Raw genomic sequence first — 72,089 nt, 5'->3', positions numbered from 1 at the left:
CCTTCCTTCCAGGGGAAAATACTGTACCGGGGAGAAGTTGTGATATGGGCGTGGGGAGGAGGTATGGTTTCCCTGATTCATTTGAGAGGTAGAACCAATTTCCAAACCCTAACAATTCAAACACTCAGCAATTGAAATCAAAATATTTTCCCTTGTCAGTTTATGTTGAAGGTAATGATTACAAATGGAGAAAAAATGGTTGGAAATTATTGTAGTGAGGGATGTTAAAAAAACTTTTCAGTACTCCTTTCCAGATCAATACAAATTAATTCATTTTCCCCCATTTCTGCTAGTGGTTCATGCGGAAATTCGGTTGACTCAGTCTGGTGAAGGAACAGTGAAGCCTGGAGAATCCCTCCGTCTGATTTGTACCATCTCCGGTGACTCCGTTACTAGTAGTGCTGTTACCTGGAACTGGATCCGCCAGCCCCCCAACAAAGGACTGGAATGGATAGGGAGGAGATACTATAGAAGTCCAACCTGGTACACCGACTATGCCCCAGCCTTGCAGAGCAGGGTCTCCATCTCTGCCGATTCTTCCAAGAATGAATATGATCTCCGACTGAGCTCCCTGACAGCTGCAGACACAGCCACATATTATTGTGCCAGAGAACACAGTGACACAGAACAATCTGGCATCTGTACAAAAAGGGAAAGCATCAGTTTTGTCAACAGGCCATTAGGTGGTGCTGCAAGATCTCCCTCCAAGGCACAGCTCTGCTTTCCTTCTAGCAACCTTCCAAACTGGCATGTTCAAAACCACATGTATAACCCCAGAACAATGTGTGGCTGACACGCGACAAAGATCAGCTTATGGAAACTGGCAACAATTATCCCAAATCATTCCTCAGCCAACAGTATACTAAATGTTAAAGAGATTCGGAGGGGAGATTATTGCCCCACTCTCAACAGAAGATCACATGTAAGGAAATCAGCACTGCTAATTGATATTGCCTGGGAGTTATTCACATGTTTCAGCCCCATGACTTCGGGCCTCTTTTCTTTGTCCCTGACCACCACCATCCTGGCCCTCTAGAATCCCAGGCTCATGTCCCCCCACTCACACATACAGCTTCCTTCTAGAGTCATTACCTTTACCTGGGAGTTATTCACGCATGGCTTCATGCTTTGGGTTATCTGAAGAGCGAATCTGCCTCACAGCAGGTTCTCAAATTGTTTCATTCGGGGGATTAAATTGACAGTTTACAAGCAGTCCACCCTTTTCCCTGTGCAGTTCTCCAGGTTTCTTCTCCAACCAATCAAAAGCACACCACAGAGGAGGAGGAGGAGGAGGATAGGGCTGCGAAAGAGCTCCCCCCCCCTTAGTTTGACAGCTAAGAGGGAAAGAATGCACACCAAGAGGAGGTGGATCAAACAGCAGGGATGCTTAAACCTTTGTGAGTTACTGCCTGTGAGTTACTAGGGCTCAGATTACATCCAATCTGCATATCTAAAGCCTATGTAAAACATAGGAAGACACACATTTAGCATTGTGCTAGCATTTAGTTCAGGAATTGCTTCCTCCCACTTCTGGACATCCTCCACAGAGTCTCACCAATCTGCAACAATGCTCCCCCCGCCCACCCAGCACTTGCAATTGCAAATCATTTATACCAGACCATATCCAAAACAGCCGTCAAAATCCCTTTCATTGTTTTTTAAAAAAATGCTGCATAACTGTCAGTGGCCACCCCAAACATCAGAGAGAAACTGTGGGCATGACAGAAGCCCCAGGTTTTATTTCTAAAAGCTGCTGAAAGAAGAGGATTCTTTTGCATCGGACACAATTCGGGCCAAGCCATAATGCACAAGCATTATTCGGAGGGAAATAGAGTCGTGTTTGAACTGGTCCCTGATAGCCCACAGGGACTTCGAAGTTAATGCAGCTAAAATGTGGACTGCCAAATCCCAATCAGGAGTGGATCCAAAATGAAAGCCCTGTGTGCAAAGCCTCCTGGAGACAGGAGTCAAGGTTCCAAGTAAACAAAGTAAAGTTTATTTAGGAAATACATAAGAACGATAGGAAAGGCTGACATGCTGCCTAACTGCTTACTACATCTGGAAGGGAAGAAGGAAGAGCAACTCTGTCTCTCAGGTGAGAGAATGAAACCTGAGACTCTCAGTCTAACAAAGGGGAAATCATTTTCCCCTCCCAAGTGCGACTGACAGATTTGCCCAAACCAAAAGTGAAACAACTGAACTTTTGACCCTATACAAAGACCAGCTTTTTAAAAATTTATTTATTTATTTATTTATTTATTTATTTAACATATTCTTATGCCGCCCAAAACGTACGTCTCTGGGCGGTTTACAACAAAAGAAAAACAACATTAATACCTTAGTTAAAAACAAAAACAAGATATTTTAAATATCACCATTTAAACACTTTAAAACAATATTCTGAAACAACATTAAAAACAATCAAATAATACAAGATTTTTTTTTCCCATGGCAGAAGGGGATTGTACCTCGTTCCTTCACAGGACCAAATCTCAATGGTAGAGCAGCTGCTTGGCATGCAGAGGGACCGAGGTTCACTCCCCGGCAGCATCTCCAGGCAAGGTTGGGAAAGACTCCAGCCTGGAGCTTTGGAGAACAGCTGCCTCTCAGCTTAGACCAGAGCTGCACAACTTCTAGGATCAGTCCAGCATGCCAGCTCCTCTGGTCTGACAGGGGTGGAGTGGAGCATGAGGGAAAGGAAATAGCCACACATACTTCCAAAGATTCTCAGGCCTCAGAAGTGCAGACTCGTTCTCTCCCCCCCACACACACATTTATTTCTGCCTCCCTCCTTCATGCTTCCTCTCTTCCTCCTTCCACTAGTCTCTTTTCTTTTCCCCATCCTTATTCTCTCTCTTTCTCTTTATATGTATATTTTTTCCTCCTGCCTTTCTTTAACCTGTCCCTCACTCCCTTTCCTGGCAGGGAAAGTGCTCTACCAATCACATCATTGCTTCTATTTTTTTTAAAAAAACTGTATACCATAAGGCCAGGAGGTACAGAATCTGCAACAACCTAACTGCACCACTGATTGTGTAGGTCAGTGGGATTTGCTCGACACATGTAGCATTAAAGAATACACTTCCAGAAATCTTTCTGGAATATGAAGACGTATCACCTGCATTTTGTTGATTAAAAAAAACACAGAGGGCGCGGGAGAGAGAGAATCAACAAACATTGATTATGTCCAGCTTTCCAGAGCAGGGTCTCCATCTCACTTGATTCTTCCAAGAGTGAATAGGATCTCCGGTGGAGGTCCCTGACAGATGCCAACATGGCCACATATTACTGTGCCAGAGACCCAGAGCACTCTGGCATCTAGCTGTGGAATCTTCCAAGCTTCCCTAAACATTCTCCAGGCAACCAGCAATCAAGTGGTTGGTGGAGGCTGGTGGCCTGATCTGGTCTCAGCCTCTCCTTCTAGGGTACTTTGTTGAGGAGCAGGGGTGGGGAGGTGGAGTGGCTATGGTCCATAAGAACATTATCTCCCTTGCCAGGACCCCTGTCTAAGTGTCTGACCATATTGAATGTGTGTACCTAAGTTTGGGGACCAGGGATAGACTAGGACTTCTGTTGGTGTATATCGATTGCTCCGCTGCCCAGCAGAGTCCCTAACTGAGCTGACGGACTTGGTCTCTGGCTTGGCATTTGAGTATCCCAGGCTTGTGGTAGTGGGAGACTTCAGGGTTCACTTCTCCATAGCTTGCAACAATGGATCCAGTGGTCTCATCCCATGAAACTAATTGTCAGGAAATTTAGGACAGACAAAAGTATTTTTAGAAACAGCACATAATTTATCTATGGAATTCTCTGCCATGGGATGTGGTAATGGCTACTACCTTGGATGGCTTTAAGTGAGGCTTAGACACATTTGTGGAGAACAGGTCTCAGAAGGGCTACAAGTCTTGATGGGTATGGACTACCTCCAGTTCAAATTTAGAATGCCTTTGTGGACCAGCTGCAGAGGTGCAACAGCAGGAAAGGAGGCATTGTCTTCAGCTCCTGCTTGTGGGTTCCCTAGATGTATCCGGTGGGCCACTGAATACAGCAGGACGTTGGACTAGGTGGACCTTTGGCCTGATCTAGACAGGGCTCTCCTTGTGTTGTTATTGTCCATGATAGTAAGGGATGGAACTTCCTTGTTCAGCAGCAGTCTCAGAGTAACCATGTGCTGGAGACAGCAAACATCTTCTGGGCCTTTGTAGGATGCTGGACCAGATGAACCTTGTGTCTGATGCAGCAGAGCCCTTCTTCTGTTCTTATGTTTCTTAAAGGGCGTGAGACTCCATCTAGCAGTTCAGGCAGTTATTCAAAGTCCTTTTTGTACCCAAGAACCCAACATGCACTGAATATGCAAATCAACCCCTTTGCTACTTACCTGTTTAAGTAGAAGCCTGTAGCAGCCTAGAGACCACCCTAGAAAATAGCATGGAGCCCTGCATCTTATTTCTCATTGTCTTCTCGGTGCTTAAATGTGGTCAGTATTCATAGGGATTTCCTATGACAATTATTTACAATTATTACTTTCATTACAATTTAACACTATTTCCCCCCATTTAGGGGCTACCTCTGGAATTCAGCTGACTCAGTCTGGTGAAGCCAGGGTGAAGCCTGGAGAATCCTTTTGGCTGACTTGTAGCATATCTGGTGACTCCGTTACTTGTGGTGCTACCTGGGACTGGATCCGGCAGCCCCCAAACAAAGGGCTGGAATGGATAGGGAGGGGATTCTATAATGGTGCAACCTGGCACACCAACTATGCCTCAGCCTTCCAGAGCAGGATCTCAATCTCTCCTGATTCTTCCAAGAATGAATACAATCTCCAACTGAGCTCCCTGACTGCTGCCGACACAGCCACATATTACTGTGCCAGTAACACAGTGAGACAGAGCAATCTGACATCTGTACAAAAAGGGAAACATTAGTTCTGTCAACAGGCCATTTGGTGGTGCTGCAAGATCTCCTTCTAAGGCACAGCTCTGATTTCCTTTCAACAACCTTCCAAACTGGCATGTTCAAAACTACATACAAAACAATTTCCTCAAGTGCCCTGGTCCCCCAGAGCAATTTGTGGATGAATAATGACAAAAAGAGCAATTTGGAAGACACTAGCTGTGGAAACAGGGAATCATCCCAAACCATTCCTTGGCCAACCATGTTCTAAATGTTCATCATAAAAAGGGGGGGAAATGAATGAATGTATTTGTGTCCCATAAGCAAGGACCCACCAGCCAAATGGGGCCCACCAGCCACCTCTTCTAGCCTGCCAAGAGCTTAACAGAATAATGCAAAAAAAAAAAGAACCTCAAGTGAAAACTATCATTTCAACTATATAAATAGCTTAGATCAACAGATCACAATTTAATCAAATCTAAATGTTGGATACTATCACTTTATTAATATTTCATGCTGTACCAACATGCATCACCATACTAGCAATTCCATAGGGATCAGGTAATCAATACAATATATATATACATACATAGTAAAACCAGCAAACCAGTTGACCTCTTCATTCAACCCATAAGGGGCCCATGTTTTGAGTGTATGTATCCAAAAGAGCTCTCAGTATGCAAGGGAATTCTAGGGGTTATCACAGATATTTCTGATTTTTCTATACACCAAATCTTTCAATCGTCCACTTTATGGTTCAGTTCAACATATTGAGGCACTTCACACAATTGCTGTGTGAAGCACCTCAGTGTGTGCTCTCCCACTAAGTTATGGCTTGAGTCTCCAATAACCACTATTGGAGAGTCTTGGCACACATGGTGAAAGTTCTGTTATGTGTACAATTGGACCTCATCTTCCACGAGGTTCCGTTCCCACAGATTAAACCGCATATAATGAATCATGACAATCAATAGGATCAAGGGGAGTAGGTTCCCAACTCTGAAAATATCACCTTAGAACACAAAAAAACAGAACAAATAAAATGCTCTAGTGTGCTCCACAGGACTTGTGAATTGCAGTAATGCCCCACTCAAGTCCCAAAATTCTGCAAAAAAATCGCCATGGTTGTTTGTTTAACAAGGAGCCACAAAATGGCTCTTCTCCACAAAAATGGCATCCAAAAATGAGTTCCCAGGAAATTTCCAATCAGCCGCAACCTGTGGATATGTGGGTGTAAACACACACACACACCAGCATATGATGAGGTCAGGTGTCTATGTACTCCATACCACACATGGGAATAAATAGTATGTTTAAAAAATAGGAATGTTTAAAATAGGAATGTTTAAAAAGTTTATTACTCTCTTCATGTAAGACATCAAGAAACACAGAAGATACTGATAGGTAGATGCTCCCTCCCAACAACTGGGGGGACCAGTTGCCTGCAAACATTTCTTTCTGTCCTTCAATGAACCTTGACAACCTGCTGTTACATTTTCTTAGCATTTGTCCTGCTAAGAAGAAGGAAAAATGCTGTCATGTTAACATTAAAAATGTGCATTTGTAAGTACATTTTAATTCACCAAAATGCAGATAGTGGAGAAGCCTGTATCACTGCATATGAATGAGAAGTCAGTGTGGTTTATTTTCCCCTTATCCTGAGCAGACCACAATCAGAGTGGACAAATATCTACCCAGGCAGACTTTTCTCCAGACTGATACGATTAAATATGCATCCAAAATAAGGATGGTGATTATGAACTAAGTTGTAATTGTTCTAGATTGAATGAATTAAAAATAGCAATGGTGCAGCCTAATACAGGATGTTTCTCTCTGGTTGCAAAATAAACTTTGATAAATATTTATTTGTTTATGGCTATTAAATTAACTTTCTGTCAAGCTGCTGAAAGATCAAGGTAGCTTACAGTGAAGACGATGTACAATTTCAGCAGGAAAAACTGAAAAGGTTGAAGGACCATATGACGTCCTTGTGAAGACCTCAGAATTGTCCATCATATTTCATATGCCCACTTAATGTGATAAGAAGTGATATCTACACAATGTTCTTAGCCATCTCACCCTCAATTGCTCAGGCAAAAACATCATTTCATCAGAGTCTTGAGAAATGTGTTGTGTGATATTCTGTTTTATCTCCTCAAAACAACTGGTAGCAAATTCATAATTTAGCCATGCAGAAGAATGTTGGAGTGGGATTTGGTGGATGTTGGGATGGTTCAAATGAAAGGTGGCATATAAATTTAACAATAAAATAAATAAATGAATGAATAAATAAAATCTAAAATAAATAAAATCTAATTTGGGCTCATGGGAGTTGAACATGATAACTTCTGAAAGCGAGAGCCAGACAATGATTTTAAGGAGGTCTGCATTCATCTGGGTCAGTGGGATTTACTTCTGTTTAAACACCTGTAAAATCCTTTCCAAAATATAAAGAAGTACCATTTGTATTTTATTGTATTGCTTTATTAATAATTCAAGCAATGATTCACAAATGGCTGACATATCAATTAAAACATTAATGTATTATACAGCACGCATTATCATGAAAGCAGCATCAGAGATATCAGAGAACAGCTCCAGATATCTTCTGAGCACACGATCTGTAGAGACAGCTCACCCACAATCTTCAAACCTGCTCCTTTAGGGGGCCTGAAATCCCGTCTATCTATGAGTCACAATCCGTTTTATACCTGAACACCCAGCAATTACTGAATATGCAAACTAACTCCTCTGTTAGGGTCCTCCTTATAAAGAAGCCTGTGGCATCTCAGAGCCCACCTTGGAAGACATAATGGAGTCCTCAGGCCTATTTCTCACTCTCTTCTCTATGCTTCAGCATGGTCAGTGCTCATGGAGATCAATTTACTTACTTAGGGAAACGATACACCAGGGGAGAGGCTACAGTGTAGAGGCAAATACACCCTGATTAGTTTTTTCTTATATTCCTTTTTGCAATTCCAGACATTAAACAATTAAAAAAAAATTCCTCTAACGAATAACCCAAAGATATAGCAGGGAACGCTTGACAGGGTCAAATTTAACTCATTAGTGTATTGAGACATGAAACATGTTTCCAGAAGCCATGTGTATGTTTCTTATTTATGCCTACATAACACATCATTACAAATTTTCTCCCTCTTTTCTTGCAGTGGCTCTCTCTGAAATTCGTCTGACTCAGTCTGGTGGAGGAGTAATCAAGCCCGGAGAATCCCTGCGACTGACCTGTAGTATCTCTGGTCACACCATCACGTCGGATAATAGGGATTGGAGCTGGATCCGCCAGCCCCCCAACAAAAGAATGGAATGGATAGGGAGGGGATACTACAGTAGTTCAAGATGGAACACGAATTATGCTTCATCCTTCCAGAGCAGGGTCTCCATCTCTCTTGATTCTTCCAAGAATGAATACAATCTCCAACTGAGCTCCCTGACAGTTGCTGATACGGGCACATATTACTGTGCTGGAGAAAGACACAGTGAGAGAGAGCAATCAGGCATCTGTACAAAAAGGGGAAGGGGGAGTGAGGCCATTATGTGGTGCAGCAAGATCTCCCTCCAAGGCACAGTTTCAATTCGCTTCCAGCAGAATTCCAAAGTTGCATCTTGCTTAGAACAAAGCTCTTAAACAGAATCACTTCCTTATGTATCTTGATTCCCCAGTGCAACCTTTGCATGAATCATGCCATGCAGAGCACCTTGGAATAACCTAGCTGTGTAATCTGGAAAATGTTGCTAAGCATTCTTCAGGCAACAGGGCTTCACCTACATTAAAAAACAAAACAAAACTTTCATGTGTGGATTGAAGTCCAAGGTTTGTCTCTACTATGAGCATCTACTATAAGCTTACTATGACAAAAGGGCATCATCTGAATGGTAGTATCCTCAGGACAGAGACCTATGCTGTGCATATGTTGCATTTTGAAGGTCCATGGCTACTGACGATGTGAAAGTATTAATTAATTAATTAATTAATTAATTAATTATAGTACTCTACTGCCAACCACAATTATCTTATGGTGGTTTACAAAAATAAAGCAATAAAACTACATGGGTTAGTAACCCATAGGGGTGGTTGGCACCATATGTGCTCTACACCACCACTCGCTCTGGGCCACCCTGGTGCCCCCCAAGTGCAGTTATGGGGCAGGAATTATGGAGGTCCATCCTTCCCTATGGGGAAGAACTTTACAGATGTGCAAACTCCATTACATCTTTAAAAATCAGCCCTCTGCCCAATTCCTTTGAAATAATTCTGGCAGCTTCCTTGCTCCCACTGAGCAATACCACACCCACCCTACCTGCTCTGGGACACCCCTCCCCCCCACACACATTAAGCTATACTTTTGCTGAAACTTCCATTCTTCCCTATGGGGAAAATCCTATACCAAAAATCAGCCCTTTGCCCAGTTCCTCTGAAATTTGGGTGGTAGTTTTCACCCATTGGGAACTACCACCCCCACCCACTAGTTTTTCCCCAGGGCCATTTTTTAAAATCCAAAATGTTTCCAATGTGTGTGTGTGTGTGTGTGTGTGTGTGTGTGTGTGTGTGTTTCGGATTGGCTGATTTCGAACAAAGAACAAAATGGGGGTGTTTCGGATTAGGCCCAAAAACAAAACAGTGGGGGGGCGGGAACGCACAACCCTACTGCTCACCCACAAGCTCCACAATCTGGAAAGACTGTTCAACCTAAAGCTTCAAACTTTATGGGCAGTGAAACCTCTCTATCTGGGATCACAGTCCCTTTTACACCCGAACACCCAGCAAGTCCTGAATATGCAAAGTAACACTTTTCTTAGGGTCATCCTTAAATAGAAGACTGTGACATCTCACAGCCCATCTTGGAAGACACAATAGAGTCCTCAGTCCTATTTCTCACTCTCTTCTCTATGCTTCAGCAGGGTCAGTGCTCATGGGCATTTATTTACTTACTAAGGACAATGATTCACCAGGGGAGGCTACGGTGTGGAGGCAAATACTGTCACCCTGATTCATTATTTCCCAAACTCCTTTTTTGCAATTCCAGACATTAAACCATTAAAAACTGTGTTTTACTCCCCCCCCTTACTAATAACCCAAAGATATAGCAGGGGACATTTAACAATTAGGGTCAAATTAAATGCATGCAAGTACTTAGACATGAAACATGTTTCCAGAAGCCATGTGTGTGGTTCTTATTTGTAATTCCAAAAAAACATCATTGCAAACTAATACTTTCTCCCTCTTTCCTTCTAGTGGTGTATGATCCATTCTTGCTCTTAAAAATTAATAATACAAGCAATATTTCAGAAATGGCTGGTATGGAAATTAAAACATTAGCATATGATAGAGTGATGCTCGTCATGAAAGCAGTGTCCGAAGCAAAGAAGCAGCTCCAGATACCTCCTGATTGCAAGATCTGCAGAGCTCATCCCCAAGGTGCAAACCTCCTCTTCAGGGGAGTGAACGCAATTCTAGCATGAGTTTGAGTCTTATTCACAGTCCCTTTTATACCTGGACATCCAGCAGGCACTGAATATGCAAACCGACCCCTTTGTTAAGGTTCTCCTTAAATAGAAGCTTTGGGATCTTAGAGGTCACCTTGGAAGACAGAATGGAGTTCTTAGTCCTCTGTCTCATTGCCTTCTCTATGCTTAAACATGGTCAGTGTTCACAGGGATTTATGTATTTATCTAGGTATATAACATATGGGGGCAGGTGATGGCGTGGGGGCAATACTGTCATCCAGTGTTCCCTCTAATAGGGATTCCCAGATGTTGTTGACTACTACTCCCAGAATCCTCTGTTGTAATGGCCTTTGGTTGGGAATTATGGAAGTTGTAGTCAACAACATCTAGGGATTCCTGTTATAGGGACCACTGGGTTCATCCTTATTCATTTTTTCCATATTCCTTTCTGCAGTTCCAGACATTAAATCATCTAACAATTGCACTTTACATTTGTTTCCTTACTAATAGCTCATATATAGATATGAGGAAAAGATTAACACTTGTATTTAAATTAGTGTATTGACACAGGGAAAATATTATCAGAAGCCTTTTGTATGCTTCTTATTTATCTCTGTAAAAACAAAATCACAGATTAATGTTTCCCTTTCTACTAGTGGCTCTCTCTGAAATTCAGCTGACTCAGTCGGGTGGAGGAGTGATGAAGCCTGGAGTGTCCCTGCGGCTGACCTGTAGTGTCTCTGGTCAAACCATCACATCGGATGCTCGGGATTGGAACTGGATCCGCCAAGCCCCCAACAAGGGACTGGAATGGATAGGAAGGGGATACTATAGTAGTGGGACCTGGTACACCAACTATGCCTCAGCCTTCCAGAGCAGGGTCTCCATCTCGCTTGATTCTTCCAAGAACGAATTCGATCTCCAGTTGAGCTCCCTGACAGCTGCCGACACGGCCACATATTACTGTGCCATGAGACCCAGTGGCACACAGCAATTTGACATCTGTACAAAAAGGGGAAGAGGGAGTTTGATCAACAGGCCCTAACGTGGTGCTGCAAGGTCTCCGGCCAAGGCACAGTGACAATTGGCCTCCAGCAGGATTCCCAAATGGCATGTTGTTTAGAACAGGATTGCTTCCCGAAGTGTCTTCATTCCCCAGAGCAGCCTATGTCTGAATCATGTCAAAGCAGAGCACCTTGGAAGAGCCTAGCTATGTACCTGGGAAGCGTTTTTAATAGTTAAGCAGGGAACAGGCATCATACATTAGAAAACTACCCCGTCTGGATACTTCTCCAGGAATTGTCTCTACTATAAAACAAAAGGGCAGCATCCTCAGGGCAGAGACCTCTTCTCTGCTTATGCTACACGGTAAAGTGTGATGGACAAGGATGAAGCTACAGCACCAAGGAGGACTTGCTGCTCACAGCAACTTTTCACTAGCAAACACAATTGCACTTGTCACACTATTAGTTCTCATTCCCAGCAGCAGGGGGCAGTATTTACAGATTGCCATTTTTCTCTGTCCCTAAATCACTTATGATTCTGTGCTGCTATAATAGTCTTCCTCCCTAGGCATTTGTTTGTTCCTCAGATCATTGTGCTATTCTTGTTCTTCGATCTTGTATCCCTCTGCAATCTTTACATCGGACTGTAGTCAGCCCTTTGGGGCAGGACCACAGTTGAACCTGAGCCCACAACAGCACAGCTTTGAAAAGAACCAGGCAGATTGTCAAAGGTCATGCACATCCACACACCCCACCCCGAAAGGCAATTGATCTACACACAACAGTGTGAAACAACAACGATGAAGTGCACACTGCCCCATGCAGTGTGCACACTGCCCCACTGGCCAATGAGGGTAAATTTTACCCTTAAATTTCCTTAAATGGAATAAAGAGGCAATTGCCAGCAGATCAGCCCATCCTTTCGTTGGCCAATCTGCAAGCTGGAAGGGCCTGAAATTCAAACAGATGTCAAAACTCAAAATGGAGACTGAAGGAGAAAGACTTTTCGCGATTGCAAAATGGAGTTCCAAAACAGCCAAAACAACAAAAGGTTTTGTATCCAATACAGGATACAAAATTTTGGGTACAAAATGTTTCAGGAACAAAATTTTCTGTTTTGAGCATTGGGTATTTTGTTTTGGCTACAAAACAGCCTAAATGGCCTGTTTGGGGCACAAAATGTTTTGTAACCGAAACAAAACGCACACCCCTATTTTTAATTGGGTTACACTCTAATGCACAATAAAAAAATGTGCAATAAAAAAATCCGAATTGTGTGTGAAGTGCTCCCTGATAGCTTGCAGGGATCTTGCATGGTGGACATTTAGAAAACACACACCACCATTCTGGAGGAAATGCAAACTAAAAGCCAGGTGCGAAAAACTTCTTGGAGCAAAAGTGATCATGCCCCCCATGTCTTTGCTGCAGAAGTATAAGGACACGATTTTTAAAAAAATTCTCAATAGGCCCTTTTTCTCTTACTCCTATACAAATACTATCACATACACTTGCCATACAGAAAGATACTCGCTCCCAAATCCCAAAGACAGGACATATATAATGGAATAAACTCTGTGCAATGTCGTGTTGCAATGTGCATGTAATCGTGTGCAGTACATCGGTCATCCTCCCAAATTCTGCTTGTGTTACTTTGGCAAATGCCAAGGATGCCATATCGGTAATGACAACAACAGCTTTATGCACACAGCAACATTTCATTCAGGAAACTCCAGAACAGGCATTCTCAGTGTGCGATTTGTTACCACTTCCTCCCAGCTGAAGGTCATAGGGGTTTCAACACATGACAGGTGCGACACCCTCCCTTGGAAAAAGCATTCAAGGTGAGAAAAGGGATTATCTGTGGGGAGGTAAGTCCTAGCAGCCTTCCTCCCTGTTTGATTGTGAGAAAGGGCTCACTATTTCATTACATGCTTGAGATATATAAAGTGTATTTCATTGTGCTGCATAATAATTGGGTTATATCTCCTCAAAACCAACCCCAGTAGCACATCCATATTTTTGCCATGTGAATTAGTTGGGCTAAGGTGGGCAGCGTACTACACTTTTGAACTAGAGTAAAAGGTTTTATCTTACTTAATCTGATAGCTAGTGTTAGAGAATGATAATATAGAGGACTGCTATTCACTAGGATTTGATTGAGTAAAATCTGTAGCACTACAACAAATATTTATCTATCTACAGCTTTTCAACAAAGCGATTTACATAGAAAAATGAATAATACATCAATTATTTACAAAGCGATTTGCATAGAAAAATAAATAATACATCAATAAAATGGTCTCTTGTCCCCAAAGGGCTCACAATAGAGCCAGCATGATATAGTGATTAGAGTGTAGGACTAGGACTGGGGAGACCCGAGTTCAAATCCCCATTCAGCCATGATACTAGCTGGGTGACTCTGGGCCAGTCACTTCTCTCTCAGCCTACCTACTTCACAGGGTTGTTGTTGTGAGGAGAAAAGTATGTAGTACACTGCTCTGGGCTCCTTGGAGGAAGAGCGGGATATAAAATGTAAAATAAAATAAATAAAATAATAAATAAAATAAAATCTAAAAAAACCCAAAACCCCACACACATATACCAGCAACAGCCACTGGAGGGATGCTGTGCTGGGGCTGAATAGGGCCAATTGCTCTCCCCCTGCTAAATATAAGAGAATCACCACTTTAGAAAGGTACCTCTTTGCTCCATTAGCAGGGGTCAAAAATACCATCTGCATTTCATTGTTTTGTTTTATTAATAATTCAAGCATGATTCAGAAATGGGTGACGTATCAAATATATCACTGATGTATTACACAGCAATCCTGAAAGCAGCATCATAAGCAAAGAAGCAGCTCCAGATATCTCCTGAACACACGATCCGTAGAGACTGTTCACCCACAAGCTCCACAATCTGGAGAGACTGCTCAACCTCAAGCTTCAAACTGGCTCCTTTGGGGGAAGTGAAACCTCTCTATCTGGGATTCACAGCCCCTTTTATACCCGAACACCCAGCAAGCCCTGAATATGCAAACTGACTCCTTTCTTAGGGTCCTCCTTAAATAGAAGCCTGTGGCATCTCACAGCCCACCTTGGAAGACACAATGGAGTCCTCAGTCCTATTCCTCACTCTCTTCTCTATGCTTCAGCAGGGTCAGTGCTCATGGGCATTTATTTACTTACTAAGGACAATGATTCACCAGGGGAGGCTACGGTGTGGAGGCAAATACTGTCATCCTGATTCATGATTTCTCAAACTCCCTTTTTGCAATTCCAGGCATTAAACCATTAAAAACTGTGCCTTTCTTTCCCCCCTAACTAATAACCCAAAGATATAGCAGGGGAAATGTAACAATTAGGGTCAAATTTAATGCATGGGAGTTTGGAGAAATGAAACATGTTTCCAGAAACCATGTGTGATGTCCTTATTTGTAATTCCAAAAAAATATCATTACAAATTAATTTTTCTTCCTCTTTCCTTCTAGTGGCTTTTTCTGAAATTCGGCTGAGTGAGTCTGGTGGAGGAGTGCTGAAGCCTGGAGAATCCCTGCGACTGACCTGTAGGGTCTCTGGTCACACCATCACATCGGACACTAGGGATTGGAGCTGGATCCGACAGGCCCCCAACAAAGGCCTGGAAGGGATAGGGAAGGGATGGTACGACAGTGGTAGTTCTCAATGGAAGCCAAGTTATGCCCCAGCCTTCCAGAGCAGGGTCTCCATCTCGCTTGATTCTTCCAAAAATGAATATGATCTCCAGCTGAGCTCCCTGACAACTGCCAATACGGCCACATATTACTGTGCCAGAGAGAGACACAGTGACACAGAGCAATCTGGCATCTGTACAAAAAGGGGAAGCAGGAGTTTCCTAAACTGGCCATTATGTGGTGCTGCAAGATCTCCCTCCAAGCCACCGTTTCAGTTGCTTCAGGCAGGATTTCAAAACTTGCATGTTGTTTAGATCAAAACTGTGCTTTCCCTGAAACTGAATCACTTCCTTGCGTATCTTGATTCCTCGGAGCAACCTGTGTTTGGATCATGCCAAATAGAGCACCTTGGAAGGGGTGGATACCATCAAGCGATATCATCTGGAAAACTTTCCTAATCATTCTTGAGACAACAGGGCTTCACCCAAGGTTAAAAAAGAAAAGAAAACCCCACAAAAAAACTATCATCTGTGGATTCTGGATTGGCATTTGTCTCTACTACTACAAATTTAATCCAAGACAAAAGGGCATCATTTGAACTGTAGTATCCACAGGGCAGAAAGCTCTCTCTGCTTATGTTACCCACCCCCCCAGGAATACACTTGATTTGGCCCTTCTATTCCACACGTGGAAGAATGTTCAACTGGGCTTTAGAAAAAGCTATTCTTAGCTTCACATCAATGGCATCTCTTAGATGTAATGCATATAGGTGAAGTGATATCGATGTAGAATGGATCTGAATGACCACCTCTTATATCAGTCACTTGAATCGCCTTCTGAATAGCATTAAGTCACGACAAAATAGCACATGGCCCTATCAAAGCCTAAGATAATAACAAGTGTGTTGAAAGACACATATTTGAGAAAGCAAACTACATTTTGTATCTCCGGGTACTATAACCCACCAAAAGTGATTGTTGCTCACCAAAGGGAAGAGAAAAATTTGGAATTTTCAGCCCTGTAAAATAATAATTTTAACTGCAAAAATGGAGAAGGAGTCATCTCTGGGCTACCACAAATATCCAATGGAAAGACTCCGTTTTCACCTCGCTAGCTTGAAGAGAAAGCTTTTAGGTTTCTTTCTGCACTTCACTGTGGGTTTTGCCATTAAGTCACAGTGTTCATCTTTGTGGCAAAAAAATGCAATGATATAAAGATCAATAGTATTTTCATAATCAAGATCAGCAGCAGTATCACCACCACGAGTTCAGAAGAAAATACTGGGAAAGTTCAAGGAACATATGATGTCTTTGTGAAGACTATCCATAGAATTTCATATGCCCACCTAACATCACAGAAGGGGAATATAATAAGAAGCAATATCTACACTAGTTTCTGAACCATCTCACCTTCCATTGTTCAGGCAAAAACATTATTTCATTACAGGCTTGAGAAATGTGCTATATACTCTTCGGGTTGTATCTCCTCAAAACCAGCCCTGGTAGAAAATTCATATTTTAGCCCTGCAGAAGAGTGATGGAGTGGGAGATGGTGATTCTAAGATGGGCTCATGGAATTGAACTTGATAAAAACTTCTGAAAGCTAGCGCCAGACAATAATTCTAAGGAGGGCTGCATTCTGGTGGGTCAGTGGGATTTACTTCTAAGTAAATGTGGAGCAACAAAGTGTACCCTCCCAGAATTCTTTCTGGAATATAAAGGTGTATGATCCACTCTTGCTTTTTAAATTAATAATACAAGCAATATTTGAGAAATGGCTTGTATAGAAATTAAAACATTAACATATGATACAGTGATGCTCGTCAAGAAAGCAGTGTCCGAAGCGAAGCAGCAGGTCCAGATATCTCCTGATTGCAAGATCTGCAGAGAACATCCCCAAGGTGCAAACCTGCTCTTTAGGGGAGTGAATGATCTTCTAGCATGAGTTTGAGTCTTATTCACAGTCCCTTTTATACCTGTACATTCAGCAGGCACTGAATATGCAAACCAACCCCTTTGTTAGGGTTCTCCTTAAATAGCAGCTTTGGCATCTTAGAGGACACCATGGAAGACAGAATGGAGTTCTTAGTCCTCTATCTCATTGCCTTCTCTACGCTTAAACATGGTCAGTGTTCACAGGGATGTATGTATTTATCTAGGAAAATAATATATGGGGGCAGGTAATGGTGTGGGGGCAATACTGTCATCCAGTGTTCCCTCTAATAGGGATTCCCAGATGTTGTTGACTACTACTCCCAGAATCCCCAGCTGTAATGGCCTTTGGTTGGGGATTATGGGAGTTGTAGTCAACAACATCTGGGAATTCCTATTAGAGGGACCACTACTGTCATCCTTATTCATTTTTCCCCATATTCCTTTCTGAAGTACCAGACATTAAATCATCTAACAATTGCACTTTACATTTGCTTCCTTACTAATAACCCATATATAGATATGAGAAAATGATTAACACTTACGGTTAAAATAGAGTATTGACACAGGGAAAATATTATCAGAAGCCTTGTGTATATTTCTTATTTATCTCTGTAAAAACAGAATCGCAGATTAATAAATGTTTCCTTTTTCAGTTGACTCAGTCTGCCTCCAGCAGGATTCCCAAATGGCATGTTGTTTAGAACAGGATTGCTTCCTGAAGTGTCTTCATTCCCCAGAGCGGCCTATGCCTGAATCATGTCAAGCAGAGCACCTTGGAAGAGCCTAGCTATGTACCAGGGAAACGTTTTTAATAGTAAAGCAGGGAACAGGCATCATACCTTAGAAAACTACCCCATCTGGATACTTCTTCAGGAATTGTCTCTACCATAAAACAAAAGGACAGCATCCTCAGGGCAGAGACCTCTTCTCTTCTTATGCTACACGGTAAAGTGTGATGGACAGTGTGTATGGTGCGACCACAGTTGGAGTACTGTGTACAATTCTGGTCACCACATCTTAAAAAGGACATTGTTGAACTGGAGAAGGTACAGAAGAGGGCAACCAAGATGACCAGGGGCCTAGAGCACCTTTCTTATGAGGCAAGACTACAACACCTGGGGCTTTTTAGTTTAGAAAAAAGATGACTGTGGGGAGACATGATAGTGGTCTATAAGGTCATGCATGGTGTGGAGAAAGTGGAGAGAGAGAGATTCTTTTCCCTCCCACACAACATTAGAACCAGGGGTCACTCGATGAAATTGATTGCCAGGAGGTCTAGGGCCAACAAATGGAAGTACTTTTTCACACAACGCGTGATCCACTTGTGGAACTCTCTGCCACAGGATGTGGTGAAAGCCAGCAACCCGGATGGCTTTAAGAAGGGTTTGGATGACTTCATGGAGGAGAGGTCTATCAACGGCTACTAGTCAGAGGGCTATAGGCCACCTCCAGCCACAAGGGCCGGGTGCCTCTGAGTACCAGTTGCAGGGGAGTAATGGCAGGAGAGAGGGCATGCCCTCAATTCCTGACTGTGGCTTCCAGCGGCATCTGGTGGGCCACTGTGCGAAACAGGATGCTGGACTAGATGGGCCTTGGGCCTGATCCAGCAGGGCTGCTCATATGTTCTTATGACAAAGATGATGCTACAGCACTAATGACACCAAGGAGGACTTGCTGCTCACAGCAAATTTTCACTAGCAAACCCAAGTGTACTCATCACACTATCAGTTCTCATTCCCAGCAGCAGTGGGCAGTATTTACTGATTGCCGTTTTCCTGCTCCCTGAATCACATATGATTTTGTGCTGCTATAATCGTCTTTCCCCTAGGCATTTGTTTGTTACTCAGATCATTGTGCTATTCTTGTTCTTCCATTTTATATCCCTCTGCAATCTTTACATGGGACTGTAGTCAGCCATTTCGGACAGGGCCACAGTTAAGCCTGATCCTCTGTTGCCAGATTTGGCTTTTTTAAAGCCAAATATTGGGTTACGGCCCATTTGACTCACGAGTATACCCCTGAGGTTCTGGCCACCCTGGCGCCCTGAGCCCACATTGCCCATACCCCAAATCATTTCCTCATCCAGCTCTGAATCATCATGACCTCTTTGGTCATAAATATGGGGGAGAAATGAATGAATGGAAGTGCGTGTCCCATAAGGCAGGACCACCAGCCAAAGAGAGCCCACAGTCCAACTCTTCTGGCCTACCAGGAATGAAACAATCCTCCTCTTTATGAAGTCCCTTAAGGCAGCAGAAATAGGAGCCTTCTGGACCAATCCTACCACCCTCTTACGACTGAGTTTGCAAAAGGAAGGGCAATTCTCTTCAGGGAAGAGAATTCCATAGGGGAATTCTCTCCGGGGGCAAGAGAATTCCTTATACCCTGTTTGAAAAAGTGCTTCCTTTTGTTGGTCCAAAATTGCCTGGCTGAAATTGCATGGCTACAGTTTTGCAGGACAAACTGAAAAGATCAATGACCATATCCTGCACTTGTCAAGACCATAAAGTCATCTATACATTATCGACTGCCTACTTTACAGGAAAAGAAGCGATTGATTATGTGCCGTCAAGTCAGTGTCTACTCTAGGGATGTGCACAAATTGATTATTTGATTCAATTTGTGCTCCAAACAAATCACCTCTGATTTGTAGTATGTCTTGTGCAGTAAATCAGCCATCACCCCAAATTCTGCTTGTGTTACTTTGGCAAGTGCCAAGGACACCATATCAGTAATGACTACAACAACAACAACAACAACAACAACAGCTTGCTGCACACAGTGACATTTCATGCAGGAAACTCCAGAATAGGCATTCTCAGTGTATGGTTTGTTACCACTTCTTCCCAGCTGAAGAACACAGAAGTTTCAACACATGACAGGTGCGACACTCTGCCTTGGAAAAAGCATTCAAGGTGAGAAAAGGGATTAATTGTGGGGAGGTAAGACCTAGCAGCCTTCCTCCCTGCTTGCTCTCGATCCCTTTCTCACCAATCATGAGAAAAGGCTCACTATTTCATTTCATGCTTGAGAAATGTAAAGTGTATTTGGTTGTGCTGCATAATAATTGGGTTGTATCTTCTCAAAACCAACCCCAGTAGCACATCCATATTTTTGCCATGTGAATTAGTTGGGCTAAGGTGGGCAGCGTACTACACTTTTGAAGTGGAGTACAAGTTTTTACCTCACTTAATCTGATAGCTAGTGTTAGAAAATAATATTATAGAGCAAGGATTCTCAACGTTGGGCCCCCAGATGTTCATTTTACTTCAACTCCCATAATCCCCAGGCCCAGTGGCCTTTGACTGGGGATTATGGGAGTTGAAGTCCAAGAACATCTGGGGGCCCAACGTTGAGGATCCCTGTTGAGGACTGCCATTCACTGGGTTTTGATTCTGAGTAACTTCTGTAGCATGACTACAGCTATCTATCTATCTACAGATTTTCAACCAAGTTCGCAAAGCAATTTACATAAAAAAATTAATAATACAGCAATAAAATGGTCTCCTGTCCCCAAAGGCCTCTCAATCGAAAAACAATAACAACAACAACAACAATAACAACAACATAACAGCAATAGCCACTGGAGGGATGCTGTGCTGGGGCGGGATATGGCAAGTTGCTCTCCCCTTGCTAAATATAAGAGAATCACCACTTTAAAAGGCATCTCCTTGCACAGTTAGCGGGGGTCGAAAATACCATTTGTATTTCATTGTTTTCTTTTATTAATAATTCAAGCAATTTCATGGCTGACATATCAATTAAAACATGAATGTATTAGACAGCAGTCATTATCATGAAAGCAGCATCATAAGCAAAGAAGCAGCTCCAGATATCTCCTGAACACACGATCCGTAGAGACTGCTCACTCACAAGCTCCACAATCTGGAGAGACTGCTCAACCTCAAGCTTCAAACCGGCTCCTTTGGGGGAAGTGAAAACTCTCTATCCTGGATTCACAGTCCCTTTTATACCCAAACACCCAGCAAGCCCTGAATATGCAAACTAACTCCTTTCTTGGGGTCCTCCTTAAATAGAAGTCTGTGGCATCTCGGAGCCCACCTTGGAAGACACAATGGAGTCCTCAGTCCTTTTTCTCACTCTCTTCTCTATGCTTCAGCACGGTCAGTGCTCCTGGGGATTGATGTACTTACTAAGGACAATGATTCACCAGGGGAGGCTACGGTGTGGAGGCAAATACTGTCACCCTGATTCATGATTTCTCAAACTCCTTTTTTGCAATGCCAGGCATTAAACCATTAAAAACTGTGCTATACTCCCCCCACCCCCACTAATAACCCAAAGATATAGCAGGGGACATAAACAATTAGCAATTTGGGTCAAATTTAATGCATGAGAGTACTCAGAAATGAAGCATGTTTCCAGAAGCCATGTGTGTGGTTCTTATTTGTAATTCCAAAAAACATCATTACAAATTAATACTTTCTCTCTCTTTTCTTCTAGTGGCTTTTTCTGAAATTCGGCTGAGTGAGTCTGGTGGAGGAGTGCTGAAGCCTGGAGAATCCCTCCGACTGACCTGTAGTGTTTCTGGCCACATCATCACATCAACTAGCCATGATTGGGGCTGGATCCGACAGGCCCCCAACAAAGGCCTCGAATGGATAGGGAAGGGATGGTTCGACAGTGGTAGTTCTCAATGGAAGCCACGTTATGCCCCAGCCTTCCAGAGCAGGGTCTCCATCTCGCTTGATTCTTCCAAAAATGAATATGATCTCCAGCTGAGCTCCGTGACAGCTGCCGATACGGCCACATATTACTGTGCCAGACAACACAGTGACACAGAGCAATCTGGCATCTGTACAAAAAGGGGAAGCAGGAGTTTCCTAAACTGGCCATTATGTGGTGCTGCAAGATCTCCCTCCAAGGCACAGTTTCAGTTGCTTCTGGCAGGATTTCAAAACTTGCATGTTGTTTAGAACAAAACTGTGCTTTCCCTGAAACCGAATCACTTCCTTAAGTATTTTGATTCCTCAGAGTAACTTGTGTTTCGATCATGCCAAATAGACCAACTTGGAAGAGGTGGATCCCACCTAGCTATTTCATCTAGAAAACTTTCCTAATTATTCTTCAGGCAATAGGGCTTCACCTATATTTAAAAAGAAAACTCCACAAAAACAAACCAACTATTGTCTGTGGGTTCTGGTTTGGCATTTGTCTCTACTACTACAAGTTTAATCCAAGACAAAAGGGCATCATTTGAACTGTAGCATCCTCAGGGCAGAGAGCTTGGGAGTTTGGAAGGAGAGCAGTCTTATTCTGTAACTCAATATCAGTAAAACGTTGGTATACCGGAGATTTTGCTCTCTTGAATCCCAGCTCCAACAGATGTATGGCGTCTAAACCTAACATGAGTAATTTATTAATTATCCCCACAGACCAAGCAGGCTGAGGGGTGAGAGATATTAGACCTACCGGCTGTAAATAAGTTTTCAGCCAGTAGTTGATAATAATCCTCCAGGCCCTGGTCTCCACCTTTAATAGCCCTGCCTCTTGCCGGAGTACTGCATTAGCAGTACCTTTAGGGGTATTAAACAAGGCTCTAAGAAAGCCAGATTGAATTATTTCTAACACAGGTAAGTTGTTATAAGGGCCCAATTGTTCCTCAAAGTAAGTTGTGTTAGGGATTTAGCTATAAACAGCCTAATGGCTGCAGGAATAAAGCCTCTACCTTTGGTTCTATAAAATCTAAGTATAGCTGCAGTGCTCCTTTGAGAAGAATCAACTACTGATTGAATACGAGCAGTCAACTTTCCATTGTATTGACAGACTACACCCAGATACTTAAAACATATCACCTGATCAATGTTGTGACCATCAATCTGCCAAGAAGAGTTTTTAAACCTATTGTTAAAACACATTATTTTAGTTTTGGTATAATTAATGGTTAAATGCTCTTCCTGAAAATGTAGGGCCAAAATTCCTAAAGCTCAATTTAGTCCAACCTTAGTCTGTGATAAAATGATAGTATCATCTACATACATGATGCATACAGCTTTTCCCCAGCTAATTTTTGAGCATGATTGTCTATATTCTGAAGTCATTTTATGAGAGAGTAGATATAAATATTAAATAAAAGGGGGCCAATAGGCATCCTTGTCTCACACCTTTCTGTGTAGGAATTACGTTTGACAGACATGACATGACCCTCATGACTAAATCTCACTGGTATTCTCATGAAGCTTAATGATCAGAAGCAATAAATGTTTGTCAGTTGTAGTACTAGCATGTTTTGACCATAGATGTCCCCTAGAAATAGTATCAAAAGCAGCTTTAAAACCAACGGAAGCAGCAAAAAGTGAACCTTTTGCAGATCGCACATGGTTCTCAATTAAATAATGCAAAATTAGACCGTGATCTATGGTTGATCTGCCATATCTAAAGCCGGCCTCTTCATCTTCTAAATAGCCTTCCATTCACATAGTTTAAGACAAAGATGTTTAGTATATAGCTTACTAATTATGTTTAGGAGGCGTATTGGTTTGTAATTGGCCAGATCCACCCTAAACCCTTCTTGAAAATAGGGACTATAATGGCAAGGCCCCAGTCTTGAGGAATTTGAGCTGTTCAATCAATGTAAGTAAATAATGCAGCCAAGACTGGGGCCCACCAATCCTCATTCGATTTTCATAAATCAGGCAAGATAAAATCACTGCCTGGAGTTTTCCTTCTCTTTAGCTGTTGCATTAGTTGTTTAACTGCAGATACAATAACCGGGGGCCACAGAGGAGTGGAGTGGAGTGGAACAATTGGTGGAATAATAATAATAATAATTTGATTTCTATTATTAATTTGATTTCTTCTATTCAAATGTTTTTATGCTGGTCATTATAAAGGGTAGAAAAATGATGTCCCCAAGTCTTGGCAGTAATTGTATTAGCCATATAATTATGTGCTAGGTTGGAACAAGAGGATGTTAATCTCCAAAACTCCACAGTATTTTAGTCTCAACAGATCTAATAAAGGCCGACCAGTTTTCGTGGACTGCAGCTTTTTAAAGAAATCCTCAAGAGTGCTTTATAGGCTCTTTGTCTTTCCAAAACTCCCAGCTTTGGGAGAGAGCAATCTGGCATGTGTACAAGGGGGAATGTGGCAAACAGGCCATTATGTGGTGCTGCAAGATCTCCCTCCAAGGCACAGTTTCAATTTGCTTCCAGCAGGATTCCAAAGTTGCATCTTGCTTAGAACAAAGCTCTTAAACAGAATCACTTCCTTATGTATCTTGATCCCCCAGAGCAACTTTTGCATGAATCAGGCCAAGCAGAGCACCTTGGAATAACCTAGCTAGAAAACGTTCCTACTCATTCTTCAGGTAACAGGGCTTCACGTACATTAAAAAACAAAACAAAACAAAACTATCATGTGTGGATTGTAGTCCAAGATTTATCTCTACTATGAGCTTAATCCAAGACGAAAGGGCATCATTTCATTTGAACAGTAGTATCCTCAGGAGAGAGACCTAGGCTCTGCATAGGTTACATTTTGAAGGTCCATGGCCACTGATGATGTAGAAGTAGTAATTAATTAATTGATTGATTGATTATAGTTCTGTACTGCCAACCACAAAGCTCTCATGGTGGTCTACAAAAATAAAGCTATAAGACTACCATTAAAACCAAACAGTTACAACTATTTAAATAACTGAAAATGGCAGTGACAAAAATAAAACCAACTTACAGCTGGTCAAACTCTTGCTTAAATAGAGGCTTAAGATCTCTTTTGAAGGCTACCAGAGAAGGGGAAACTTTTATATCCATGGGGAACTCATTCCAAAGTCCTGGCAGCTATGGAAAAAACCTGGCCCTAACTTGCCACCAGATTTGCTTCAATTTGCTTCCAACAGGATTCCAAAATTGCATCTGGAGATCAACCTGGCTCCTGCATAGTTTGCATAGTTTCCAAACTATGTATAAAGGCAGCCCCATGTACTGTGCATTGCAGTAGCCAGGACTGAAGGTTACCAGCATATGTACCGTTAATTTTAGGTCATTCTCCTCCAAGAATGTCCATAGCTGGCATATCTGTCTAAGCTGACAAAAAGCACTCCTGACCACTGCCTACGCCTGGGAAACCAGAGAGAGGCCTGGGTCAAGAAATACTCCCAAATGATGTGCCTGTTCTTTCTGGGGTAGTTCCACCCTTCCAGAACAGGCAGTTCTAATCCATCTTTGGAGTTACAACTAGACTTGTAAAAGAATATTCTTCTGCAATTATTTAGCATAGGAGATAGGAAGCTGCCTTATACTGAATCAGATTATTGGTCCATCTATCTCAGTATTGTCTACCTAGACTGGCAGCAGCTTCTCCAAGACTGCAGGCAGGAGTGTCTCTCTGCCCTATATTGGATATGCCAGGAAGGGAATTTGGAACCTTCTTGCCCAGAGTGGCCCCAGCCCCTAAGGGTAATATCTTACAGTGCTCACATGTAGTCTCCCATTCAAATGCAAAGTAGAGCAGACCTAGCTTAGCAAAGAGGACAGTTCATGCTTTGAGTTATTCTACTCATTCCATTAAATGTATCAGAGAATATTCTGTTACCAGTCTAGTTACAACCTCTCACAATAAGTACCTCCACCTTGCTTGGATTCAGCCTCAATAAGTCAAGCAATGTTTCAGAAAGTGCTGACATAAATTAAACCAGATGTGTTATACAGCAGACATCATCATGAGAGCAGCATCATAAGCAAAGAAGCAGCTCCAGATATCTCCTGATCACAAGGTCTCTAGACCCTGCTCACTCCCAAGCTGCAAATCTGCTCCTTTAAGGGGAGTGAAACTCCACCCAGCATCCGTTCTAGCAGTGATTCACCATCCCTTTGATCCCTAAAGGCCTGGCACACACTGAATATGCAAAGTGACCCCTTTGTTATGGTCTTCCTTAAATAGAAGCCTGGGCCATCTTAGAGCCCACCTTGGAAGACACCATGGAGTCCTACGTCCTATTTCTCACTGTCTTCTCAATGCTTCTTTATGGTCAGTGTTCTTGGGGTCCGATTCATTTATTTAGGAAGAGAATACACTCACCAGGGGAGAGTTATGGTGTGGGGGCTAATACTGTTATTCTTACTCTTGTTTTTTTATTCCATACTCCTTTCTATAATTCCAGATATTAAACCATATAGCAATTGCACATTACGGTTGTTGTTGTTTTTCCTTACTAAGAACCAATACATGTTAGGAAAAGATTAGAAGCAATTTCATGAATTAACGTACTAGGACATGAAACATATTATTAAAGAAACTATGTGTCCAGTTTTTATTTATACATGTGAATACAGAAGTACAAATTGATACAATTCCCTCCTCCGCTTTCTACTAGGGGTTCCTGCTGAAATTCGGCTGACCGAGTCTGGTGGAGGAGTGCTGAAGCCTGGAGAATCCCTGCAACTGACCTGTAGGGTCTCTGGTCACACCATCACATCGGATAATAGGGATTGGAGCTGGATCCGACAGGCCCCCAACAAAGGACTGGAATGGATAGGAAGGGGATACTACTATAATTCAAAATGGAACACCAACTATGCCGCAGCCTTCCAGAGCAGGGTCTCCATCTCGCTTGATTCTTCCAAGAACGAATACGATCTCCGGTTGAGCTCCCTGACAGCTGCCGACACGGCCACATATTACTGTGCCAGAGAGACACAGTGAGACAGAGCAATCTGGAGTCAGTACAAAAAGGGGGAAGTGTGATATTTTGAACAGACCGTTATGTGGTGCTGCAAGATCTCCATCCAAGGCACAATTTCAACAGAAATTGTGTCTTGCTTAGGACAAACCTGTGATTTCTTAGAAACATAATTGCTTCCTTCAGTTTCTTGATCCCCTAGAGCAACTTGTGTATGAATCAGGCCAAACAGAGCACCTTGGAAGAACCTAGCTGTCTAAACTTTCAGTCTCTCCTAATCATGATTCAGCTAAACAGATATCACCTACATCTTAAAAATCCTGTTATAGCTGGATATTTAACCAAGATTTGTCTCTCCTGCAAGTTTAATCCAAGATGAAAGCACAAGATTTGAACTGTAGTATCCTCAGGGCAGGGACCTCACCTCTGCTTATGTTACATTGTGAAAGTCCATGGACACTGGTGACATGACAGCACTAGTGATAACAACAAGGACTTGCTGCTCACAGCCACTTTCCACAGCAAACACAATAGCTCTAGTCATACATCATGTTCAACACTTGTATAACAATGTGTGCACCCGTGTTGGGCAAATTATACAAATTGTGCACATTCAAAACAAAAATGCAAAGGATGTTACATGAGAGTAATATGTAATATGGGGCTTAACTCTTATGCAACAGCATTTTTAAAATGTATTTGTTCAATTTGCACAACCTTTGGTGCACAAAGAAACTCAGTAGTAGGTCAGCCCCTTTTCCTTGCACATACAGAGGGAAATTAAGCACCAAAACACTATTCCATTCTCATTCCTCCAGCAGGGGGCAGCATTGACCTATCACCATTTTTCTCTGCCCCAGAGTCATGTATGATTTCCTTCTGTTATAATCATGTTTTTCCTCTTGACATTTGTTTTGCTATTGTTTTACTTAGATCCTTTTGGAACTCTCGGCAGCTTTCAGTACCATCGACCATGGTATACTTCTGGAACTTCTGTGGAGACTGGGTGTAGGGGGCACTGCTTTGCATGGCTTCAATCATACCTCTTTAGGCAGATTCCAAAAGGTGTTACTTGAAGACTGCTGCTCTACACAGCAAGAGCTTTTGTATGGTGTCTCTCAGGGCTCCATTTTATCTCCAATGCTTTTTAACATCTAAATGAAACCACTGGGAGAGGTCATTGGGGGATTTGGTGCAGGTTGTTATCAGTATGCTGATGACACCCAGATCTATTTCTCCATGTCAACCTGATCAAGCAATGGCATAACTTCCCCAAATGCTTCCCTCGAGGCAGTAATGGGCTGGATGAGGGATAACAAATAGAGACTGAATCCAAACAAGATGGAGCCGTACAACCATTTCTTCAGACAACTCCAAGAACGGGTTCTCCCTCCAGCTGAACTCCCTGATGGCTGCTGACTCAGCTGTCTATTTCTGTGCCAGAGAAAGCACAGTGAGACAAGGTCCATTGGAGCTCTGTACAAAAACAGGAACCTCAATCTCAACAAACATTTCACCTAGAGTTTCAGTGAACAGATTTCAGTGATCAAGTGGGAAAGCCCCTATTGAGGCATATTCAGGAGTTGTTAGTGTTGTTTATTAACCCCCTCATCTTGTAACCACTACTACAGGGGTGGACAAAAATATACCCAGGCATGCTTTTCTTCAGAATTATCCTATTAGAAATGGATCCAAATCAGTGATAGTGCTGAGGGTTCTGCAACATCAGATTGGGAACTTCAGGACCTTCTTAACATGAGCCATCTGGGAGGAGGTTGGAGAAGTTTCTAATGCAAACCTAGGGAGCCCATTCCAATTCAGATTTCTCAGACCTCCTTTGGGAAAAAGTCAAACTTTCTGGAACTCCAAATGGTAGCGATAGTCTGCGCACTCTCTCTCTCTCTCCAATCACAGCATGGAGGGGAGACCGGTCTTCTGCCCTCTATCTGCCCATCTTCCTGCCCATGCCATATCTCCTTTAAAAATATATATTTTAACCCATTTATGCTCACAAGCAGCCAATTCCCAGGTTTCTCCTGTGATTTTCTGATGTAACATCACTTCCCCTTAGATTTTCTGATGTTAGGTTACTTTTCTTCCAGGTTCACAGTGAGTATCCTGGTTACTTTTAAAAGTTCTTTGAAAAGTTGCCCAGGAAAATACCCGATCCTTACCCAAATGCTCATCCTGATCTCAACACCGATCCCAAACACAACCCTGACATTCTGAAGATTCCAAAGGACCATTCACTAACATTTGTGGGGTAAGATTAGATCAGGTTGGACCTGATCCTGACATCTGCATTCATGCACAATAATAATGATTATTGAAGAAAGTCATATTTATTCCAGATCAAAATAATGGGTCCGAATGTTCCATAGCAAGGCAGAGCTGATTCCGATCTGCCCACACTGCTCTGGACATCTAAAGAAGCTGGGCATATATCACTGAGTAGAAGGTGTGGCTGATTTGCCCCTTATCCAGTTCTGACAACAATCAGGGAGGACAAATAGCTACCCAGACATGCTTTTCTCCAGATTGATATGATTAAATATTCACCCAGGTTAGTGATGGTGATTATGAACAAAGTCAATCATTCCAGCTTAAATGAATTAAAAGTAGCAGTTATTCCACCTATTGCAGGATGTATCTCTTTAATTGCAAACATAAACTTGATATATATGTATTTATTTATGGGTATTAAATGCACTTCCTACCAAGATGCAAAAATATCAAGACTGAAGGCTACTTGCAGGAGAGATCATACACAATTTTGCAGGATAGACTGAAAAGATCAGTGGCCATATCCTGTGCTTGTGATGACCATAAAGTCACTGATAAAATATCATCTGCCCACTTTGGGTTGCATTTCCTCAAAACCAACCTTGGCAGTACATCCATATTTTAGCCATGCAGGTGAGTCATGGAGTGATTTAAATTGGTGAAGGTGGGCGAATATATTTTGAACTAGAGTACATGTTTTCACCTCACTTAGTCTGATAGATAGTGTTAGGCAATGATATTATAGAGGGCTGCCATTGCATGGGTCACTGTGATTTGCTTTTGAGTAAACATTTGTAGCGTAAAGTGTACACTTCCAGAATGCTTTCTGAAATATAAAGCCATACCATTTGTATTTTGTTGTTTTGCTTTATTAATATTCCAAGTAATGATCCACAAATTGCTGACATATCAAATAAAATATTAATGTATTATACAGCAGTCATGATCATAAAAGTAGCATCATAAGCAAAGAAGCAGCTCCAGATAACTTCTGATCACAAGATCCATAGAGACTGATCCCCCTACGCTGCAAACCTCCTCCCTTAGGGGGAGTGAAACCTCTCTATCTGGGATTCACAGTCCGTTTTATACCTGAACACTCAGCAAGCCCTGAATATGCAAACTAACTGCTTTCTTAGGGTCCTCCTTAAATAGAAGCCGGGGGCATCTCGGAGCCCACCTTGGCAGACACCATGGAGTCCTCAGTCCTATTTCTCACTCTCTTCTCTATGCTTCAGCATGGTCAGTGCTCATGGGCATTGATTTACTTACTAAGGAAAAAGATACATGTGGGGAGGCTATGGTGTGGAGGCAAATACTGTCACCCTGATTCATTTCCCCCCAAACTCCTTCTTGCAGTTCCAGTGTAATTAAACTGCACTTAATTGACCCCACCTTACCAATAACCAAAATATATAATGGGGAAAGTTTCAGATTTCAAGAATGTGTGCAATGGGGTGTGATAACTCTTTCCAGAAGACTTGTGTATGGTTCTTATTTATAATTCCAAAATACATCATTTCAAATCAATACTTTCTCCCTCTTTTCTTCTAGTGGCTTTTTCTGAAATTCGGCTGACCGAGTCTGGTGGAGGAGTGGTGAAGCCTGGAGAATTTCTAAGACTGATCTGTAGTGTTTCTGGTCACACTATCACATCAACAACTCATTATTGGAGCTGGATCCGTCAGCCCCCCAACAAAGGACTGGAATGGATAGGGAGGGGATACTATAGTAGTGGGACCTGGCACACCAAGTATGCCTCAGCCTTCCAGAGCAGGGTCTCCATCTCGCTGGATTCTTCCAAGAATGAATACAATCTCCAAATGAACTCCCTGACAGCTGCAGACACGGCCACATATTACTGTGCCAGAGACACAGTGACACAGAGCAATCTAACGTCTGCCCAAAAAGGGAAGCTGGAGTTTGGCAAACAGGCCATTTTGTGGTGCTGCAAGTTCTCCTTGATTTCCCTGAAACCGAATCAATTCCTTAAGGATGTTGATTCCCCAGAGCAACCTGTGCTTGAATCATGCCAAACAGAGCACCTTGGAAGAACCTAGCTGCATCATCAGGAAAACATTCCTAATCATTCTTCAGGCAACAGGCATCACCTATATTAAAACCCAAAACCTATCATGTGTGGATTCTGGTTCAGAATTTGTCTCTACTACAAGTTTAATACAAGACAGAAGGGCATCATTTGTACTGTCCTTGGGGCTTAGACCTCTCTTCTGCTTATGTCACTGTATTTTTTCAAGGAATACACTTGATTTGGCCCTTCTATTCCACAAGTGGCTTTAGAAAAAACTAATCTGAGCTTCACATCAATGATATCTCTTAAAGATAGCATTAATAGTTAAAGCAATATATATGTAGAATTGATTTGATTTACCCTATCTTATATCAGCCACTCGAATATGCTTCTCAAAAGCATTAAGTTATGACAAAATAGCACATTAGCATAGCCTAAGATAGATAGTCAGGTGGTATATAAATTAATTAAATGAAAGCCCAATTAAAATCCATCAAGTTGTAGTTAAAATACTTCAAAAAGTCTTGGGAAAGTCCCCATTAAGGCATATTCATTAGTAGTCAGTGTGGTTTATTGACTCCTCATCTTGTAACCATCACTACAGGGGTGGACAAAAATATACCCAGACGTGCAGAATAGCATATTAGAAATGGATCCAAATCAGTGATAGTGCTGAGGGCTCTGCAACATCAGGTTGGAAACTTCAGGATCTTCTTAAAATTGGTCATTTGGGAGGAGGTTGGAGAAGTTTCTGATGCAAACTTAGGGAGCCCATTCCAGTTCAGATTTCTCCAACCTCCCTGGGGGAAAATAATCCAAGCTCTCCAGAGCTACAAATGATGGCATGAGTCTGCTACCTCCCACCTCCCCCCTCTTTTGCTCTCTCATTGCAAATGGATAGGTGGAGAAGACTTTTCTTCTGCCCTCTACCTGCCCATGCATATCTCTTTTTAAAAACTTTAAAAATGTTTTTAGCCCTTTTTTTCCCCAGAAGCAGACAATTTGCGAGTTTCTCTTGTGATTCACTGAAGTTATGTCACTTTCCCTTAGATTCTGTGAAAAAGCTAAGGAAGTCACTTACCCTGCAGTTCTCTGGTATTAGGTTAGTTCTCTTCTGGGTTCACGGTGAGTATCCTGTTTACTTTTTAAAAATATATATGTTTGAATGCTTTGCTGGGAAAATACTCAATCCTGATCCCAATCCTGACCCTGATCCCAACCCCGATCCTAAACATGACCCTGACATTCTGAAAAACCCCTGAACTAACATTTGTGGGGTCAGATTAGATCAGATTGGACCTAATCCTGACATCTGCATTTGTGCACAGCCCTAATAATGTTTATTGAACCAAGTCAGAATTATTCCAGATTAAAATAACTGTTCCACCTGTTCCGCAGAAAAGCAGAGCTGATTCCAATCTGCCCACACTGCCCTGATCATTGTAAGCAAGTGTAAAGTGAGGCATATTGAGGTACCCCCCCAACTTCACATATACACTGATGGGGTCTGAGGCTGAGCTGTCAGTCCTCCTGAGCTGACCTGGAGAGAGATCTTGGGGTCATGGTGGACAGCTCATTGAAAGTGTCAACTCAGTGTGCGGCAGCTGTTAAAAAGGCAAATTCCATGCTAGGGGTCATTAGGAAGGGAATGGACAGAGATAATTTTTTCTCCCTCTCTCACAACGCTAGAACCAGGGGTCTCCCCATGAAATTAATGGACAGGAAATTTAGGACTGACAAAAGGAAGTACTTTTTCACACCGTGCATAATTAATCTGTAGAATTCTCTGCCACCAGACGTGGTGATGGCTACTAGCTTGGATGGCTTTAGAAGGGGCTTAGAGAAATCCATGGAGGACAGGTCTATCAATGGCTGCTAGTCTGGTGGCTATGGGCCACCTCCAGCCTCAGAGGCAAGATGCCTCCCAATACCAATTGTAGGAGAGCAACAGCAAGAAAGAGGGCATGCCTTCACCTGGTGCCTGTGGGCATCTCAGATGCATCTGACGGGACACTGTTTGAAGCAGGATGATGGACTAGATACTCCTTGGGAATGATCCAGCTGGGCTGTTCTTATGTGGGGGGAAAACTGGTCTTGGATTCAGGTAAATAGGGTAGCAGCCCTATTTACCTGATGGAAGAGGACTAAAATAATGGCCAGGAGTCAAGCCAGGTGGAGAATCAGAGACAGAGAATCAAAGCAGGAGCCAGGAGCCAGGAGTCAGGAACAAACCAAGGTCAAGCCATATCTATTATCAGGATTCAGTGGGTCAAGCCAGGGGTCACACCAAGCTGACAGGAGAAATAGCAAGAGGAATGAATAAGGCATCTTAATCCTGTGGCAAGCCTTGCCTGTGCCAGGAAGCCTCTTATACCTCCTGCTCTTGGGGGAAGGGACAATAAGTGACTCCAAAAGGCAAGGCGTCTCCAGAGCATCATAAGCTAAGAGTCTGATGTAATGTAGCAGGCTGCCACAAGGGGCAGCAACATGCAGGGCACCACAGCAGGAAGAGCCTGACAATTTGCACATATTCGGGTGGAGAAGAAGCCAGCTCTGGTGCTCCCAAAATGTTCCCTGAAGAGACTGAGTGTGTTGACTGAGTGAGACTGAATGTGCTCCTTAATAAGACTGAAGGGAAAGCCTGTTGGCTTCATTCTCCACTTCCGTGTGGGATTTAGATCACAAGGATTTCCTATGGACCAGTTCAGGAGAATGCTACCCGTCATGTGCGGAAAGTTCAGGGATGTGCTGAGAATGCACCTTCCCTGACTTAACTGGAGGACATCCTGACATGCTCTTGGAGTGTCCCTTAATTGCGTGACAGGGGCATTCATCCAAATCATTCCTCTGTTGTTTTAAATAAGTGTTATCGTTTCCAAGTTTTACCTATGGTAATTTAAAACTATATATCGGGCTATATATAAATGCAGCAAATAGATAGATTGATAGATGGATAACTGGATAGATAGATAGATAAATAAATAAATAGAAGGGTCATTTTTAGGGGGTCTCAGGGGCCACAGGCCTCCATTGTTTTCTGGACTGGCATTGTAATCCATCTTTTATGTGGTTTTGTGTGTTTTTAATGTGTGTGTATTTTTAATTGTTGCTTTTATTCCTTTAATTTCTTTTATTTCTTTACTGGATTTTATTATTATTTCAACATTTCAATTGGAAACTACTGCCGTGAGATTTTTTGGAAAGGCTGTTTATGAATATAATAATAACTAAATAACATTACTATGTAGTAACTGTACTCATGCAAACATGAAACAAGAATATAAAGACATAGCATAGGGAGGCAGATTCTATTCAGAAGTACCCACAAATGGGACAGTTTTCACTATCCACTGAAAGTTGGGCAGTGCTGGGACCCGTGTGCAATTTGGGGTCCCCCCCACTGAGAACATCCGCTCTCTCTCATGTCCATGTATCATGCTTCTGATGGGGAGCAGAAAGGAGGAGACCCTCCAAAGCAGACTAGATTTCTTGGGCAGGTTTGTAAGGGAAGGAGCATTTCTCTATGTATTCTGGTCCCATAATGTTCAGGGCTCACCCTCGAGTTGTGAATCTGCTCCTTGAGGAGAGTGGAGCCTCAACCAGCATCCATCTGAGCATTGTTTCCTCATCCTCACTTATAGGTGAAAACCCAGCATGCACTGAATATGCAAACCAGCCCTGTTACATTCTGGCTTAAATAGATGCCTGCGATATTTTAGAGCCCACCTTAGAAAGCACAATGGAGTCCTTAGTCCTGTTTCTCATAGTCTTCTCCATCCTAAAACATGGTCAGTGTTTTCTCCTAAGGGAAAAGATCTCTCTGGGAGAGCAACTTCAGTGGGGCAAATAGTGTTGTTGCGATCTATCTGCAGAATCTATCTATCTATCTATCTATCTATTTGGGCTCTTTGCACAACTTCAGCCTTTAGACCATTTCACTTTAACTATTTTCCTTATCAATAATCAGAATATGCTGTTGGGGAAGATTAACAATTCGGGTCAATTTTTGTGACTTATTGCACTGAGACATGAAACATCTCTTCAGTAGCTGTGTGTGTGCTTTGGATTTATTTATTTATTTACTTACTTACTTACTTACTTACTTATTCAGTTTTTATACCACCCTTCCGAGATGGCTCAGGGCAATTTACAATTAAAAACAGAAGCCATTAAAACCAATAACAATTAAAACAGAAATATAAATATGAACACCAATTAAAAAACATCTTTAAAAACAATTGAAACTTTTAAAACCAGGTTAGCATTAAAACAATTAAAACTAATTAAAAACCCTGAAAGGCCAGGCCAAACAGATGGGTTTTAAGGGCTCTCTTGAAGGTCCTGAAGGAATTAAGATTGTGAATTTCTGCTGGGAGTGCATTCCACAGCCCGGGAACAGCTACAGAGAAGGCCCGCCTCTGAGTCGCCACCAAACGAACCGGTGATAACTGGAGATGGTGGTAATTTTTTCCCCATTCTTATGCAAAGAGCATTACAAATGGAGATATTGTTTTTGCTTTTTACTAGGGGCTGCCTCTGAAATTCGGCTGACTCAGTCTGGTGAAGGAGTAATCAAGCCTGGAGGATCCCTGCGACTGACCTGCAGGGTCTCTGGTCTCACCATCACATCGAAGCCTAGGGATTGGAGCTGGATCCGTCAGGCCCCCAACCAAGGACTGGAATGGATAGGGCATGGATATTATGGTAATGGGGCCTGGTACACCAGGTATGGCTCAGCCTTCCAGGGCAGGGTCTCCATCTCACTCGATTCTTCCAAGAATGAATACAATCTCCGACTGAGCTCCCTGACAGCTGCCGACATGGCCACATATTACTGTGTTGCAGACACAGTGACCCAGAGCAATCTGGCACCCGTACAAAAAGGGGAAGTTTCAAGCAGGCCACGGATTGCTGCTGCTAATCATCCCACCAAGGAACTGCTCTAATTTCCTTTTGACATATTTCCAGAATTGTATATTCAGTGGTACGAAAATGTGATTTCCCTGAAACACAGTCTCTTCCTTAAATGGCATGATTCCCCTGATATAAGAGTTTGGCACATGCTAGCCTCTGTCTTGAGAAAGGACAGGTGACTTGCTGGCTAAGTTTCCAGCAGTGGGCAGTTCAGTGGCTCTGGGGAATCCAAGAAGGATATCAGGAATCTTGTGCCCCCTATCAGTAAGGTAAAGATAGAGTGTGCCTTCAAGTCGATTTCGACTCCTGGCGCCCACAGAGCCCTGTGGTTTTCTTTTGGCAGAATACAGGAGGGGTTTGCCATTGCCTCCTCCTACGCAGTATGTGATGATGTCTTTCAGCATCTTCCTATATCACTGCTGCCTGGTATTGTACCAGCGGGGATTCAAACTGGCAACCATCTACTTGTTTGTCAAGCATTTCCCTGCTTCATCACTTAAGTTGGACCCCTAATCAGTAGAAATGAGGAATAAACAGTACCTTACACTTTCCCTGCAGGATGTTAAGAAATCTGAACAAATGTATCACTACTCATTTTCCCCAGTGGGGGGGAAGCAGTTGCCTGACACCATATTGTTCTTTCTATGATGCATAACCAAGACCATTGACTACTCATATATATTTAAGTGTATATTGTATATGGTGATGTGGTACCTGAGTGGATCCATAGGCCAGGATCCTAAATGGATTCAGGTAAATGGTGTAGTGGCTCATTAGAGGAGGAGAGTATGCTGGGAACTTCCACATTTGGAAACCATCTCTTGTTGTATGTGTATTAGGCAGTTGGGCCATGGGCAGTGGTCACTAGTCCACAGCCAGGATCGGGAGAGCCAGAAACACAGCAGAAATCAAGCCAGGAGCCAGAGGGCCTAGACAGGAGCTGAGTCAGCACCATGCCAAGAGTCAAGCTACGTAGAGACTCAGAGCCAGAGGATCAAAGCAGGAGCCAAGTCAAGGTCAAGCCGTATCAATTATCAGGATTCAGTGGGTCAAGCCTGGGGCCACTAAGCAGACAGGAGAAAATGAAAGATGAATGAACAAAGAATCTTAATCCTGAGGCAAGGCCTGTCTCAGCCATGAAGCCTCTTATATTCCCTGCACATGGGAAAGGCCATTGAGTGACCCCAAAAGGTGAACCGTGCCCATTGCTTCAGAAGCCTCATGGTCTGCTGTAATTTAGCAGGCTGCCAGAAGGGGCAGCAACATGCAGAATCTCAGGGCAGGTAAAGCTTGGCAATATTCAAACAGATGGGGAAGGAGCAAGTTTTGGTGTTCCCCAAGAGTCTGAAGGGAACAGCTGTTGGCTTATTTCTCCACTGGGCTTTCCCATTATATCTCAATGAACTCGTATGGACCAGTTCAGCGGAACACTATCCAGCAGACACAGTACGTTCCAAGAACACACCAGCTCTAGGGGTGTGCAAACTGGCTCGAATCTGAACCAGTTTGACATCTATGCAGAGGTCCCCCCTCCGCCTGCCAACCCCTCTACACAAACTTCAAAACACTGTTGTAACGTGCACTAAGAAGCATTCATCTGAAACAACACTGCTGGAAAAGAGAATGCACAGATAAAAAGATGCAAAGTTGTCCCATTCCTTTACTATTATTGTTTGGTATGATTTCTATCAATCTTTCTACAAGAGAATTATACCAGAGGTGGCTAAGCATTCAACAAATATTTCAGTTATTGACTCAGGCCCTGGTTAATTACCGGACTACCTGCTTTCTAAGGTTTCTGCCTACCTTACAAGATCATCAAAGCAGGCTCTGTTCCATGTGGCAATATACTGAAAGAGGCTCAATTGTCATGCATGCGGGACAGGGCCTTCTCTGTCATTGCCCACAGGCTTTGGAATACCTCCTCAGTCAAGATCTGCTTCTCAGCCTGCCTTGCTACCCTTAAAAAGGAACTGAAGACCTGGTTATTTAGAGAGGCCTTTGTATTCTAAGGAGTGCTGGGACTAGTGTACAATATGGGGACCTCACTGAGAATATCCTTGCACTTGTATCATGCTTCTGATGGCAGGGGAGCAGAGAGGAGGAGGCTGGATTTCTTGGACAGACTCATAAGGAGCATTTCTGAAAATATTCTGGTCCCACAGAGTTTAGGGCTCACCCTCAAGTTGTGAATCTGCTCCTTGAGGAGAGTGAAGCTTCAACCAGCATCCATCTGAGCTGTGTTTCATCATCCCTGCTTATAGCTGAACACTCAGCAGGCACTGAATATGCAAATCAGCCCCTTTGTTGCCTTCCTGCTTAAATACAAGCCTGTGACATCTTAGAGACCACCTTGGAAGACACAATGGAGTCTTTAGTCTTATTTCTCATCGTCTTCTCCATCCTTAAACATGGTCAGTGGTTCTTCTAGGGGAAGAGGCCATAACAGGGAGAGCTTGTGCGGTGGAGCAAACTGTGTTGTCCTGATTCCTTGGATTTTTAGGGCTTTTTGCACAACTTCAGCCTTTAGACCACTGGACCATTTCACTTAAACTATTTTCTTTACACATAATCAGTATATGCTTTAAGGAAAGATTAACAATTAGGGTCCATTTTTGTGACATTGCACTGAGACATAAAACATCTCTTCAGTAGCCATGTGTATGCTTCTGATTTGTCCTCTCCATTCTAATTCTGCAAATGTCATTACAACCTGACACATTGTTTTTGCTGTTTACTAGGAACTCCTTCTGAAATTCGGCTGACAGAGTCTGGTGGAGGAGTAATAAAGCCTGGAGAATCCCTCCGCTTGACTTGTAGTGTCTCTGGTTACACTATCACGACTGGCTATGGTTGGAACTGGGTCCGCCAGGCCCCCAACAAAGGACTGGAATGGATAGGGAGGGGATACTACAGTAGTTCAAAATGGAACACCAACTATGCCTCAGCCTTCCAGAGCAGGGTCTCCATCTCGCTGGATTCTTCCAAGAATGAATACAATCTCCATCTGAGCTCCCTGACAGTGGCAGACACGGCCACATATTACTGTGCCAGAGGACACAGTGATACAGAACAATCTGGCATCTGTGCAAAAAGGGGAAGCATGATGTTTTGAACAGGCCATTGCTTGGTACTGCAAGTTTTTCAAAGCACTGCTCTAATTTCCTTTTGACACATTCCCAAAATGGTATGTTCAGTGGTACAAAATTGTAATTTCCCTGAAGCAGAATCCCTTCCATAAATGACATGATTCCCCTGAATGCATGAATCATGTTCAACAGAGCACCTTGGAGGATGGTTCTTGTGTAAACTTCCAATGGTGCTTAATCATTCCTCAGCCCACAGTGCATCATGTAATTTTTAAAGGTCATATCCAGGGGTCAGCAGTATACCAAGTTGGCATGTGCACAAAATGCAGTAGGGGTACTTTTTCTCCAAGGACCAGCCGTGCTTGTGCTGCGATGAATGCTGATCCAGAAGAAGCACCCAATGGCAGACAAATCAATGGGCTTCCTATGTTTTATTTTTTTAAAATTCAACAAAAAAGCTGGAATACATTTCTGTTGGTAGCATTAAAAAAAGAAAGTATCAACTGAAGAAGTTCATTTCTCTCTTTCCATCCATGGTCACATGAGGCGGAATCAGCCAAGAAGGAAACCAGGAATGAGCCTTGAACTGAAATAGAGCCTTGTGGCATCTTTATACCTAGTATTTCACTAGGGGAAGGACTCATGCAAATCTGAAGGAGGGGACACAGCCCCTCTTCAAAAGGGGACCTTTTAGATGAATAAACCTCATCTTCTCCCCAAACCAAAAGCCAATCTTTCCTGCTTGGCTAGAACAATTCCAGATTAAAATTATGACATTCTTGCTGTTCTTTTTTACTTTGCTGGCTGTTACAAAAGGTAAGCAGGAATTCTGTAGAATGTTCAAGAATGAGTCAAACTGTTCTTGGACTCATATACTGATTTGGATGATTAACTAGAATGTGTGGCCGGTTTTCTTCTTCTCCTTTCTAAGGGGCCCTCTCGGACATTCAGCTTCTATCATCCGGGCCAGGAGCTGTGAGACCCGGAGAGAATCTCCACCTGGTCTGTAAAGTGACAGGTTTCTCCATCACGACTCAGAATTACTATTGGCTCTGGATCCGCCAGCCTCCTGGGAGAGGACCCGAATGGGTTGCAGAAGTATACCCCCATGATGGAAGAAAGTGGTTTGCCCCTTCCCTACAGAGCCGCACAACTATTTCTTCAGACACTTCCAAGAACAAGTTCTCCCTCCATCTGAACTCCCTGACAGCTGCCGACTCTGCTGTCTATTTCTGTGCCAGAGAAAGCACAGTGAGACAAGGTCCTTTGGAGCTCTGTACAAAAACAGGAACCTCATTCTTAATACATAGCACAATTTCAATTGCAAGGGGATCAGCCTCCTTTATGGCATCTTCAGGAGTAGACTGTCTCATTTATTTATCTCTTGATTTATCTTCTTATCATATTTATAGACCACCTGCTATGTGTATCTCTAGGTGGTGTACCCAATTTCAAACTACTAATTAAAAAACAGAGTAAAAACTGTTAAAATGATTTCACAGAATAAAAAGTTAAAACATTTTCATCAGATAAACAAATTAAAGAGTTTACAATGATTACACCATGAAAACAGTTGTTTAATTAAACCACTGATTAATATTAATTCATTCATCATTTAATTAAACTAGTAAAGCAATTAGTTTTAATTGTTTAAAGCCTGAGAAAATGGGAGTGTCTTACGAAAAGAAGTCAGAGATGGAGATGCTCTTATTTTGACAGGGAGCATATCCCCTAACCCAAGGGCAGCCACACAGAAGACCTGGTCTTGACTTCCCTCTTAACCTGTCACACTCACAATTAGGGTGAGCATACCTTATGATGGAGGAAAGAGATGTGCCCCTTCTCTGCAAAGCCAAGAGATGGCCTTTTACCAGTGCTGCACAACAAGGGAATATCAGTTTGGCACCAGTTAAATAAATATAGGACTTATGAGAGCCCACTCCACTCCCGGCGGAGCAGGACTGATCATTCATTCACAAAGTGCTTGAAAGAGAAACCACCAGGGCATTACTTCCTTGGTCTCAATATGGAGTTCAGCTGGGTTTGGAACACTCTGTACAGTTCTGAGCACCTCACCTGCAAAAGGTGATTCTTGAGATGGAGAAAGGTGCAGAAGACAAAGGAGGAGGGAAGGACTGGAGGGTGGATGAGAGTTTTAAAGTTATGCCTTGTGCAGAGACAGTGAATAGAGATTCCCACCCCACCCCACCCTGCTCTTCTCTACTCATATAACACTAGAACATTGAATAAACCTCTTAAGTCCATGCTGTAGAGATGAAAATTACACTCCTTTGGACAAAACAAATGGAGTTGGATGCCACTAAGGGTTCTGCTTGACACTAACTTTCAGAGCTTCAAAATGAGATGATATAAAATGTTTTGAGGACAGGTTCCTCCGTTCTTGGCCACGAAACTCTGAAGTATGAATGCAAGAAAATGCCTCCAGTTTTCCACAGTTGAGGTCACAATAATTATCCTCATTACCAACAGAAGGGGGAAGTGGTAAACTACCATAATATTTTTCTAGCCCAGCATCATGCTTCATTTCATGTTAAAATCATGTTGTAGTTTTCCCCTCTCATTTGTTCTGTTAGAGGCTTACTAAAATCATTACACTATCATTATTTTTCATCCCTTTTGCATCCTAAAAAAGATATTGTGGTCACTCTACCCAAATCTCATGACAATTGTGCCCTATTAGATCACAGTTAGAAATAAGTTGTTATTCTGGTAAGAACTAATCTGCCTACTTTCCTCTCACTGTCCCTACAACTGGACTAGATTTGGACCAAATTGATTAACCAGTTCACAAGATAGTCCACTTATTCCTCATATGTTCATGCATCCACAATCTTGAATTGGGTTGGATGACATCATCACAAACTATGATGTTGAGGTGTCCCTATGTGTCCCTAGAGCTGTACCAGATTTGGTCCAGATCGGTTCCCACTTATACATCAAACATTCTCATGTCTGCCATCTAGAATAAGGGTGGATGACATCATTACAAACTAAGCCCTGCTAACCGAGCAAAGAGACACCTTTTAAAGTGACAATTCTCTTATACTTAGCAGGAGGAGAGCAACTGGCCCTATTCAGCCCCAGCACAGCATCCCTCTAGTGGCTGTTGCTGGTATTTGCCTTAAGCTTCTTTTTCGATTGTGAGCCCTTTGGGGACAGGGGAGCATCTTATTTATGGAGTATTATTTTTTCTGTGTAAACCGCAGAGTGAATTTTGGTTGAAGAGCGGCATATAAATATCCATAGCAGCAGTTTTATGGTTGTACTAATTTTCATCCAATTTTCAGCACACACACACACACACACACACACACACACACTGAAATACACTGCTATTGGTTGCATAAAAAAGAAAGTATCAACTGAAGAAGTTCAGTGCTCTCCTTCCATCCATGGTCACATGATGTGGCAGAATTAGCCAAGATGGAAACCAGGAATAAGTCTTGAACTGAAATGTACCCTTACAGTGTCTTTATACCTAGTATTTCACTAGAGGAAGGACTCATGCAAATCTGAAGGAGGGGACACAGCCCCTCTTCAAAAGGGGACCTTTTAGATGAATAAACCTCACCTTCTCCCCAATCCAAAAGCTAATCTTTCTTGCCTGGCTAGAACAATTCCAGATTAAAATTATGACATTCTTGCTGTTCCTCTTTTCTTTGCTGGCTATTACAAAAGGTAAGCAGGAATTCTGTAGAATGTTCAAGAATAGCAGTTTGACTCATACACTGATTTGCGTGGTGTGCTTTAGTAACTGGAATGTGTGTGGGGTTTTTTCCCTTTTCTAAGGGGCCCTCTCGGACATTCAGCTTGTATCATCTGGGCCAGGAGTTGTGCAACCCGGAGAGAATCTCCACCTGGTCTGTAAAGTGACAGGTTTCTCCATCACAACTCAGAATTACTATTGGCACTGGATTCGCCAGCCTCCTGGGATGGGACTCGAATGGGTTGCAGAAGTATACCCCTACGATGGCAGAAAGTGGTATGCCCCTTCCCTGAAAAGCCGTACCACCATTTCTTCTGACACCTCCAAAAATGAGTTCTCCCTCCAGCTCAGCTCTCTGACAACTGCAGACACAGCTGTGTATTTCTGTGCCAGACAAAGCACAGTGAGGCAAGTCCACTGGAGCTGCGTACAGAAAGAGGAAACTCTCAGAATGCGCATTTCCTACCTCGATATATTGGCCAAACCCTTCCCCAGAAAAGCAAAAGGACACAACATTTAAAATGGAGTTCAATGGAGCCTGACATCAATGGAGGTTAATGGAACCTGGAATCAATGGAGCCTGGCATCAGGTTTTCATGTTTGCATGGTTGTTATGAATCCCATATGCTCTTAAGAAGCCCTGCTGGATCAGGCCCCAGGCCTATCTTTCCCAGTCCTACCAGGAGATGTCAGGAATTTAACCCAGGCCTTTCAAAATGCCAACCAGATGCTTGGCTCTCCCCTAAGCTTACAGATTGGAGTTATTGGAGACTTCTTGCAGCGGATGATGGAGGCTGAATTGCCCACTTGGTTAAATGAGATTCACCTTGGTTTGTATTTGCACGGGATACTGTATGTGAGTACACTCTGCTGTAAACTACTCCCCCCTAGGGGGCTGTAGCCATATGGCTGAGCATCTGCTTTGCATGCTGAAGGTCCCAGGTTCAATCCCTGGAAGCATCTCCAAGTAGGGCTGGGAAAGTCTCTTGCAGAAAATCTTGGAAAGCCACTGCCATTCAATGTGGACTACTGATGGACCAATGGTATGACTCTGTATAAGGCAGGTTATATGCATATACAATGGTGAGTATGTATTCATAATTCTCCACTTTCCTCATTTTTCTTCATATTGTATTATTAAAGCTACTTCTAAGCTAGTGACCATTCCCACTACATCTGCTGCTGAAGTCCGCAAGTTACGCTCTCTGCAAAGATTTCCTTCCATTTGTGTGAGGACTGTGTGCTACACATGGGGAACAGATAGATAGAGCAATCGACTTTCTTGCAGAACATCAAGAAAACACAAACAGACAAATCAATTCTCCTTCCCACCAACAGAGGGCAGCAATTGCCTACCATCGCTTTCTCTGTCCTGGATTCAGGTTTTATTTCCTGCTGAAATTGATCTTTTAATCATTTGTCCTGCTCTGCTTGACTAAAAAGCAGAAGGTTGCTGGTTCGAAATGCTTGACTAACAAGCAGAAGGATGCCAGTTCAAATCCCTGCTGGTATTATATCGTGCAGTAGCGATATAGGAAGATGCTGAAAGGCATAGTCTCATACTGCGTGGGAGGAGGCAATGGTAAACACCTCCTGTATTCTACCAAAGAAAACCACAGGGCTCTGTGGGTGCCAGAAGTCAAAATCAACTTGATGGCACAATTTACATTTTACCTGCTCTGCTTATCTCACTATGCATAGGGTGTCCCCCCCACCCGCCCGCCCAATAATCTCCATTGAATGTTGAATATATGGTATTGAGTGTCACAAATTCTGCAGGCCAGACTTAAGGACAGACAGGTCACTTTCTCAGTCCTGGAATCAGGTTTGATTTCTTGCTGATATTGATCTTTTAATCATTTGTCTTACTCTGCTTATCTCACTGCACTATAATAGACCTAAGGACAGACACATCTACAAAGAACCATCCTTGCTCACAGATAAGCTGAAATGGGTTCTAAACACTTCCTGTTCTTCCTTTCCGATCCAGACACTTTCCATCAACATTTGGAAGGAACCCATAAGAAGGAAACCAGGAGCAACCCTTCTACCAACCCTGGAATCATACAGCCTCTTTATTCTCCACATCTTGCTCGGGGAAGGACTCATGCAAATCCCTCTGGGAGCCCATTGGGGGATGGTGAGAGAGTCCCTCTTCATAAACAGTCCCCTCAGAATGGGGAACTTCATTATTCCTCAGCTCACAGCCCTGCATTTTCTGCCTAATTAGGAACCTTTTTCATTTATATGATGAAATTCTTGCTGTTCTTCCTAATTTCTTTGGTGGTTGTTCCAAAATGTAAGAGTAATATCCATGGAAAATATTTGGCTTTATTATACACTGATTAGAAGCAGTTGTCCATTCACTGAACTCTTCTCTCTTTTTTTTCTAAGGGGTCTTCTCAGACATTCAGCTTGTATCATCTGGGCCAGGAGTTGTGAGACCTGGAGAGAATCTCCACCTGGTCTGTAAAGTGACAGGTTTCTCCATCACGACTCAGTATTATTATTGGAATTGGATCCGCCAGCCTCCAGGGAAAGGTCTGGAATGGGTTGCAGCTATATACCCCTATGGTGGAAACAAGTATTATGCCCCTTCCCTGAAGAGCCGTACAACCATTTCTTCCGACACCTCCAAGAACGAGTTCTCCCTCCAGCTGAACTCCCTGACAGCTGCTGACTCAGCTGTGTATTTCTGTGCCAGAGAAAGCACAGTGAGGCAAGGTCCATTGGAGCTCTGTACAAAAACAGGAACCTCATCCTTAATACATATGTTGAGCACAATTTTAATTGCAAGGGGATCATCAGTCTTTAAGGTTTTTCTCCATAAGGAATCATGGAGGTTTCAGCAGCCCCATAACTCCACTTGGGGGGTGCTGGGGTGGCCCAGAGAGAGTAGTGGTGTACTGCACAGAGGGTGCCAACCACCCCCATGGGGGTTCTGAGTGTAGATTATCTGGTAGCAAATGAGAGTGGATTCATGGTTTGTCATTGAAAATCTCATATGCTACCAGAGAATCTACACTCAGAACACCTCAGAAACAACAAAACCCTGCACCATATGGGTTAGCAACCCATGGGTTGGTTGGCACCTTCTGTGCACTATCCCACCATGCACTCTGGGCCACCCCAGAACCCCCTCCCCCCAAGTGGAGATATGCTTTAAAGACACTCAAACTTCAACAAATCACCAAAAATCAGCCCATTTCCCAATTCCTTTAGAGTCTGGGTGGTGGCAGGCACCCATTGGAGCACTACCAACCCACCCACTCTTCCACCCCAGATGCCCCCTTTCTGCCCCGCATCTGCCCCAAAGAACAACATAACAGCACACACAACTGTGTGCAGAGCTTTGCAAAGAGCCAGGTTTCCAAAGGAAGCACGATGTCACACAGATGCAGCAGAGAAGACTAGGCCCTAGGTCCAACAACAGTGCCCAGCCCTGACCCTCCCCCAAGCATTTTGTTGTCCACCACAAGCAACACACACAAAGAGAGACACAGTCAGCAACATCCGGCCGTAAAAGCACGTTCAGTAAGGATGCAAAACAACATTCTGCGAGGCTTGGGAATTCAAATATATCTCAGAACTCAAAATGGAGGGGGGGGAAGAAGGACTTGATCGGGCACAAAATCGAGGGCTGAAACTACAAAATCTTCGGAGCTGAAACAGGGGCAATAAGTTTCGGCTCTAAAACATTTCAGGGTGGTGATCAGGTGTTTTGTTTCCAGCACTGAAACACCCGAAACGGGCTGATTCAGGTACAGAACTTTCTGTACCCAAAACCTTTCGCACATCCCTAGTGGACAGTACTGATGGACCAATGGTATGACTCTGTATACAGCAGGTTATATGCATATATAATGATGAGCATCCTCTCTAATAAAACGCTTGGTGTCCGTCCGTGGACGGACACCAAGCGTGTGTCCGTGCCTCCCTGCCCTGTTCTGCGCCTGCGCGAAGCGCAGGCGCAGAACAGGGCAAGGGAGACACGCTCGCCGGCACCCGGCAGCCATCTTGGGCGGCCAGAAGCGGCCGCCCCGAAGAAGCTGGAGAGGAGGCGGCGGGAAAGTGACCAAGGCGGCGGCAGAGCCGCCGCCTCGGCCAAAATAGATGGAGGCCGGGGGCGGAGCGGAGGCCATGTAACCTTAACAAAAAAATTACTCCCGCGGCCGCCGCCGCCGACCGCCCACCCTCCCTCCCAGCTGCCGAGTCCCCCTTACCCTGGCCGACTGCTGTCGGCCGAAGACAGCCCTTAATTTAAGAGGCAGAGAGGAGCTCGCAAGCAGAGCTCCTCTCTGTGCAAAGCCTCTTGCCGAACTGCCGCTTTGGGCGCTTGCGTCCCTTGCGCCCAAAGCGGCAGTTCGGCAAGAGGCTTTGCACAGAGAGGAGCTCTGCTTGCGAGCTCCTCTCTGCCTCTTAAATTAAGGGCTGTCTTCGGCCGACAGCAGTCGGCCAGGGTAAGGGGGACTCGGCAGCTGGGAGGGAGGGTGGGCGGTCGGCGGCGGCGGCCGCGGGAGTAATTTTTTTAAAAAAAATTACATGGCCTCCGCTCCGCCCCCGGGTCTCCGTCTCCCCGGCCTGGCGGGGGCAAGTGCCTGGGCCGATTTGGCCCTTAAAGGTAGGGGGGAACGGCGGAGGGAGGGGGAATGGCGGCGGGGGGCCAGGAGCGCCGTTACTAGCGCCCGTTATTCAACGGGCCAAAATTCACTTGTGTATTCATAATTCTCCATGTTCATCCTTTGTCTACCCAATTTCTAAAGAAGTTATTTCTAAAGAAGTATCTTTAGAAATAAAAGCTACTTCTAAGCTAGTGACCTTTCCCACTACTTCTGCTGCTGAAGTCTGCAAGTTATGCTCTCTGCAAAGATTTCCTTCCATTTGTGTGAGAACTGTGTGCTACACATGGGGAATGGATAGAGCAATCAGCTCTAGGCTTTCCGTGCAGAACATCAAGGAACTAAAATAGACAAATCGATTCTCTTTTCCATTAACAGAGGGCAGCTGTTGCCTACCATCGCTTTCTCTTTCCCGGAATCAGGTTTGATTTCCTGCTGAAATTGATCTTTTAGTCATTTGTCCTGCTCTGCTTATCTCAATACACTATACTTCTGAGACCAAATCTAAGGACAGACACATCTACAAAGAACCATCCTGGCTCACAGATAAGCTGACATAGGTTCTAAACACTTCCTGTTCCTCCTTTTCCATCCAGACACTTTCCATCAACATTTGGAAGGAACCCATAGGAAAGAGACCAGGAGCAACCCTTCCACCAACCCCAGAATCATACAGCCTCTTTATTCTCCACATCTTGCTGGGGGAAGGACTCATGCAAATCCCTCTGGGAGCCCATTGGGGGATGGTGAGAGAGTCCCTCTTCAAAAACAGCCCCCTCAGAATGGGGTACTTCATTATTCCCCAGCTCACAGCCCTGGATTTTCTGCCTAATTAGGAACCTTTTTCATTTATATGATGACATTCTTGCTGGTCTTCCTGATTTCTTTGGTGGTTGTTCCAAAATGTAAGAGTAATATCTGTGGAAACTATTTGGCTTTATTATACACTGATTAGAAGCAGTTGTCCATTCACTGAAATCTTCTCTCTTTCTTTCTAAGGGGTCTTCTCGGACATTCAGCTTGTATCATCTGGGCCAGGAGTTGTAAGACCTGGAGAGAATCTCCACCTGGTCTGTAAAGTGACAGGTGTCTCCATCTCTACTCAGTATTATGCTTGGGACTGGATCCGCCAGCCTCCAGGGAAAGGTCTGGAATGGGTTGGAGGTATAAACCCCTACAGTGGTGAAACAGCATATGCCCCTTCCCTGAAAAGCCGTACCACCATTTCTTCTGACACCTCGAAGAACGAGTTCTCCCTCCAGCTGAACTCCCTGACAGCTGCTGACTCGGCTGTCTATTTCTGTGCCCGAGTTTACACAGTGGCACAGAGCAAGTCTGGCCTCTATACAAAAAGGGGAAGCATTATTATTATTATTATCATCATTTTCAAGTCCAATGCTTGGTTTTCCCATCCAAGGCACAGGGGAAAGTCTTGAGTGGTTAGAGGTATAGACAGTATTCTCCATATTTTCAGAATACAGCATATCCCCTTCCTAGATTCAGCTGTCTATTTCTGTGCCCCAAGAGACACAGAAGCACAGAGCAAGTCTGGCCTCTGTTCAAAAATGGGAAGCACGTTTTTTAAAAAGTCCAATGTTAAAAAACATTGGACTTTTTAAAAAACATGCTTCCCATTTTTGTCCAATGCTTTTTCCACCCGGGCACACATGCTCCCATTGCGTGTGCATGCATGCACAGCAAACAGGTGCGCACGCACATGACAACTGCACACGTGCCCGGTACTTCCAGCCACTTCTGGCCAAGGAGATCAACGGGGCGGCAGGGAGGTACGCTGCCACCCCGAGGGGCTTTGATACAATGGAGCGCTGGCAAGGGAAATGCGGCGGGAGGGATAAGTGCACCTTCCCCCGCCCTTAAGAGAGCACCCATGCTGCCTCCGAAATCCAAAACTGCTCTGGTGGCTGAAACATTTTGGAGGCTTCTATAATGGCCTCTGAAACATTTCAGGCCCATCTTTCCAAATCATGCTTTTGACAGCAGAGGAGCACAGAGTAGAGCCTGGAAAGTTTGGGTAGGATTGTAGGGCAGGAAACCATGCTGGATATATCCTGGTCCCCAGAGGTTTAGGGCTCATCCCCAAGCTCAACCCACTCCTTAACTGGGGGTGGACTTCTCATCCTGCATCAGCTTGAGTGTTGTTTCATAGTCCCTCTTATACCCAAATGCCCAGCATGTGCTCTGATTGAATATGCAAATCAAATCAACCTCTTTGTCACCTTCTTAATTAAATAGAAGCCTGTGGCATCCTTGAGCCCACCTCGGAAGACACAATGGATTCTGCAGTCCTATTTCTCACTTTCCTCTCAGTGCTTACACATGGTCAGTGTTTGTGGGGACTTTGTGTGTTTCTTTGGGGGGGGGGTCGAATATACCAGGCAGAGGCTGCTGCTGTGGGGCTGTGCAGGGTATTTGTAGTCATGGGATACTCCTGCCCTGTTTCATTTTATATTTATGGCCATCTTGCACAACTCCAGTATTAAACCATTCACTTAATCGGTCACCAGTCTGTTGAAGGGAAAGATTAACATGTAGGCCCAGTTTGAAGGCATCATTGGATTGCGACTGGGGAAAAATCTTTTCAACAGCCACCCCTGTGCTTCTGAGTTGTTCTTATCATTTATATTTTTGCCAGTGTCATTTCGACAACATATTTATGTTCCTTTCTACTAGGGGCTCCCTCTGAAATTTGGCTGACTGAGTCTGGCGGAGGTATAATGAAGCCTGGATAATCCCTCCGACTGACCTGTGGCATTTCTGGCCACACCATCACATCAACTAGCCATGGCTGGAGCTGGTTCCGCCAGCCCCACAACAAAGGACTAGAATGGATCGGGTGGGGATACTACCGTAATTCAAAATGGAACACCAACTATGCCCCAGCCTTCCAGAGCAGGGTCTCCATCTCGCTTGATTCTTCCAAGAACGAATATGATCTCCGGTTGGATTCCCTGACAGCTGCTGACATGGCCACATATTACTCCGCCAGAGGATCACACAGTGACACAGAACAATCTGGCATCAGCTCAAAAAGGAGAAGTGGGATATTTGGAACAGGCCATTACTTAGTGCGGCATGATTGTTTGTTTGTCTGTGTAAACAATACTGAGCTAGATGGACCAGTGGTCTGACTCAGTATAATGCAGTTTCCTAATGTTCCTACGTGTGTGTGTGTGTGTGTGTGTGTGTGTGTGTGTGTGTGTGTGTGTTTAGCATATTTGTGTACCGCCCACTACCATAGTTTCTAGGTGCTTTACAACAGTAAAACAAACCAAGCAATTTTAAAACAATTTAAAACATATAAAAGTTCAAATTAAAAGAGCTAAATACCACTAAATAGCTAAATAGCTGGGCTGAAGAGGTGTGTCTTCAATTGGTCTCCCTCCAAGATCTCCCTCCAAGGCACAGCTCTTATTTCTTTTCAACAAGTTCTTGAAAAGCAGTATATAAATATTCTCAATAATAATAATTATAATTATAATACAAACATACTGAAAATGTCTGTCAAACCATGCAAAAAAGTGGAAATAATGTTTCATAACATTTAGTATGGCATAGGAGTTAGAGTGGTCAGCTAGGACTGGGGGGACCTGAATTCTCATCCCTGTTAAACATGAAACTCACAGGTTGACCCTGGGCCAGTCACTTATCTTTCAAACTCCTGGGGCTCTTGTGGGAATAAGCATAACCATGTACACTGCTCTGGGCCCCCTGGATTTCTTTTTGAAATTATTTTTAAATAGTCTCAATTATTATTTTTTCCTCTGACGATACTCCTTAAGGAATTCCAGAGATCTGCTTTCTCTCTTAGCTATTCGTCCAAGGAACCATCTATAGAAATGTGAATTATCCCTGTGTGTGAGCAAACAGAAGTTGAATCCAAACAAGATGGCGGTACTTGTGGGAGGCAGGAACGTTGGAAGTGATTTAGATTTGCCTGTCCTGAATGAGATTACTCTCCTCCTGAAAGATCAGGAACATAGCTTGGGTGAATCTAAGGCTCTCCCTGATAGCTCAGATTGAGGCAATGCTCAGGAGAATTTTTCATCAGCTTTGGATGATACACCAGCACTGTTCATTTCTTGCATTTCTTGCAAAAAACAGTCATTTTTTAATGATTTAAAACAATGGCGCATATGCTAGTAACATCCAGCCTTGACTACTGCAATGTGCTCTACACTGGGCTGCTTTTTTATGTAGTTCAAAGACTGCAACTGGTGCAGAATGCAGCAGCCAGGTTGGTCTCCTGGGCCACCCAAAGAGACCACATTACTCCTATTTTTAAAGAATTAAACTGACAGCCAGTTAAATTCCAGCCAAAATACAAAGTGCTGGTTATTATCGATAAAGCCCTGAATGGCTTGGGTCCAGGGTATTTAAGGGAGAGCCTTCTTCTTCATGGGGGTGGAGAAAAGTTTTAAAATTATGCTTTGTGTGCAGACAGTGGACAGGGACCTTTCCCCCTACCCGCTCACATAACACTAGAACATGGAATAAACCTATTAAGTCCTTGACAAATATACTTCTTCGCGAAGCACACATGTAACTTATGGAATTGGATGGCACAAAGTGCGCTGATTGCTTTTAGATTTCAGAGCTATAGAACAGGGTAAGTCAAATATTTTGAGGACAAGTTTCCCAGTTATTAGCCATGAACTGTCAAGGTAGGAATGCAGGAAAGAGCCCCTAGTTCCTAGTTCTTTCCATTGCGGAGATTACACAAGTGATTCTTATTTCCATCCGAAGGGGGAAATGGTAAACTATCATATTTTTCCATAAGAGTCATGCTTCATTTCCTGCTGTTAACATCATTTGCTCCCCTGGTCATTTGTTCTGCCACAGACTTACTAAAATCATTGTTTTTCATCCCTTTTGCATCTTGCAGATGGTACTGTGGTCCTCTCTTCCCAGTTCCCATGACAGTTCTGCCCTGTTAGAGATTATTATTATTAATTCAATTTCTATACCGCCCTTCCAAAAATGGCTCAGGGCAGTTTACACAGAGAAATAACTAACAAATAAGATGGATCCCTGTCCCCAAAGGGCTCACAATCGAAAAAGAAACATAAGAGAGACACCAGCAACAGTCACTGGAGGTACTGTACTGGGGTGGATAGGGCCAGCTACTCTCCCCCTGCTCAATAAAGAGAAGATGATGAGAAGAGATGGCAGAAAGAAAGGAAGGAAGGAAGGAAGGACGGAAGGAAGGAAATAAGAAAGGCAGGCCGGCTTAGATGAGGCAAGTCAAATAGGGACCCACCAGCTACCTCTTCTGCCCTGCCGGGAGCTCAGAAATCCACCACTCCATGGAGCCTGAGCAGGCTGCAGAAACAGGAGCCTGATGGGCCACCAGGAAGGGCTGTGGGCCGAGCTAAGCTTTTAAAGTCACAATCTTTGCAGACCAGGCTTAAGCACACTCATGTGTCAGCAAGGACACAGTGGCTTGTGTCAGATCTAAGCAGTCCTCCCACTTCCTGACCTGACAAGACACCTGAAAATACTATTTGGCAGAAACTCGCTGCAAAGAAACCAGGAGCAATCTGTGGATTAACCCCTGCATCACACAGCCTCTTTATATTTGACCTGTTGCTAGAGGAATGACTCATGCAAATCCCTCCAGGAGCCAATTGGGGAGGTGGGAGAAAGTCCCCCTTCAAAAAGGCACCCCTAGGATTTAGGAAATTCAAATCCTCACCAGTCCAAAGTCTCATATTTCTTGCCTATCTATTATCTCTTTTCATTAACATTATGACATCCTTGCTGTTCTTCTTGATGTCTTTTGTGGTCATTCCAAAATGTAAGCCCATGTTCTGTGGAAATAATTGGGATTTGTTATACCCTGTTTAAAAGTAGTTGTATATTCACTGAAGTGTCTTTTCTTTCTCCAAGGGGTCTTCTCGGACATTCAGCTTGTATCATCTGGGCCAGGACTTGTGAGAACCGGAGAGAATCTTCGCCTGGTCTGTCAAGTGACAGGTTTTTCCATCTCTACTCAGAATTATTATTGGCACTGGATCCGCCAGCCTTCAGGGAAAGATCTAGAATGGGTTACAGCTATATACCCCCATGATGGAAGAAAGTGGTTTGCCCCTTCCCTACAGAGCCGTACAACCATTTCTTCAGACAGCTCCAAGAACGAGTTCTCCCTCCAGCTGAACTCCCTGACAGCTGCTGACTCGGCTGCATATTTCTGTGCCCGAGGACACACAGTGGCACAGAGCAAGTCTGCTATCTGTACAAAAAGGGGAAGCAAGTTTTACACACACACACACACACACACACACACACACACACACACACACAGAGCCCTGGTTATCTGCAGGGGTTCCATTCTTGACTACAACCACAAATAATGAAACTGTGGATAATGAGACTTTGAATCGATGGGAATGGAGGCTTTAGGTTCCTGGAGGTCAAAAATAGCCTTTAAATGTGGGGAGGAGGCAGAAATAAGTGTGGCAACTTACTGTATTATGCTCTGCACTTCTCCAGCTGAAATTGATCTTTTAATCATTTGTCCTGCTCTGCTTGAATAACAAGCAGAAGGTTGCCAGTTCCAAATGCTTGGCCAACAAGAAGAAGGTTGCCAGTTCGAATCCCTGCTGGTACTATATTGTGCAGTAGCGATATAAGAAGATGCTTAAGGGCATCATCTCAGTCTGTGTGGGAGGAGGCAATGGTAAACCCCTCCTGTATTCTACCAAAGAAAACCACAGGGCTCTGTGGGTGCCAGGAGTCAAAATCGACTTGATGGCACAGTTTACCTTTTACCTGCTCTGCTTATCTCACAATGCTTGGGATTCTCCACCACCACCAGTGATAATCTCCATTGAATATTGAACATATAGTACTGAGTGTCACAAGTTCTGCAGGCCAGGCTTAAGGACAGACAGGTGACTTTCTCTGTCCCTGAATCAGGTTTGTTTTCCTGCTGATATTGTCTTTCTCTGCTTATCTCACTGCACTATAATAGACCTAAGGACAGACACATCTACAAAGAACAATCGTTGCTCACGCATAAGCTGTCATGAGATCTAAACAGTTCCTGTTCTTCCTTTCTCATCCAGACACTTTCCATCAACATTTGGAAGGGACCCATAGGAAAGAAACCAGGAGCAACCCTTCCACCAACCCCGGAATCATACAGCCTCTTTATTCTCCACATCTTGCTGGGGGAAGGACTCATGCAAATCCCTCTGGGAGCCCATTGGGGGATGGTGAGAGAGTCCCTCTTCAAAAACAGTCCCCTCAGAATGGGTAACATTATTCTTCAGCTCACAGCCTTGTATTTTCTGTCTAATTAGGAACCTTTTTCATTTATATGATGAAATTCTTGCTATCTTTCCTGATATCTTTGATCGTTGTTCCAAAATGTAAGCCTACCTTCCATGGAAACTATTGGGGTTTGTTACACACTGATTAGAAGCAGTTGTGCATTCACTGAAATCTTCTTTTTTTTTCTAAGGGGTCTTCTCAGACATTCAGCTTGTATCATCTGGGCCAGGAGTTGTGAGACCTGGAGAGAATCTCCACCTGGTCTGTAAAGTGACAGGTGTCTCCATCTCTACTCAGTATTATGCTTGGAACTGGATCCGCCAGCCTCCAGGGAAAGGTCTGGAATGGGTTGCAGCTATATACCCCTATGGTGGAAACAAGTATTATGCCCCTTCCCTGAAGAGCCGTACCACCATTTCTTCCGACACCTCCAAGAACGAGTTCTCCCTCCAGCTGAACTCCCTGACGGCTGCCGACTCAGCTGTGTATTTCTGTGCCAGAGAAAGCACAGTGAGGCAAGGTCCATTGGAGCTCTGTACAAAAACAGGAACCTCATCCTTAATACATATGTTGAGCACAATTTCAATTGCAAAGAACAACATAACAGCACACACAACTGTGTGCAGAGCTTTGCAAAGAGCCAGGTTTCCAAAGGAAGCACGATGTCACACAGATGCAGCAGAGAAGACTAGGCCCTAGGTCCAACAACAGTGCCCAGCCCTGACCCTCCCCCAAGCATTTTGTTGTCCACAACAAGCAACACGCACAGAGAGACAAACAGTCAGCAACATCCAGCCGTAAAAGCACGTTCAGTAAGGATGCAAAACAACATTCTGCGAGGCTTGGAAATTCAAATATACATCAGAACTCAAAATGGAGGAGGAAAAAGAAGGACTTGATCGGGCACAAAATGGAGGGCCGAAACTACAAATTCTTTGGAGCCGAAACAGGGGAAATAAGTTTCGGCTCCAAATCATTTCAGGGTGGCGATCGGGTGTTTTGTTTTCAGCGCTGAAACACCCAAAACGGGCTGATTCAGGTACAGAACATTCTGTACCCGAAACTGTTCATACATCCCTAGTGGACAGTACAGATGGAATGAAAGATTTCCTTCCATTTGTGTGAGAACTGTGTGCTACACATGGGGAATGGATAGAGCAATCAGCTCCAGGCTTTCCATGCAGAACATCAAGGAATTAAAACAGACAAATCTATTTTCTTTCCCATCAACAGAGGGCAGCAGTTGCCTTCCATCGCTTTCTCTGTCCCGGAATCAGGTTTGATTTCCTCCTGAAATTGATCTTTTAGTCATTTGTCCTGCTCTGCTTATCTCACTACACTATACTTCTGAGACCATATCTAAGGACAGACACATCTACAAAGAACCATCCTGTCTCACAGACAAGCTGACATAAGTTCTAAACAGTTCCTGTTCTTCCTTTTCCATCCAGACACTTTCCATCAACATTTGGAAGGAACCCATAGGAAAGAAACCAGGAGCAACCCTTCTACCAACCCCGGAATCATACAGCCTCTTTATTCTCCACATCTTGCTGGGGGAAGGACTCATGCAAATCCCTCTGGGAGCCCATTGGGGGATGGTGAGAGAGTCCCTCTTCAAAAACAGTCCCCTCAGAATGGGGAACTTCACTTATTGCCCAGCTCACAGCCTTGTAATTTCTGCCTAATTAGGAACCTTTTTCATTTATATGATGAAATTCTTGCTGGTCAACCTGATTTCTTTGGTGGTTGTTCCAAAATGTAAGAGTAATATCTGTGGAAACTATTTGGCATTATTATACACTGCTTAGAAGCAGTAGCGCATTCACTGAAATCTTCTCTCTTTTTTTCTAAGGGGTCTTATCGGACATTCAGCTTGTATCATCTGGGCCAGGAGTTGTGAGACCCGGAGAGAATCTCCACCTGGTCTGTAAAGTGACAGGTGTCTCCATCTCTAATGAGTATTATGCTTGGAACTGGATCCGCCAGCCTCCAGGGAAAGGTCTAGAATGGGTTGCAGCTATTTACCCCTATGGTGGAAACAAGTATTATGCCCCTTCCCTGAAGAGCCGTACAACCATTTCTTCCGACACCTCCAAGAATGAGTTTTCCCTCCAGCTGAACTCCCTGACGGCTGCTGACTCTGCTGTCTATTTCTGTGCCAGAGAAAGCACAGTGTGGCAAGTTCCATTGAAGCTCTGTACAAAAACAGGAACCTCATTCTTAACACATATGTTGAGCACAATTTCTATTGCAAGGGCATCATCAGTCTTTAAGGTTTTTTTCTCCATAAGGAATCATGGAGGTTTCAGCAGCCCCATAACTCCACTTGCGGGGTGCTGGGGTGGCCCAGAGAGAGTGGTGGTGTAGTGCACAGAGGGTGCCAACCACCCCCATGGGGGTTCTGAGTGTAGATTATCTGGTAGCAAATGAGAGTGGATTCATGGTTTGTCATTGAAAATCTCATATGCTACCAGAGAATCTACACTCAGAACACCTCAGAAACAACAAATCCCTGCACCATAGAGGTTAGCAACCCATGGGTTGGTTGGCACCTTCTGTGCACTACACCACCACTTACTCTGGGCCACCCCAGAACCCCCTCCCCCCAAGTGGAGATATGAGGCTGCTGAAACCTCCATTCTTCCCTAAGGAGAAAAGCTTTAAAGACACTCAAACTTCAACAAATCACCAAAAATCAGCCCATTTCCCAATTCCTTTAGAGTCTGGGTGGTGGCAGGCACCCATTGGAGCACTACCACCCCAACCACTCTTCCACCCCAGATGCCCCCTTTCTGCCCCACATCTGCCCCAAAGAACAACATAACAGACTAGGCTCTAGGTCCAACAACAGTGCCCAGCCCTGACCCTCCCCCAAGCATTTTGTTGTCCACCACAAGCAACACACACAAAGAGAGACACAGTCAGCAACATCCGGCCGTAAAAGTACGTTCAGTAAGGATGCAAAACAACATTCTGCGAGGCTTGGGAATTCAAATATACATCAGAACTCAAAATGGAGGGGGGGAAAGAAGTACTTGATCGGGCACATAATGGAGTGCCGAAACTACAAAATCTTCGGAGCTGAAACAGGGGCAATATGTTTCGGCTCCAAATCATTTCAGGGTGGCGATCGGGTGTTTTGTTTTCAGCACTGAAACACCCGAAACGGGCTGATTCAGGTACAGAACTTTCTGTACCCAAAACCTTTCGCACATCCTTAGTGGACAGTACTGATGGACCAATGGTATGACTCTGTATACGGCAGGTTATATGCATATATAATGATGAGCATGTGTTCATAATTCTCCACCTTCATCCTTTGTCTTCACTCCAAGAATGAGTTTTCCCTCCAGCTGAACTCCCTGACAGCTGCCGACTCGGCTGTCTATTTCTGTGCCAGACACACAGTGGCACAGAGCAAGTCTGGCCTCTGTACAAAAAGGGGAAGCATTTTTATTATCATCATTTTCAAGTCCAATTCTTGGTTTTTCCATCCAAGGCACAGGGGAAAGTCTTGAGTGCATAGAGTTATATATAGTATTCTCCATATTTTCGGAATACAGCACATGCCCTTCCTAGACTCAACTGTCTATTTCTGTGCCCCAAGAGACACAGAGGCACAGAGCAAGTCTGGCCTCTGTACAAAAAGGGGAAGCATTATTTTTAAAAAATCCAATGCTTTTTAAGTCCAATGTTTTTTCCATCCAACTCAGAGGGAAAGGTCTTGAGTGCATAGAGGTATATATACAGTATTCTCCATATTTTGGAAGTACAGCATATGCCCTTCCTAGACTCAGCTGTCTATTTCTGTGCCAGAGAAAGTACAGTGAGACAAGGTCCATTGGACCTCTGTACCAAAACAGGAACCTCATTCTCAACACACATCTAGTCCAGCATCCTGTTTCACACAGTGGTCCACCAGATGCTGCTGGAAGCTTACAGGCAGGAGTTGAGCAGATGTCCTCTCTCCTGTTGTTACTCCCCTGCAACTGGTTCTGCCTTTGAGGCTGGAGGTGGTCTATAGCGCTCCAACTAGTAGCTGATGTTAGACCTCTCCTCCATGAAGTTATCCAAACCCCTCTTCAAGCCATCCGGGTTGTTGGCTGTCGCCACATCTCGTGGCAGAGAATCCCACAAGCTGATTACGCATTGTGTGAAAAAAGACCTCCGTTTGTTGGCCTTAAATTCCTGGCAATCAATTTCATGGGAAGACCCCTGATTCTAGTGTGATGTGGGAGGGAGAAGAATTTCTCTCTATCCACTTTCTCCACACCATGCATGATCGTATAGACCTCTATCATGTCTCCCCACAGTCTTTTTTCTAAACTAAAGAGCCCCAGGTGTTGTAGCTTTGCCTCATAAGAGAGGTCCTCTAGGCCCCTGATCATCTTGGTTGGCCTTTGAGCTGCTGACACGGCTGTGTATTTCTGTGCCAGACAAAGCACAGTGAGGCAAGTCCATTGGAGCTGCGTACAGAAAGGGGAAACTCTCAGAATGCACATTTCCTACCTCGATATATCGGCCAAACCCTTCCCCAGAAAAGCAAAAGGACACAACAGTTAAAATGGAGGTCAATGGAGCCTGGCATTCTCTTGCATCAGGTTTTCATGTTTGCATGGTGGTTGTTATGCACCCCATATGCTCTTAAGAACAAAACAGAAGCCCTGCTGGATCAGGCCCCAGGCCTATCTTTCCCAGTCCCACCGGGAGATATCAGGAATTTAATCCGGGGCTTTCAAAATGCAAACCAGATGCTTGGCTCTCCCTTAAGCTTACAGATAGGCATTAGTGGAGACTTCTTGGAGCAGATGATGGAGGCTGAATTGCCCACTTGGTTAAATGGGGTTCACCTTGGTTTGCATTTGCATGGGATACTATATGTGAGTACACTCTGCTGTAAGATACTCCCCCTTAGGGGGTTGTAGCCAAATGGCTGAGCATTTGCTTTGCATGCTGAAGGTCCCAGGTTCAATCCCTGGAAGAATCTCCAAGTAGGGCTGGGAAAGTCTCTTGCAGAAAATCTTGGAAAGCTGCTGCCATTCAATGTGGACAGTATGTATGTATGTATGTATGTATCTATGTATGTATTTATTTAATACATTTCTATACCGCCCAATATGCAAGTTCTCTGGGTGGTTTACAAACAATAAAAACAGCCAATAAAAGATTAAAACATTTGAACAATTAAAAGTAAAAAGTTAAAACTATTAAAACAGAATTAAAACACAATTAAGACAGTATCTAATTAAAAGCCTGGGTGAACAAGTGCGTCTTGACTGGCCTTTTGAAAGCTGTAAGAGATGGGGAGTCTATTATTTTATCAGGAAGTGTGTTCCAAAGCTTCGGGGCAGCAATGGAGAAGGCCCGTTCCCGAGTAGCCACCAGACGAGCTGGTGGCAACTGCAGATGAACCTCTCCAGATGATCTCAAAGGGTGGTGTGGTTCATAGCGAAGAAGACATTCTTTTAAATACTCAGCACCCAAGCTGTTTAGGGCTTTATAGGTTATAACCAAAACATTGTTCTCTGCCTAGAAACTTACCAGCAACCAGTGTAGATGTTTTAAGATAGAAGTGATAAGGTCTCGCCGAGATGACCCTAACCCTAACTGTTCTGAGGCCATTTATCTCAAAAAAATGGACGCAGCTGGCATATCAGCCGAAGCTGATAAAAGGCACCTCTGGCCACAGCCTCAACCTGGGACACCAGGGAGAGTTTTGTGCTCAGAAGCACCCCCAGACTGCATACCTGTTCCTTCTGGGGAAGTGTGACGCCATCCAGAAGAGGCAGATCAAAATCATCTCTTGAGTTCCGAACCCACACAATAAGTACCTCTGTCTTATCTGGATTCAGCCTCAGCTTGTTACCTCTCCTCCAGCCCATCACTGCCTCCAGGCAGGCATTTAGGGAGGTTATGCCTTCTCCTGATAATGCTGACATGGAGAAATAGATGTGGGTGTCATCAGCATACTGATAACACCCTGCACCAAATCTCCTGATGATCTCTCCAAGCGGTTTCATGTAGATGTTAAACAACATTGGTACTGATGGATCAATGGTATGACTCTGTATAAGGCAGGTTATATGCATATACAATGATGAGTATGTATTCATAATTCTCCCCTTCTACCCGATCGCCGGAGGCCCGGTCTGCCCAGCTTCTTCCCGGCAGGTAGACCGGGCCTCCGGCGGAAGTTCCATTAGCTCAGGAGTCCTATCGCGTGTGCACGTGCGCGCGCGCCCAAGGCCCCAGTTGGGCCTGAGACTTTGGCGAGAGAGGAGCTCTGTTCGCGAGCTCCTCTCTATTTTTTGCAAACAATGTGGTGAGCACTCGGTGGGGGCAGCGGGTGGGAGGGAGGGGGGGCGGGAGGGCAGGAGGGCGGCAGGTTTTTCTTGCCCCTAATCCGCTCGCGGGGGGGGCGGCGGGGGCAGCGTGGGCGGCTGGTTTCCAGCGCCCCAATTACTCTGTAAAATACGGGTGCTGGAGGGGGGAAAGAGGCGGGAGGGGTAAGCAAGCCCTCCCCGCCCTAAAAGGAAGGCCCCCCCCTTCGGTGCTGGTCTGGACTGCTCCAGACCATGCACATCACTATTCCCATCCAGACACTTTCCATCAACATTTGGAAGAAACCCATAAGAAGGAAACCAGGAGCAACCCTTCTACCTGTTGGAAATTCTCTGTGGTGAGAGAATCCCTTTCTCATTATAGCAGAGTGCACAGAGGCACAACACAGTGGAATTTGCTTAAGCTTGCGTGTATGCTGAGAGTAAAGTAACTTGGAGCCAATTCATAGTTTCATATCAATATAGAAGGCATTTATTAAGGAACTCCATTCTAGATAGGAAAGTGAGGAGTTAGGATCTCTAAACCATCTATCTAGCTGGATGCAGATGGATTCTACATCTTCTCTGCACACACGGTGCAGGGAGAGGAACTTGCCAAGTTGCAAGGTAGAAGGGCAGTTAGGGAAGAGAAGGAGGAAGGAAGTTAATCCCTAAGAGTACCAATCTACATTTCAAAGGGATAGTGTCAGAGCAGTGGAGAAGGGATGACCAATGTCTTGACACTCTAGCCCTCTGACTCACTAGTCTGTCCTCCACTGTCTGAGATATGAGACAGCGCAAAGCGCATGGGACTACCAACCCCTGAATCATACAGCCTCTTTATTCTTCACATCTTGCTGGGGGAAGGACTCATGCAAATCCCTCTGGGAGCACATTGGGGGATGGTGAAAGAATCCCTCTTCAAAAACAGTACCCTCAGAATGGGGAACTTAACTTATTCCCCAGCTAACAACCTCGTAATTTCTGTCTAATTAGGAACCTTTTTCATTTATATGATGAAATTCTTGCTGGTCTTCCTGATTTCTTTGGTCGTTGTTCCAAAATGTAAGCCTACCTCCTGTGGAAAATTTTGGGGTTTGTTACACACTGATTAGAAGCAGTTGTGTATTCACTGAAATCTTCTCTTTATTTCTAAGGGGTCTTCTCGGACATTCAGCTTGTATCATCTGGGCCAGGAGTTGTGAGACCCGGGGAGAATCTCCACCTGGTCTGTAAAGTGACAGGTTTCTCCATCTCTACTTCCTCGTCTTATGCTTGGGACTGGATCCGACAACCTCCAGGGAAAAGTCTAGAATGGGTTGCAGCTATAAATGTCAATACTGCAGGGAAGTGGTATGCCCCTTCCCTGAAGAGCCGTGCCACCATTTCTTCCGATACCTCCAAGAACGAGTTCTCCCTCCAGCTGAACTCCCTGACAGCTGCCGACTCGGCTGCGTATTTCTGTGCCAGACACACAGTGCCACAAAGCAAGTCTGGCCTCTATACAAAAAGGGGAAGCATTATTATTATTATCATTTTCAAGGCCAATTCTTGGTTTTTCCATCCAAAGCACAGGGGAAAGTCTTGAATGGTTAGAGGTATATACAGTATTCTCCATATTTTCAGAATACAGAATATGCCCTTCCTAGATTCAGCTGTCTATTTCTGTGCCCTAAGAGATACAGAGCAAGTCTGGCCTCTGTACAAAAATGAGAGGCATGTTTTTTTAAAAGTCCCAAGTTTATTAAGTCCAATGCTTTTTCCATCCGGGCACACGTGCTCCCATAGTGTGTGTGTGCATGCACAGCAAACAGGTGCGCACACATATGACAACTGCACACGTGCCCGGTACTTCCAGCCACTTCTGGCCAAGGAGATCAACGGGGCAGCAGGGAGGTACGCTTCCACCCCGGGTACGCTTCCACCCCGAGGGGCTTTGAGACAACGGAGCGCTGGCAAGGGAAATGCGGTGGGAGGGATCAGTGCACCCTCCCCCGCCCTTAAGGGAGCACCCCTGCCGCCTCCAAAATCCAAAACTGCTCCGGTGGCTGAAACATTTCGGAGGCTTCTATAATGGCCTATGAAATGTTTCAGGCCCATCCTTCCAAATCATGCTTTTGACAGCAGAGGAGCACAGAGCAGAGCCTGGAAAGTTTGGGTAGGATTGTAGGGCAGGAAACCATGCTGGATATATCCTGGTCCCCAGAGGTTTAGGGCTCATCCCCAAGCTCAACCCACTCAACTGGGGGTGGACTTCTCATCCTGCATCAGCTTGAGTGTTGTTTCATAGTCCCTCTTATACCCAAATGTCCAGCATGTGCTCTGATTGAATATGCAAATCAAATCAACCTCTTTGTCACCTTCTTCTTTAAATAGAAGCCTGTGGCATCCTTGAGCCCACCTCGGAAGACACAATGGATTCTGCAGTCCTATTTCTTACTCTCTTCTCAGTGCTTACACATGGTCAGTGTTTGTGGGGACTTTGTGTGTTTCTTTCAGGGGGTGGGGGGTCATATATACCAGGCAGAGGCTGCTGCTGTGGGGCTGTGCAGGGTATTTGTACTCATGGGATACTCCTGCCCTGTTTCATTTTATATTTATGACCATCTTGCACAACTCCAGTATTAAACCATTCACTTAATCGGTCACCAGTCTGTTGAAGGGAAAGATTAACATGTAGGGCCAGTTTGAGGGTATCATTGGATTGAGACTGGGGAAAAATCTTTTCAACAGCCACCCCTGTGGTTCTGAGGTGTACTTATCCTCTCTAATAAAACGCTTGGTGTCCGTCCGTGGACGGGCACCAAGCGTGTGTTCGTGCCTCCCTGCCCTGTTCTGCGCCTGCACGAAGCGCAGGCACAGAACAGGGCAAGGGAGACACGCTCGCCGGTACCCGGCGGACATCTTGGGCGGTGAGGGAAACGGCGGGGCCAGAAGCGGCCGCTGCGAAGATAGGAAAGAGGCGGAGGGGAAAGAGGCGGCGGGGGAAGCCGGCCGAGGTGGTGGCGGAGCCGCCGCCGAGGCCTGGCGTCGCCGCTAAAGCCGGCCGGGGGGAAAACTTTGGGGCCCGACTTCCCCACACTAGAGCCTGACATCCCCGCACCCCCCCCCCCCATGAACAAGGGCCAACATGGCCCAGGAAAATGCCACCGCGGCGGCCGCCGCCAACCGCCCTCCCAGTAGCCCGATCCCGCCTTCCCCGCTCCCCCACACATGAACAAGGGCCAACATGGCCCAGGAAAATGCCTCTGCGGCCACCGCCGCCAACCGCCCACCCAGCTGCCCGAGACCTCCTTACCCAAAGAAGAACCAACCCCGACGACCGAGGAAAAAGGAGCTCACAAAAAGAGCTCCTCTCTCGGCAAAGACACTGCCCAGACTGCCGCTGGGCGTCCTTTACGCCCAATGCAACAGTCCGGGAAGAGGCTTGCCCGAGAAATGAGCTCTGCTTGCGAGCTCCTTTCTCCGTCGCGTTCAAAACAGTGAGTAAAGTTGCCAGGTTGGGGGGGGGAGCGCAAGACTCTTCTGGGCAGGGGAGAGGGGGAAGGGGGGAGGGCAAGTGGGGGAGGGGGCAGGGCAAGAGGGAGGGTTGGAGGGGGGAGGGCAAGAGGAATGGGGCAGGGAGGAGGGCAAGAACGAGTGGGGCAGGGGGGAAGAGGGAGGGCCAAGAGGGAGTGGGTCAGGGTGGAGGGGCAAGAGGGACTGGGGCATGGGGAGGGGAGAGGGCAAGAGGGAGTGGGGCAGGGGGGAAGAGGAAGGGCAAGAGGGAGTGGGTCGAGGGGGAGGGCAAGAGGGAGTGGGGCAGGAGGAGGGGAAAGGGCAAGAGGGAGTTAGGCAGGGGGAGGGGGAAGGGAAGGGCAAGAGGGAGTAGGGTGGCAGGAGGGACTGGGGCAGGAGGCTGACAGGAAGGGGAGGGTGTGAGCGGGGTGGGAGGGGGAGGAAGAGAGGCCAGAGTGTGGGGCAGGAGGGAGGGTGGGACAGGAGAGACAAACAAACACACACACACACACACAAAGAAAAAAAAGATGAAGAACACATAAAGGGGGGTAAAAAGGCTAGCGCCCGTTGTTATAACGGGCTTAAAAATACTAGTCATTTATATTTCTGTCAATGTAATTTTGACAACATATTTATGCTCCTTTCTACTAGGGGCTCCCTCTGAAATTCGGCTGACTGAGTCTGGCGGAGGTATAAAGAAGCCTGGAGAATCCCTCCGACTGACCTGTGGTGTTTCTGGCCACACCATCACGTCAACTAGCCATGGCTGGAGCTGGTTCCGCCAGCCCCACAACCAAGGGCTAGAATGGATCGGGTGGGGATACTACCATGATTCAAAATGGAACACCAACTATGCCCCAGCCTTCCAGAGCAGGGTCTCCATCTCGCTTGATTCTTCCAAGAACGAATACGATCTCCGGTTGGATTCCCTGACAGCTGCTGACATGGCCACATATTACTCCGCCAGAGGGTCACACAGTGACACAGATCAATCTGGCATCTGCTCAAAAAGAGGAAGTGGAATATTTGGAACAGGCCATTACCTAGTGCGGCAAGATTGTTTGTCTGTGTAAACAATACTGAGCTAGATGGACCAATGGTCTGACTCAGTATAATGCAGCTTCCTATGTTCCTCCAGGTTGAGTATCCCTGGACTGCTTGGGACCAAAAGTTTTCCGGATTTCGGAATATTTGCTGATGCATTTTGGTTTTTGTTTTATGCTCTGTGTGAGGAGGGAAGGCTCCCAGGAGCTGCCTGGCTCAGCGGAGCTTGGCGCCTCTGAAACTCAGTGAGATGCGCCCCTGGTGAGGGAGTGGGGTGGGGGAGGAAAGGCTGGGGTGGGGGAGGAAAGCTCTGGGCTGTGTTTTCCCGCTTGCTCCTCTTGCTCCCTCCCCTCATTTCTCCTCTTGCTAAATGAAATCTTTGGCTCTCTCACTCCCCCGTTTGCCTCTGTCTGCTGCCGCCATGGCCAGAACCCCTTACACCCTCTCTCTCACACACTCAGACACTTTAATTCCAAAGCTGGCAGCTGTAACATTCTTTCTTTTCCTTCAGGCCTCCCCAAGCGTGATTGGGCGTACTTTTGAATGCCCTTTATTCAAGAAGGCGGGGGGGGAGCCAATCATAGAAAGTTCATTGGGACCATGGACTACTTGACGTGGTTGCCACAGCATGGCGTCCAGATTTTGGAGCATTCCGGATTTTGGATGTCCGGATAAGGGATATCGGACCTGTATGTGTGTGTGTTTGTTTAGCATATTTGTATACCACCCACTACCGTAGTCTCTAGGGGATTTACAACAGTAAAACAAACCAAGCAATTTTAAAACAATGTAAAACATATAAAAGTTCAAATTAAAATAGCTAAATCCCACTAAATAGCTAGAAAGCTGGGCTGAAGAGGTGTGTCTTCAATTGTTCTCCCTCCAAGATCTCCCTCCAAGGCATATCTCTTATGTCTTTTCAACAAGTTCTTGAAAAGCAGTATATTAATATTAATATTAATATTAATATTAATATTAATATTAATAATAATACAAAAATACTGAAAATGTCTGACAAACCATGCAAAAAACTGGAAATAATGTTTAATATCACTTAGCATGGTGTAGCAGTTAGAGGGGTCAGCTAGGACTGGGGAGAGCTGCGTTCTCATCCCTGTTCAACATTATTATTTATTATTATTATTATTATTATTTACATTTTCTATCCCGCTTTTCCTCCAAGGAGCCCAGAGCGGTGTACTGTACTGCATTCTTAAGTTCCTCCTCACAATAACCCTGAATTTAGGCCGAGAGAGAAGTGACTGGCCCAGAGTCACCGAGCAAGTATCATGGCTGAATGGGGATTTGAACTCGGGTCTCCCCGGTCCTAGTCCAGCATTCTAACCACTACACCATGCTGGCTCTCAACAATTTTCTACATGAAACTACAAACATGAAACATGAAACTCACTGGTTGACTCTAGGCCAGTCCTTATCTTTCAAGCTCCCAGGGCTCTTGTGGGGATAAGCATAACCGTGTACACTGCTCTGGGCCTCCTGGATTTCTTATTTATATTATTTTTAAATAAACAGAAGTCTCCATTAATTTTTTTTCCCGGCGATTGCCCTTAAGGAATTCCAGAGATCTGATTTCTCTCTTAGCCATTCCTCCAAGGAGCCATCTATAGATATGTGAATTATCCCTGAGTGTGAACAAACTGAAGTTGAATCCAAACAAGATGGCGGTACTTGTGGGAGGCAGGAATGTTGAAAGTTATTTAGATTTGCCTGTCCTGAATTAGATTACTCTCCTCCTGAAAGATCAGGAACATAGCTTGGGTGAATCTAAGGCTCTCCCTGATATCTCAGGCTGAGGCAATGCTCAGGAGAGTTTTTCATCAGCTTTGGATGATACGCCAGCACTGATCATTTCTCGAGACAAATGACCTTAAAACAGTCATTTTTAATGATTTGAAACAGTGGTGCATACAGGTAGATGAGGCAAATCAAATAGGGCCCTCCAGCTACCTCTTCTGCCCTGCCGGGAGCTCAGAAATCCACTTCTCTATGGAGCCTGAGCAGGCTGCAGAAACAGGAGCCTGATGGGCCACCAGGAAGGGCTGTGGGCCGAGCTAAGCTTTTAAAGTCACAATCTTTGCAGACCAGGCTTAAGCACACTCATGTGTCAGCAAGGACACAGTGGCTCGTGTCAGATCTAAGCAGTCCTCCCACTTCCTGACCTGACAAGACACCTGAAAATACTATTTGGCAGAAACTCGTTGCAAAGAAACCAGGAGCAATCTGTGAATTAACCCCTGCATCACACAGCCTCTTTATATTTGACCTGTTGCTAGAGGAATGACTCATGCAAATCCCTCCAGGAGCCAATTGGGGAGGTGAGAGAAAGTCCCCCTTCAAAAAGGCACCCCTAGGATTTAGGAAATTCAAATCCTCACCAGTCCAAATCTCATAATTCTTGCCTATCTATTATCTCTTTTCATTAACATTATCACATCCTTGTTGTTCTTCTTGATTTCTTTGGTGGTCATTCCAAAATGTAAGCCCATGTTCTGTGGAAACAATTGGGATTTGTTATACCCTGTTTAAATGTAGTTGTATGTTCACTGAAGTGTCTTTTCTTTCTCCAAGGGGTCTTCTCGGACATTCAGCTTGTATCATCTGGGCCAGGACTTGTGAGAACCGGAGAGAATCTTCACCTGGTCTGTCAAGTGACAGGTTTCTCCATCTCTACTCAGAATTACTATTGGCACTGGATCCGCCAGCCTTCAGGGAAAGATCTAGAATGGGTTACAGCTATATACCCCCATGATGGAAGAAAGTGGTTTGCCCCTTCCCTACAGAGCCGTACAACCATTTCTTCAGACACTTCCAAGAACAAGTTCTCCCTCCAGCTGAACTCCCTGACAGCTGTTGACTCGGCTGTGTATTTCTGTGCCCGAGGACACACAGTGGCACAGATCAAGTCTGCTATCTGTACAAAAAGGGGAAGCAAGATTTACACACACACACACACACACACACACACACACACACACAGCCCTGGTTATCCGCAGGGGTTCCATTCTTGACTACAACCACAAATAATGAAACTGTGGATAATGAGACTTTGAATCTATGGGAATGGAGGCTTTAGGTTCCTGGAGGTCAAAAATAGCCTTTAAAGGTGGAGAGGAGGCAGAAATAAGTGTGGCAACTTACTGTATTATGCTCTGCACTTCTCCAGCTGTCCAGCAATGCCCCCCCCCCAACTCCCAATTCAGTGCCACTAAAAATCACAGGAAAAATTTTTTTCAATGGAAGAGCCACAAAATGGCCCCATTCAGCCAAATGCTTGCCGGAAATTACCTTGGGGGTCATTTCTGGCCACCGAGGAACCATGGATAGGTGATTTTTACTATTTTTATAAGAGTGGATAACAAGACCAGGTCCCTATTGAGAAACTGTGGCTGCCAGGACCATGAATAATGAGGGCCACCTGTACATATGCCATTGCCTAGTTTTTCCATCCAAGGGGAGAAGCTAACAGCAGTTCAATCCTTATGCTGGGTGGAGACAACTAGAGGCGTTCTTACCACTGGACCTTGGGTTCCAGTCCGTGGCCTCCAAGATCAGGGGGGAGGGCTACAAAGGTCCAGGGGGGCTTCCAGGAGGGCTCCTGCTGCCACCCCACGCTTGCCCAACCTGCGCCCAACCTCAAAATTTACCTTAATTTTACCCGCCAATGTGTGCGGCCGAGGGTGGAGGGTGAGCCCTGCCCCATGGTGGTAGCGGCAAGCAGAGCGGCCACTGGGCCTGCCGTCTGGCCCAGCGGCCCTTCAAAACTATGAGGCGCTGAACTACACAGGCGCGCTGGATTATACCAGAGGTGTCTAAGCATTCAACCAATATTTCAGATATTGGTTTGGGCCCTAGTTACTTGAAGGACCACCTGTTTCCCAAGGTTTCTACATGCCTGACAGGTTCATCAGAGCAGTTTCTGCTCTGTGTGCCAATGGTGAAAGAGGCTCAATTCTCATGCACATGTGGTGGGGCCTTCTCTGTCGTTGCTCCCAGGCTTTGGAATACCTCCCAATCAAAATCCACTTCTCCTCCCTTGCTACTCTTAAAAGGGAACTGAAGGCATCTTGGGAGTGCTTGTTTTACTACTGGTGCTGTTTTGTCAATGGGTTTTGTGGGCTTTTAATTGTCCCTTTTATTCTTTGAATTTCCCTACTGGATTTTATTATTATTTTAACATTTCTATAGACACTTTCCTTCAGATGATTTATGAAATGTGGTATATAGATGTAACAATAAATTTTAATTTTTTTAAAAAATGTGTGTGTGTGTGTGTGTGTGTGTGTGTGTGTAAATCAGAAAGTAACTGTTCTTATGAACAGATAAAATTAATGTATAAGGGCATAAGGAGGCAGATTTATTCAAAAACACCCCCAGATGGGAAGGTTTTCACCACCCGCTGAATGTTGGGCAGTGCTGGGACTAGCATACAATTTGAAGACCCCCACTAAGAACTTCCTCTCCACGAATCATGCTTCTGATGGCAGGGGAGCAGAGAGGAGCACATCCTCCAAAGCAAGCTGGATGTCTTGGACAGGTTCATCAGGGAAGGGGCATTTTTGCATATATTCTGCTCCCAGGACTATTAGGGCTGAACGTCAAGTTGTGAAGTTGAGATGCCTCAACCAGCATCAGTTTGAGTGGTGTTTCATAGTCCTCTTTATACCTGAAAGCCCAACATGCCCTGAATATGCAAACCAACCCTGTTACATTCTGGTTTAAAGAGAAACCAGTGACATCTTACAGCCCACCTTGGCTATCACAATGGAGTCTTTAGTCCTCTTTCTCGGGATCTTCTCCATGCTCACATACAGTCAGTGTTTTCTTTTAAGGGAAAAGATCATACTGGGGGAGCCTGTAATGTGGGGCAAACAGTGTTGTTCCAATTCATTTTATTTGTAGGGCTGTTTGCACAACTCCAGCCTTGAAACCATTTCAGTTAAAATATTTTCCTTCTCAGTATATGTTGAAGGCTAAAATTAACAATTAGGGTCAATTTTTGTGACTTATTGATCGGAGACATGAAAAATCTCTTCACTAGCCACGTGTATGGTTCTGATTTGTACTTTTTCTGGAAATGTCACTGCAAACTGAAATATTGTTTTTGCTTCTTACTAGGGGCTGCCTCTGAAATTCGGCTGACCGAGTCCAGTGGAGGAGTAATGAAGCCTGGTGAATCCCTCCACTTGACCTGTAGTGTTTCTGGTCACACCATCACATCGACTGTCCATGCCTGGAACTGGATCCGTCAGCCCCCCAGGAAAGGACTGGAATGGGTAGGGAGGGGGTACTATAGTAGTGGGACTTGGTACACCGAATATGCCTCAGATTTCCAGAGCAGGATCATCATCTCGCTTGATTCTTCCAAAAATGAATATGATCTCCGACTGAGCTCCATGACAGCTGCTGACACGGCCACATATTACTGTGCCAAAGGACACAGTGATTCGGAGCAATCTGGCATCACTACAAAAAGGGGAAATGTGATATTTTAAATAGGCCATTGCTTGGTACTTCAATATCTCTCTCCAAGACATGATCTACTTCCCTTACAAAAGGTTTCCAGAACTGTATGTTCAATGGTACAAAAATGTGATTTCTCTGAAGCAGAATCCCTTCTTTAAATGGCATGATCTCCCTGAGCAAGGCATGCGTGAATCATGCCAAAGAGAGCAGCTTGGATTACTGTGTAAACTTCCAAGTGTTTCTAAGCCAAGAGTGCAAGATCCTGTTGGGATATGTGTCCAAAAATTTCTTTCTCCTGCAGATTTAATCCAAGACAAAAGAACAGCATTTAGACTAATGTCCTCAGGGCAGAGAACTTTCTTCTCCATTTGCATCTTTTCTAAAGAAACATGGTCACTGGAGGCACAATACTGGTAACAACCATTGGAGCATCAGAAGCCTGATGCTCACAGCAACATTTCACACAGCAAATATTTTTTCCTCTTTTACAAATTTTTTTTAATTTAAAATCACCAGACACCATTACAATACATTTATAAAAACTATCATTAAGAAGCAGAAAAGAAGAAAAACAAACCCAACCTGTGACTACAAAACACAACACTCTACAACGTCATTCTTAAACAAATACATCTCTCCAAACTTGGAAGCAATGGGTTGCCCCCTCCTTACCTTATTTTTTGTAATTCAGAAATAATAATAGATTCTGCCAAATCATAATAAAAGATTTAGATGGAATGATACCTCTTCATTTTAGGAATAAGTTAGTTTTCCGGCTGTTGCAATATACCATAATTTGTTATACCATTCTTCTTTGTGCTCTGAGTGTGTGGTTTGTTACCACCTCTCCCCGGGGGTGATTTAAGAGTTTGGCAAATGCTAACCTCTGCCTTGAGAAAAGCACTAAGGGATAAGACAGATGACTCACCAAATGAGTTTGCAGCAGCAGGCAGCTCAGTGGCTCTGGGGCATCCAAGCTGGACTTGGGCGTCTCAGACCCGTAATTAATGGTGCCTTACATTTTCCCTGCAGGATGTTAAGGAATCGGCACAAATGTATCACTCCTTGTTTTCACCAGTGGGGGGAAGCAGTTACCTGACACCATATTGTTCTTTCAATATGACTCATAACCAGGACTTCTGAGAGAAGGTGGGAGATTATCCCATGCAGAAAGCCACAACTGTAAATCTGGAC

At 44.3% G+C, this 72,089-nt stretch overlaps 1 protein-coding gene and 2 gene segments (V, D, J or C); all 3 read left to right on the top strand.

Moving 5' to 3' along the window:
• The first annotated feature begins 10,505 nt into the window (after positions 1-10,505).
• LOC128329566 (immunoglobulin heavy variable 6-1-like) lies at positions 10,506-11,404 on the top strand. The segment is given in 2 exon segments: positions 10,506-10,554; positions 11,016-11,404. Coding segments are annotated over 2 exon segments (438 nt in total).
• Positions 11,405-25,888: 14,484 nt separating this feature from the next.
• On the top strand, positions 25,889-26,612 carry LOC128329565 (immunoglobulin heavy variable 6-1-like). The segment is given in 2 exon segments: positions 25,889-25,937; positions 26,284-26,612. Coding segments are annotated over 2 exon segments (378 nt in total).
• A 9,949-nt stretch (positions 26,613-36,561) lies between these two features.
• On the top strand, positions 36,562-56,822 carry LOC128329564 (uncharacterized). Its single transcript, XM_053260994.1, has 6 exons — positions 36,562-36,571; positions 42,718-43,059; positions 43,389-43,394; positions 45,086-45,348; positions 54,844-55,056; positions 56,712-56,822. Exons 1-6 carry the CDS (start codon positions 36,562-36,564, stop codon positions 56,820-56,822), a joined length of 945 nt encoding a protein of 314 aa, XP_053116969.1.
• Positions 56,823-72,089: the final 15,267 nt, after the last annotated feature.

The sequence above is a fragment of the Hemicordylus capensis genome, chromosome 6, assembly GCF_027244095.1.
Source record: "Hemicordylus capensis ecotype Gifberg chromosome 6, rHemCap1.1.pri, whole genome shotgun sequence".
NCBI lineage: Eukaryota > Metazoa > Chordata > Lepidosauria > Squamata > Cordylidae > Hemicordylus > Hemicordylus capensis.
The sequence above is the reverse complement of the archived record's forward strand: the minus strand, read 5'-3'. Positions and strand labels throughout refer to the sequence as shown.

Excerpts from the sequence above, each read along its gene's own strand:
- LOC128329564 (XM_053260994.1), top strand. Across the intron at positions 45,349-54,843 it reads TCTGTGCCAGAGAAAGCACA|TATTATGCTTGGAACTGGAT; the intron begins GTGAGGCAAGGT and ends ATCTCTACTCAG. Across the intron at positions 55,057-56,711 it reads TCTGTGCCAGAGAAAGCACA|AGAAAGCACAGTGTGGCAAG; the intron begins GTGAGGCAAGGT and ends TTTCTGTGCCAG.